The sequence below is a fragment of the Vicia villosa genome, unplaced genomic scaffold, assembly GCF_029867415.1.
Source record: "Vicia villosa cultivar HV-30 ecotype Madison, WI unplaced genomic scaffold, Vvil1.0 ctg.002536F_1_1, whole genome shotgun sequence".
NCBI classification, from domain to species: domain Eukaryota; kingdom Viridiplantae; phylum Streptophyta; class Magnoliopsida; order Fabales; family Fabaceae; genus Vicia; species Vicia villosa.
The window spans coordinates 289,882-358,174 of record NW_026705961.1 but is presented as its reverse complement, the minus strand read 5'-3'; the positions used below and the strand labels follow the sequence as shown (position 1 = coordinate 358,174).

At 33.6% G+C, this 68,293-nt stretch overlaps 1 protein-coding gene and 2 long non-coding RNA genes across 12 annotated transcripts; all 3 read right to left on the bottom strand.

Annotated features, from left to right (window-relative positions):
- Positions 1-13,129: 13,129 nt before the first annotated feature.
- On the bottom strand, positions 13,130-13,855 carry LOC131639125 (uncharacterized). Its single transcript, XR_009294882.1, has 3 exons — positions 13,593-13,855; positions 13,250-13,516; positions 13,130-13,171 (listed from the first exon to the last, which is right to left on the bottom strand). It is a non-coding gene; the product is annotated as an uncharacterized LOC131639125 (long non-coding RNA).
- Positions 13,856-34,760: 20,905 nt separating this feature from the next.
- On the bottom strand, positions 34,761-35,723 carry LOC131639114 (uncharacterized). Its single transcript, XM_058909619.1, has one exon. The coding sequence runs from the start codon at positions 35,653-35,655 to the stop codon at positions 34,975-34,977; it is 681 nt and encodes a 226-aa protein (XP_058765602.1). The 5' UTR covers positions 35,656-35,723; the 3' UTR covers positions 34,761-34,974.
- Positions 35,724-37,445: 1,722 nt separating this feature from the next.
- Positions 37,446-41,453, bottom strand: LOC131639120 (uncharacterized). Of its 10 annotated transcripts, XR_009294879.1 has the most exons (7): positions 40,993-41,453; positions 40,702-40,744; positions 40,103-40,613; positions 39,746-39,991; positions 38,597-39,647; positions 38,470-38,514; positions 37,446-38,195 (listed from the first exon to the last, which is right to left on the bottom strand). It is a non-coding gene; the product is annotated as an uncharacterized LOC131639120 (long non-coding RNA). The 10 variants fall into 10 exon arrangements; XR_009294872.1 differs by having other exon boundaries at positions 38,470-39,647; XR_009294878.1 differs by lacking the exon at positions 37,446-38,195 and having other exon boundaries at positions 38,205-38,671; positions 38,759-39,647.
- Positions 41,454-68,293: the final 26,840 nt, after the last annotated feature.

The window sequence follows — 68,293 nt, the reverse complement described above, 5'->3', positions numbered from 1 at the left end:
ACATTCCTTTGATGAAGATGAATTCTTCTATTAATCTTTGTGTGTTCTTCATGTCTATGGAGAGCTAAACCCCTCGTGTTGAATCTAAGGTAGTAGTTAACCTATGAATATACAATACCATTAATTAATTCCCGTGAACAATTGTTTGAATTCATTATCAATAAGAAATCTTGTTTTTATTCTTAAATTATCGTGAATCTTTGATCGAAAGAAAGGATTTAACTTTTGCCCTAGGTTACTATATTGATTCAATACCAATTTGCAGAGATGGAATTGGGATTGAGTTTTCATAATTATCGTTCTTAATTACTATTATCGTTATTGATATTTGGAGAGATCGAATCTCATACCGGTAAGAGTTATCTAATTTGATTTGCAGACATGGAATCTTATTTGAGGATAAGTGAAGATAATGATTCAAAAGATTGTTCAATTGTGAATTAATTGATAATTGTATAGGAATAGGTTGATGAACCCTAAGGTTCAACATATTTCTCTAATCGTTAACAACAGTTCATTACTCGCTTTTAATTTATTGTTTACTTTTGATATTATTAGAATCATAAAACAAACCAACTCAATTTTCCTAACTCAAAATAAACAACTATAGAACGGCAGTGATATTAACCAATCCCTGTGGATACGATATATTACCGAAAATATTTACCCACAAATACTTTCAACAATGATAGGGAAAAATGGTTTCAGGCATTTCAGGTATAATTTACTTATTCATTTTGACATTTCCTTTTTAATTTTTGTGATATTCATGATTCTACTTTATTTAATATTTTTAAATTCATACAACAATGTAGGAGCAATGTTGTTGGGATGTTAGAGATGAGGCCGCGATTAAAGAAAACTTTCACTCAAAATATGCTGCTCGATTTTCTGATACCATGAGGAATGTTAGACTTAAATGGGAAGCAAAAGGGACACGTCCACGTTGGATAGGAGAAGATATATTCCCAAAGCTTATTGATCATTAGAATTCTGATAAGTTTAAGGAAATATCTGAGCAGGCAAAGAAAAATAGAGCATCTGAAGTTGGTGGCTGCAACTACGCAGCAGGAAGTATTAGTGTGGCTGAAGTTGCGCGAAGGATGATACATAAATTTATTAATTTTTTATTAAATCTATTATTTAAATGTTGCATTATGTATAATTAATTTTTTTTACTTATTTAGCGTGAAGAATTAGGCAGAACTCCACTTCTTAATGAGCTCCACATGGAGACTCATCTCAAGAGAAATGGAAAGTTTATTGACGAGCGCGCAAAAACCACTCAAGTAAGTTATTTTTATATCAAAGATATTTTATTTATTTCTTTTATATGTACATAGTTTATTTGAATCATGATAACATTTTTTTATAGGAGAATTTTGATAAAGAACTTGCCATAAAGTTGTCAGAGCATCCTGAAATACCCGAACCACCACCGGGGTATCCTGTTGACCCTAGTATTGGTTTTCAGACTTGGTATAAGATTTCAGGTGGAAAGAAGAAAAATGGGAGAATGTATTGTACTGGAGGGTATTCCAAAAATATCAAGCGGCGTAGTAGAGATTTCAAAATGAGATATGCTGATGGAGAAGGTGTTAGCTGAAGATTTCGTTTTATATTGTTTGTCCTTCGAAGGAGTTGAGAATCGAAGGAAAGATGGTTACTGATGGCCATCCCTTAAAAAGTAAAAGAATGGCTACTGATGGTCATGCTTCGAAAAATAAATACTTCTAAGTTCGATGAAGATAAGTGAACGCTGAAAGATTAATGAAAGCATATGTCTTCGGGACTTAGACAAAATTCATAGAATATGTATTCAAGTATTACTACTTAGCGTGTTTTTTAGTAGTGTTTGTTTAATACACTGCCACGCGTCGAAGATGGACTCAGGCGGGAAGATTTGAAATTCGAAGACGGTTTCGTAACCGTTCAACAACAGATGGCTTCGCTGGAAGTTCTGATGAGAAACGTGGCAGCAGATTAGTATAGGACCGTTAAGGTCGAAACTAGTATAAATAGGAGTCTTAGTGTTAGGATTCTGTGTGTTCATTTTGTACAAATTACTCACATATTTACTCAAGTATCAAGCGTTAAGAGAAAGATTTCGCTGAGAAAATGTACGTATGACACCACCATTTTAATACATGTGTATTATCCTTTGCTTTTAAATATCTTTCAGAATTACTGCATTTCGTTTACTTCTTGCCATTTACGTTTCTGCATCTTTACTTTAATGTCATTTACTTTCGAATTACTTTCATGCTATTTACTTTCAAAGTCTTTTATATTTCTGCAGTTTAAGATTCTTTACGTTTCAATTGTCCTTTTAATTTTTTTTTTATGTTATGTCACTTCGATGAAGTCACATTTATATGTAACAAAGTGATTGTCAAGACTATTTGTTCTGTTAATCGAACAACGCTTATTGAAGAAGACAAATAATGAATATGGTTCGAACCAACATTGATAACAATCTTCTTGACTATGTGTCCTAGGATCAATCTAGTCGATCCTGCAAGTAACCAAATCATATTTATTATAGTTTGGAAGACTAGCGGTTGTTTACCGGAAATCACCGTAAACAAATTGGCACGCCCAGTGGGACAGTGTCAAGCAGATTGTTTTAATCAATTGCTTTATTTTTGTCTAGACAATATCAAGATCTTGTATGAACCTTAGGAACGGTAAATTAAAGAACAGTGCACAACCGATTCCCAAACGGAGGTACAACAGGAAAATGGTCGTTACGGCCAGTGCAGGGGGTAATCAAGATCCCCCACAAGGTTCAGGATCAGGAGCGGCAAATTCGACTTCTACTCAAGAAACACGAGATGCAACGGGTCCAAATGGATCGAGACCTGCAGATAATTCGCAGACTATGCCTGAAAATAATACAGGACCCTCAGGGACTATTCCAGTTTCAGCGTCGACAACCGCACCCTCATCCACAAGCGAGGAGGACGTATTGTTTGCCTCGACAAATGCTGCGAACAATTTGTTCGGTCAAGGCGCGAATTCTGCTTTCGAATGGAGACCAAATAATCCATACGGAATGCCATACCAATATGGAACAGGCGTACGAGGGGCAGGACCTATATATGCCCCAACTAACAATGCGACATTTTCACCAAATGTTAGTTCAGTGGGTCGAAGTGCACATAACACTGGTTTCTCTACCCAGATGCCTCACTTTACCACAAATAACCAAGCAGCATTTCGACAAGAAATGGATGCAAGCAACCATGATATGGTAGGGGTTTTGGCCAGAGAATTGACTTCAGTTTTAAGCCCACTAATGGCAAATGTTACTACTACAAATAGAGAAAACATGGAGACTTTCCAAAAGATATCATCTCAGATGAATCGAATGGCAGAATTCATGGGAGTGACGCCACCTAAAAGGAAAGACAAACAGCCTTCGAATCAAGAAGAGAGGCCCATTTTAGAACGTGTACAAGACATAGTTCCATCATCTAGGACGACTACTAGGGATGTAGGCCCCTCACGAAGAACGGAGGTGTTCGAAGGAACTCCAATAATTAACTTAGAAGCTTCAAATCAAAGAACTGTCCCCGTTCGACAAGAAACGGAGGAGGAGCAACCCAGATTAAGGATTGTGGGTAGGAACGAACACCCAGATGAGATTGTTCAAAGAGTCAGAAGAGAAAATCTGGCTACAGAAAATAACTTAACTGCCATGATAGAAAGGGTTATGGCTAATAATGGCCTTAGTACTGGACTTAGACGTCCAAACTATACATCCCCTATATCAGATTATATCATGCAGACAGAATTGCCTAGGGGCACTAAGGTACCCAAATTTACAAAATTTTCAGGCGAAACGAACGAGTCAACGGTGGAACATATTGCTAGATATTTGACAGAAGCAGGAGACTTAGCGGGAAACGAGGATTTAAGGATCAAGTATTTCCCTAGTTCACTGACAAAAAATGCCTTCATTTGGTTTACTACTTTGCCACCAAATTCGATAGATGCATGGGCATACTTGGAAAGACTTTTCCATGAGCAATTCTACATGGGTCAAACTAAGATAAGTTTGAAAGAATTGGCCAGTGTTAAAAGAAAATTCACAGAAACAATTGATGATTATTTAAATAGGTTCCGTCTGTTGAAATCAAGGTGTTTTACAACAGTCCCAGAGCATGAACTTGTTGAAATGGCTGCAGGTGGTCTAGATTATTCAATAAGAAAGAAACTAGATACCCAATACCTTAGGGACATGGCCCAATTAGCAGATAGGGTTCGACAAGTCGAACGCCTGAAGGCAGAAAAAGCTAGGGCAAATAAAAGTTATAAGAAAGAAAGAGTGGCATACGTCGAAGCCAAAGATGCTGAGAATGAGTCTTTCGATGACTCATATAGCCCTGAAGAAGTCGAAATAGACTTGGCTGAATTGAAAGAAGCGCCACCTTATGCTTGCAAACTGCTAAATCCTGCCAATGGAAAAAACCCAGTAGAAAACGATAAGAATGATAGGTTCCCTAAGAAAACTTATACATTCGACATTACCAAGTGTGATGAAATATTTGATTTATTGGTAAAAGATGGCCAAATGATACTACCTCCAAATTCAAAAATTCCTCCGTTGGAACAACGGAAGAAAAGAGGGTTTTGTAAATATCATGGGTTTTTAGGCCATAAAACTTCTCAATGTTTTCTTTTCAGGGATCTAATTCAAAATGATCTCAATGATGGAAGGTTGAAGTTTGCTGACAAGACCAAGAGTCATATGAGGTTCGATACCAATCCCCTAAACATTGCTGACGCTAGCCTCTGCGAGGTAGAAGATATCAACATGGTGGAGGTTTCTGAAGTCGAAGTTGTGGAGACTAAAGCAATGTTCAATGGAAAGCAGGCTACTGAAAGCCTAAATGGTGATATAATCTTCAATACTGATGTTGAAGAATCTTCCAAGGCAGAAATAACTGAAGCCTCGAAGGAAGAAAACAGCGAGGCCACTGAAGACCTCAGGATGAAACTCCAGAAAATACAAATCTCCGAAGTTCCTCCAGTAGCGGTTAACATGGTCAGCGCCAGACGACCAGTGTCTGAATTTGGCGAACTAGAGACATGGCTGACGAGGAAAAATGGGGGCATCGAAGTTCCTCCTAGAACCGAAAGCCTCAAAGAATATCTTTGGAATTGCCACGAGAGAAATGGTGGTAAGCAATGGATGTGTCCAAGGTGTTCGATCATGCTGAATCAAAGGGTCGAAGCCAACTTCGAGAGGGTTCGACGCGAAAGGTGGGATCACCCAGGAAGAGAGCCAAATCCCCTACTACAACTGTACCCAAAGATGGAGGAAAGCTTGGTAGGATTTTTGGTCAGATGCCACAAAGAAAACACTGAAGTTGCTCTCTGCCCAAGATGTGGGGCAGTCTATGACGAAATGCTAGCACGATCATTCGAACGTGTGTATTGCTACATGAGTCAAGAAACTCAGGGGTTGCGTCCCAACCTGTACGGTTTCGACATTTGGACTCCAACAAAGAGGCCTGATAGCCCACATCCTAGGACTCGAAGGGTGACGTTCAAAGTCCCTGCAAATGCACCCAGGGATAGGTGGGTACAAGCTGATGCAAGAACCAACAAATGGCGAAGTTGGGACCAAGGTGGTAGAACTGCAATGGCATATAGGAAACAATTTCAAAGATCAAATCGAGAGGTGTATCGGTTGGAGAATTATAAAGGAAAAAATCCTATGTCTCGGTCCCAGTGGAGAAGGCATCAGAGAATAAAAAAGGCTCAGAAGGAATACAGGCCAAGAGAAGCTGGAGACTCTAGTAGAAACCAAGTCCCATACCAGGGGGCAAAGTCGAACAAACCTCCGGTGGAGCGCAGACTATTCGAAGCTGAAAAACTCTTGGATGAAGAAGACAAGATGCGTTCAAATTCTTGGAAAGAAGAGGATAGAATGACAAATGATTTTGACTCTGATGGAGTGTCATCTATAAACTTGAATTGCAATGTTGTCTCTGTACTCCCTCACGAGTTTAATCAGGAAACTGAAGTAGAAGACTGTGAAGAGGCTGATATCGAAGAAATGGCAAAACACAGACCCGTGTGTTACTATGTGCTGAATAACGGTGCAGTAGAAGAACAGAATGCTTTCTTCGAAAGGCCTGATGAGGGTATGCGAAATCATTTGAAGCCACTCTATATCAGGGCTAAGATTGAGAACGTGGGCATAAATAAAGTCCTAGTTGATGGGGGAGCAGCAGTGAACCTAATGCCTCAATACATGCTAAAAAGAATTGGTATGTTCGATACGGATATAAGGCCACATAACATGGTTTTATCTAACTACGAAGGCAAAATAGGACAAACTCTGGGAGTTGTTCAAGTCAATTTGACAGTAGGCTCAGTTACCAGGCCAACCATGTTCATGGTTATACCAGCAAAGGCAAACTACAACCTTTTGCTTGGTAGGGAATGGATTCATGGAGTAGCGGCTGTACCCTCAACCATGCATCAGAGGGTGACAATTTGGAGAGAAGATGGTATAGTGGAGAATATCGAAGGTGATCAGAGTTACTACATGGCTGAGGTCAACCAGGTAAACAAAAACAACTTCGACAGGAACTTGGCAAACATAGGCCCTTGTCATGCTGCTGAAGAGATGTATACCCCAAACAAAAATGCAATGTACTATTTGACTTTACACCCAAATGGATTCCAATGGGATAGGGAGATCATGGATGGTCCACCAGATCCAGCACCATCGGAGAATTATCCAGCAGTACGGCCAACGGGCTGGGACGATGACATTAATCATGTCTGAGTCTGCGTTCTTCGAAAAGATTTCGGCCTATGTGGCCGAGAACAAAAGAAAAACGGCTCTCGAAGCCGAACTATCAAATACAAAGATAGATACAGTTCTAACCAAAGAAGGAATATCAGAATTGGAAATACGTACAAGTTTCGAACTCCCTGAAGATACGGTTCCAGTTGAAGAGATCATAGGAGAAGAACCAAGTCAAAGGTTAGATGCAATATACGACGAAGAACCGTTGGGATTCGAAAAAGACCCGATGGCGTCGAACATAAAGATGTTGGCCCAAGATCCACTTGAAGAAGTCAATCTTGGAGACAATGATCAAAAGAGAATAACATATATCAGCGCGAAACTAGAACCAGAATTGAAAGCAACGGTCATCAAAATGTTGAAAGACAATAGAGATTGTTTTGCTTGGGATTATGATGAGATGCCTGGTCTCGAAAGAGACTTAGTCGAATTGAAATTACCAATAAAAGAAGGGAAGAAGCCAATAAAGCAAACTCCCAGAAGATTCGCGCCAGAGATTCACTCGAAGATTAAAGCAGAGGTCGAAAGACTCTTACGGTGCAAATTTATCCGAACTACAAGGTATGTTGAGTGGATTGCTAATATAGTACCTGTAATAAAAAAGAATGGCTCATTAAGAGTATGCATAGACTTTCGTGACCTTAATGCAGCTACTCCGAAAGACGAGTATCCCATGCCTATAGCAGAAATGCTAGTAGACTCAACCGCAGGTTTTGAGTATTTGAGCATGTTGGATGGATATTCGGGATACAATCAAATTTTTATAGCAGAAGATGATGTATCCAAGACAGCATTTCGTTGCCCAGGAGCAATAGGCACTTACGAATGGGTTGTGATGCCTTTTGGTTTAAAAAACGCAGGGGCAACTTATCAAAGAGCAATGAATTCTATATTTCACGACTTCATAGAAACATTCATGCAAGTGTATATAGATGACATTGTGGTAAAATCTACCTCGGGTATGAGTCATCTCGATCATCTGAGTCAATCATTCGAAAGAATGAGGAAATATGGCTTGAAGATGAACCCCCTTAAATGTGCTTTCTTTGTGCAGGCAGGCGATTTCTTGGGTTTCGTAGTCCACAAAAAAGGGATAGAAATCAACCAAAACAAGACAAAAGCCATTATGGAGACCAAGTCTCCCTCCACGAAGAAAGAATTACAATCATTGTTGGGTAAGATAAATTTCTTAAGAAGATTTATCTCTAACTTAAGTGGACGCACGCAAGCTTTCTCACCTCTACTTCGGCTTAAGCAAGGAAAATTCGAATGGCGTGCTGAACACCAAGAAGCTTTCGATCAGATAAAGCAATACTTGACTTGTCCACCAATTCTATCTCCCCCAAATGGGAAGAAGCACATGCGCCTATATATTTCAGCATCAGATAAAACAATAGGCAGCATGCTTGCCCAGGAGGATGAGAATGGCATCGAAAGAGCCATTTATTACTTAAGTAGAGTACTCAATGATGCAGAGACTAGATATACTGATATAGAAAAACTCTGCCTTTGTTTGTATTTCTCCTGTATCAAACTCAAGTATTATATAAAGCCAGTTGATGTTTACGTTTCATCTCATTATGATGTTATTAAACATATGTTATCTAAGCCAATACTACATAGTCGAATTGGCAAATGGGCTTTAGCCCTTATTGAATATTCATTAATATTTCAGCCTCTCAAGGCAATGAAAGGTCAGATTGTGTCAGACTTCATTGTCGACCATGCGGTGGTTGAGAATCATCAGCATTGTGTAGATTTGAAACCTTGGAAGTTATATTTCGATGGTTCAACGCATAGAGAGGGAACTGGTATTGGAATGTTGATAATTTCTCCTGATGGAATTCCAACAAAGCTCAAGTATAAAATCGAAGGTCCATCATGCTCCAATAATGAAGCTGAATACGAGGCTTTAATTGCTGGACTTGAGGCTTTGTTAGAATTGGGGGCAACCAGAGTCGAAATTAAAGGAGACTCCGAATTGGTCATCAAACAATTGACAAAGGAGTATAAGTGCATCAAAGAGAATTTGATCATGTATTTTATCATCGCAAATAGGTTGCTCAAGAAATTCGAATACGTGGAATTAAAACATGTACCAAGGGTGAATAACCAGGAAGCAAACGACTTGGCTCAATTAGCTTCGGGATATAAAGTATCAAAAGAAAAGTTGGAAGAGTTGATTGAAGTAAGAGGAAGAGCAATGTTTACTAAACTTTCGCCAAGTGATCTGGAAGATTCACAATTGGGTTATGCCAATAAAGAACAATTCGAGGTACTAAATATAGATTCATTGGCTGACACAGATTGGAGGAATCCAATTATTAACTATCTGAGAAATCCTTCGACGGATACAGACAGAAAAATCAAGTATAGAGCCCTGTCATATTTTCTGATGGGAAATGAATTGTTCAAGAAAACTCCTGAAGGGGTATTGTTGAAATGCTTGGGAGAAGCAGAAGCATACTTGGCTCTGTCGAACGTACATAGTGGGGCATGTGGTGCACATCAAGCAGGGCACAAAATGAAATGGCTCTTGTTTCGTTATGGGATGTATTGGCCTTCGATGCTAAAGGATTGCATAGAGTTCGCGAAAGGGTGCCAAGAGTGCCAAGAACATCCAGGTATCCAACACGCTCCAGCAAACGAACTAAGTACAATAGTAAAACCATGGCCTTTCAGGGGATGGGCACTAGATTTGATTGGAGAAATTCACCCCAAGTCATCCAAAGGGCAAAGATACATTTTGGTAGGAATAGACTATTTCACAAAATGGGTCGAAGCAATACCACTGGCAAATGTGGATCAAGAGGCGGTGATTGAGTTTATTCAGAAACACATTATATATAGATTTGGAATCCCAGAAAGTATAACAACTGATCAGGGATCAGTCTTTACTGGACGAAAAATGCAAGATTTTGCCAGAGAAATAGGTTTCAAGTTATTTACTTCTACACCTTATTACGCCCAAGCAAATGGACAGGTTGAAGCAGCAAACAAAATAATAATTGACCTTATCAAGAAGCATGTAGGAAAGAGACCCAAGAATTGGCATAAGACTTTAGATCAAGCACTTTGGGCTTGTCGAACATCTCCAAAAGAAGCTACGAATACAACTCCTTTTCAGTTGACATTTGGACATGACGCAGTACTTCCAATTGAGATATGTTTGCAATCAGTAAGGATACAAAGACAAGCAGACATTCCTCCCAACGTATACTGGGAGTTAATGATGAATGAGTTAGTAGATTTGGACGAAGACAGACTTCGAGCACTGGAAATGATAAAAAGGCAAAAGGAAAGAGTGTCCAGAGCTTATAATAAAAAGGTGAAAGGTAAAACTTTTGTTAATAATGACTTAGTCTGGAAAGTTATTTTACCTATAGATCGAAAGAATCAGGCACTTGGTAAATGGTCCCCACATTGGGAAGGACCCTTTCAAATCTTAAAAGTATTCTCGAACAATGCTTACGAAATTGAAGAATTAGCAGAAGATCATAGGATCTTGAGAGTAAACGGGAAATATTTGAAGAGATATAAACCTAGCATGCATGAAGTAAAGATTGCAAAGACGTAGATACTCAGGGTACTACGAAAAGCCAAAATGGTCAGGCATGTGTCAAAAATATACTTCACATTGATCAAAATGGCTTCACAATCAGAAAGAAATATGGAAAGAAAAATCAAAGAAGACACCAAAATATTCTTTTCATTTCAAGCGTAGAAGTACATTCATTACAAAAAGATCCAAAGAATAGGATCTGAGGTTACAAAAGAAAGGAAGGCATATATATATAAAAAGATTAAACCTAAGGTAAAAACTTGCTAGTCAATCCTTTGGTTTAAATTGTCCAAAGACAACACAGGAGAAGGTTCAGCCTCGAACATATCTCTGGCTCCAGAATCACGCATCCTCCTCACTACACCTTTCTTAAGAAAAATGTAACTAAGAAGTCTCCCGTAGGGAAGACAAGTCACAACCCCTCGACGGTCAACACCGGCAGAGACAGCTTTAACGAGTCCCTTGAAGATCATCAAAGGGATGTTAATTTTCCTCCCTCGAAGACCACAGAGGATGAACTCCAAGTCTTCAACCATGATGTTGTTTTCGTCAGTCCGCCGAGGTTGGAAGTTCCCCACGAGCATCTGGTGCCAGATCCTGATGACTTTGGCACTGAAGCGATCATTGTCCATAAGAGTTCTCAGCATGAGATGAGTAGTCATGCTGAAACTGTTGTCATCAAAAGTTTCACCAGAGTTATTGCATTTTATCAGATTGGCAATAGTGGTGGGAGTAATGCTGAGACGAGCGTGTCGAATAACAGAATCAATGGTGGTCCTACCTTCAGGATCTATGCGTAAAGACGCATTCATCCAGAATTCTGCCACCATGTTGGGGTAAATAGCACCCTCCAGGACTTCCTCAAAGTAGAAGTTTAGTTCCTGGTTAACAAACAGGGTTTCGATGGTGATGAAATGGCGAACAAGTTCATCCTCAGAGAGTCTGAACTCGCCTCTAATGAGGGCTTTGATGTCGTTAAAGAAGAGAGGTTCAGCCATTGTAAGGTAAGAAAGTTGTTCTGAAAGGGAAGTTGTGTGTTTTCTTTTTCTGTGTTTGGTTTGGAGAGAAAACGCATGAATGAGAAATAAAGGTGATATTGGACCCTTTATATAGAAGGGGAATACTGAAGGGTGGGTTTTAATTGCCAATGAGTGATTGGACTGCGGTTGGTTTTCCAAAGAAAAGAAGTTATGGCTTCCGCCGTTTCCCGCCCTTGGAAGTTGAGAAGTAATCATTAAACTGATGCACGCACGTCTTAAAACCGACGTTTTGGAGAAAGTGACGTCACTTTTAATAATGATTATGGCTAGAAGAAGTGGAAACGTCAAGTCTAGAGGCAAGAGTGCTGCGAAGGATGTTCAGGTTCTACATGTTGCATTTAATAAAAGCACTGTAGGAAATCTAAAGATATATCTTGACAAGAAATTGAAAGATTTGCTAAATCAACAATGGCAAATATGATAGAGATAAATGGGAGTCAAGCGTACAAATATTATATGTCTACAGTGGTCTCGATTACAAAATAAAGGTGCAATAAGTAACAAGATCGAAAACATTTAGTTGAAATCCTCAGGGAGATACTTTTTGATCTTCAAATATTGAGTCTCCCATGAAGACATGCGAAGTTCAATTAGTGCCCGGTGTTTCTTCAACCTTTCGATTTCTGGCACTAACTTTTGTGCAGTCTCGAAATGTTTCATTCCTGACTGCACCACTTCGAGCAAGTCTTGTTGATTAGACTTTTGTAGGACTGCTTGACAACTTTCAGCCTCCTTTATCTTGCCCTCGAGTACTTTGATTTCTTGTTTCCAAGAGCCGATTTTCTTCTCATAATCCTCAATGGCCTTCTGATTTTCTGAATGTTTGAGCCTGAGGGCCTCACCTTGTTTCGTTGCGTCCATAGCAGAATTCCATGAAGAGTCATGAGAAGCCTTTGTCTCAGATAATTCTTTTTCGACATTTTGCCTTCGAAGGATGTTAGCTTGGAGTTGCTCGAGTAGAGAGCCCAGCAGAACAATTACCTCTGAAACTTCTGTGGAAACTTGAAGCAAATCTACTTTCTTTAGAAGTTGATTTAAGTTGTGGCTCTTAATAGGGTCCCGGTTGAGAACATCTACAAGATTGACCCCAAAGAATCTTTCTTTTATTTGTCGAAGAAGACTGGGAATATCTTCTTTGTCACTAGAGTCTGCAGTTACAGCTGGTGAGACATTAAGCTCCGGAGGCGAAGGAGTATTCACATTCATAATGGCCTTTAAGAAACTGAGAGGATCAGTTTGCTTAAGTTGTTCAAGCTCTGAAGGAGTAAGCTTTACAGGGGCAGGCGTCGAAGTTGTCTCAGGAATGGTTTTTGCGTCAAGAGTTGGAGTTCCATGAGAAACTGGTTTTTCAGGCTGAGAAATCTCTTCCATAGCATCTTTCTCCGACGCAAAATCTTCGTTGTCATGTGATTGCTGGTTCACATTGTCGCTGCCTGAAAATGGATGATCCTCTTCCAAATTTTTGCCTTGATGGGTAGGTGGGGATTCGTCAGTAGAGTGGCTTTCTTCGACTGGTTCATTAGGCAATATGGTAGCAATTGGCCTAACATCTTCAAAGACTGGCGAAAGAACACGAGTTTGAGAGGTACCTATGTTAAATAGAGCAAAGTTATTCATAAAAATAAACTTTTGAGAAGTTTAGTTAACGAAAGTTAAAGTTTGACAACTACCATAAAGTTTGTCAACATCAATGGTGAGGCCAGGGTCTTTAAAACCGGAAGTAGCAGTGCCAGCATCATCCTGCGATAACAAGGTAAAATGTCAGTACAATTATTTAGTTAAACTCACAAGATAATATGTGGGACAAACCCAAAATACCTTGGGTGGAATATTGTCTGGACTTGAATTATGGCTTTCCACAACGAAAGCATTACTAGCAGCTTTCAAAGGAGACTCTTCAGAGGACGCTTTATCACCAGGAGAAACAGCTTTGGAAGGACTTGCCTTTTTCCCTTTTCTTGAAGGGGTAACAGCTTTGTGTTTTTTCTTCTGTCCTTGTCTAGTTTGAGGAGGGGATTTATCTTCGCCATCCGAACCAGTGGTCGAAGAAGCTTTACGCTTCGAACCCGTTGGGGGTTTCGAACTCTGGCAAGTGGAAAATGAGAAAGATGAGTATTAATCACATATTGTACAAGATTGAGAGTATGAGATAAGTATGTACCGTGGGCTTCTTATCAGTGACGAGGGAGTCACTCCCACTTGGTTTATTGCTTTTAGATGTCCCAGAGTCTTTTGGGGCAGAAGCTTCCTTAATCTTCCTCCTTCGTGCAACAGCTGTAGTTGAGACTGAAATCAGTATATCAATAAAGAAAAGATAAGTCAGTCGAAAAGATTGCCTTAATCCAGACCTTCAGGTATTGGAGTCAGGACACGAACATGTTTAAGATCTATATGAAGATGTCCTTTGAAAGTATCCAAGGTATGCTTAGTCGGAACCACTCGTTCAGCGCGTTTTTTGGCACTCTCTTGAAGAATTTTGAGAGCATTCCCACACACGAACCAGTCTGGGAAAGGAGGACTTAGAGCCACACCAAAATCAGCACTTGGTAGTGGGGGGAATTTTGGAGGATTGAGTTTGAAAGCCACTTCATAACGTAGTTCTGGTCGAACATACGAGGGCAATTTCAACTTATTTAGTTTGGCGGAAAACTTTTCGCGCAAAGTAACTGCAGCCTCACGAACAGTCCGACTAAGATCATCAGGCCTATAGATAGTTTCAAAGAATTTTTGAAAAGCTTGGATTTCTTTAATATGAGTGGAAGTACCTTTTTGGAAGTTCTCCTGCACATCATTGAAAGCTGCAGTTAGTTCCTGAGCAAGGCTATCAGCATCAAAAATTTGAGAGCTATAATACTCTGTCCACCATTGATGAAAATCTGGTGTAGAGTAAAAAGAAGGTTCAAAAGGAATAGGAGAAAGATTGGTGACGTCAACGTATTTGTCGATTTTTTGTTCACATTCCTCTTCAGTCAAATACAAAGTGTGGAAACACATGTGGTTCCTTTTCTCATATAAACACTTGGGTGTTATTTGGGTTAGCCCAAATTGTCTCGAGACCAAATTCGGTTGATAACACATGAGGATACATTGACCCTTTGATGGTCGAAGACGGTGGGAAAATAATCTTGGAGTCAGAAAGGCTTCCCAAATTTCCATAGATTCAGTTTGTTGATCCTGAGATGTTGGTGGAAATTTTCGAGTAAACCATTCAGGACCTATTGTTCTGTGTACAAATGGGGCCATAGAAGGATCGAACTGGTCACGCCGAGCAAACATCATCGAATACGCCAGGAAATGTTCATGAAGCTTTCCCATTTCCTCTTTTGGAGTTAGGTAAGCTAACCTGGTCCCCTCTATAGTTCGATTTTTGATTGTGCTATCCTCCTCATTGACATCTCCTCGAAAGGGAAGATGAGTTTCGAATGTAGCATTAAGCCACAGTTGCAATAGCCAGAAAGGACCAGCGTAAAGTAAACTACCAGATTTGAAATTCTTGGTAAGGTTTGCAGCTTCACTAAGGTTTTCATAAAGAGACCCTAGAAGTAGTTGGCTGAGGTTGAGCTTTTTCCCAGCATGCAATTAATTAGCCATGCAAAGGTACCTTTTCGCAACTTGGATAGACCTTGAACAGAAGGCACATCGTGAAAGCCATAATGCTAGAAAAGCAATATGCTCTTCATCAGATACTGTCGCTTCAGTGGTAATATGATGCTTCTGGATGAATGCCGTATAAGTGACTTGCGAATCGTTAAAACCAATAGTGTCATTATCCATTTCATTGGGATCGAAGGTTTCACCAGTTGGTCGAAGTCCTGTAATAGCGGCCACGTCGAAAAGCGTGGGGGTAACCATTCCACATGGGAGATGGAAGGTGTTGTGAGAAGCATCCCAAAAATGAACCGCTGCTACTAACATGGGTTGGTTGTATTCTAAACCCGTTCTTGACAGTTGAATCAAATCGTATATTCCTAATGTTTTCCAGAAGGATCCTTTTTGTTTCTCTACCCTTTCTAGCCAGGCATAGTACAAGTCAGGATCTTTGGCTAAAGGGATTGACCTAAACACTTTTACAGAATTGGTCATATAGTTTAACCTAATTTTGTTTAAAGCTAAAGGGGTTGCGGTTGAAGTTTCCTCAATATTAGCAGATTTGCCTAAAGGAGAGCGACCGTCTTCATCTATCTTAACTTTGCTAACTAATGGTCTAGTCTTGTAGTAAGCAGGAAAAAACTTATTCATAGACTGGATGCTTTCACTCGGTAACGGACCCATAAAGGCAAGAGTTTTTCCAGAGAGTTCAAAGGGAATGATTACCTGGGAAGCGTAAATAGCGCGTATTTCTTCAGTGTTAGGGTTTGGAACGAACTCTCGTTCCCCAGAACATGTTGTTGATTGGAGCTTCAAAGCGGGTTGAAGAACATTTGAAGATGAAGCCATGAAGAAATTTTTTGATTAAAAGAACAAGATTCTAAAAAGAGTGAAGATGTTTCAATTTTTTTTTGGTGAAGAAGATGAATGAAAGACGGTATAGAGACACAAGATCAAGTATTTAAAGGTTTAACGGAAACCTTTTTAAATCTTTTGGGTAAAGCCCGAGAGACACGTGGCGGCTGGTGATTTAATCCAACGGCGGTCGAATGAGTTAGCTTCACTCCTAGTATGTAGGAGTAATGATCAGGAAGTAAGGTTAAAACGTGGGAATGTAAGTTATGAGAAGACATCTTTGAAAATGACAAGACGTTTCGGAAACAGTGTTATCAGTGATTATGACGCTAGTCAGCAGTCTTGGAACTTTCAAGGATCATAAAAACGAAATCTTATAATGACAAGAAACGCCTATTTCTGTTGATTCTCGAAACAGGCATTTATTGGGGGCAATTTGTTAGCTGAAGATTTCGTTTTATATTGTTTGTCCTTCGAAGGAGTTGAGAATCGAAGGAAAGATGGTTACTGATGGCCATCCCTTAAAAAGTAAAAGAATGGCTACTGATGGTCATGCTTCGAAAAATAAAGACTTCTAAGTTCGTTGAAGATAAGTGAACGCTGAAAGATTAATGAAAGCATATGTCTTCGGGACTTAGACAAAATTCATAGAATATGTATTCAAGTATTACTACTTAGCGTGTTTTTTAGTAGTGTTTGTTTAATACACTGCCACGCGTCGAAGATGGACTCAGGCGGGAAGATTTGAAATTCGAAGACGGTTTCGTAACCGTTCAACAACAGATGGCTTCGCTGGAAGTTCTGATGAGAAACGTGGCAGCAGATTAGTATAGGACCGTTAAGGTCGAAACTAGTATAAATAGGAGTCTTAGTGTTAGGATTCTGTGTGTTCATTTTGTACAAATTACTCACATATTTACTCAAGTATCAAGCGTTAAGAGAAAGAGTTCGCTGAGAAAATGTACGTATGACACCACCATTTTAATACATGTGTATTATCCTTTGCTTTTAAATATCTTTCAGAATTACTGCATTTCGTTTACTTCTTGCCATTTACGTTTCTGCATCTTTACTTTAATGTCATTTACTTTCGAATTACTTTCATGCTATTTACTTTCAAAGTCTTTTATATTTCTGCAGTTTAAGATTCTTTACGTTTCAATTGTCCTTTTAATTTTTTTTTATGTTATGTCACTTCGATGAAGTCACATTTATATGTAACAAAGTGATTGTCAAGACTATTTGTTCTGTTAATCGAACAACGCTTATTGAAGAAGACAAATAATGAATATGGTTCGAACCAACATTGATAACAATCTTCTTGACTATGTGTCCTAGGATCAATCTAGTCGATCCTGCAAGTAACCAAATCATATTTATTATAGTTTGGAAGACTAGCGGTTGTTTACCGGAAATCACCGTAAACAGAAGGATCATCCACTCCACCTATATCAACCGCCGAAATGCTTGAAACTATGAGAAACTTGGCAAATACTGAGGCAGCACAACAAGTAGCGGCAAGAAATTTGGAAATTGAAGAGATGAAAAGAAAACAATTAGAGATGCAGGAGGAAATGCAAAGAAGAGAAAGAGAATTACGGGAAGAAATGAGGAGAGAATTTCAGGAAGAAATGAGGAGGCAGGCACAAGAGTATCAAGAAGCAATGCGAATTGCAAATGAGCGGTCACAAAGGTTTGATCAATTTTTTGCTTCACAAAATATGGGTGGTGGATTTGGAGGAACTAGTGGAAATATGGGTGGTGGATTTGGAGGAACTAGTGGATATGGAGGAGTTGATGAAGAAGAGGAGGAACAAGGTGGGGGAATAATTAAATTTACATATTTAAGTTTATTTTAATTTGTATGGAACAATTTGTGTGTTGTAAAAAACGATACCAATAACAAAGTATAATAGGGAATTAGGGAAGAGAATAAGAACACAAGAATTGGTTATAACTGCTATTCTTTCACTTTCTCTTAAAACAAGATTACAAGTTTACAAGAATAACAAATAACCTCTCTCACCCAAATTAGGATTTGCAGCTTTTCAATGATGAGAGACTAGTATGCTATTTATAATAAAACCTAACATACTAACTAATGGGCTTTTTCAGCAAGGCCCATTACACAAGCCAACTTAATAAACAAGCTAACTTAACAAATTAGGGTTTAAACACTAAAACCTAATTTAACATGCTAACAACTCTAGCATCTTCGACATCTGCATGCTAGACCCATCTTCGACTACAGCATGCACACTTCGACACCAGCATGTGAACAATCCTTCGACTTCATGCTTAACTCTGTCGAACTGTCGAACCAAGAAGCTACCCTTCGACAATACTAGAGTTCGATCCAATATCTCACAAATCTCCACCTTGGACCTAACTCTACAACGTCAAGAAACAAACTAGCTTTCTTCATGCAGCTTTATCAACTGCATACAGTGGAAAAACTTGCAACTCGGCAATGTTTTAGTGATCATATCAGCAGCATTGTCTTCAGTCGAAACCTTCAGCACTTGGACTTCTCCACGTTCGATTACTCCTCTGACGAAATGCAGCCTCACATCAATGTGCTTAGTTCGCTCATGATAGGCTGAATTCTTCGACAGATGTATTGCACTCTGACTATCACATTTAACAGTGATACTTCGACCTTGAAGTTTCAGTTCCTTTGCAAAACCTTCAAGCCACAAGGCTTCTTTCACAGCTTCAGTTAAGGCAATATACTCCGCTTCAGTGGTTGATAGAGCAACAACCTTCTGAAGTGTTGCTTTCCAACTAATTGCTGTGCCAAACATAGTGAAAACATATCCAGAAATAGATTTTCTGGAATCCATACAACCTGCATAATCAGAGTCGACATATCCTTCTATTACTGCTTTACTATCTTCACCCAAGGCTCCACCATAAATTAGGACTCTATTCAGAGACCCATTTATGTACCTTAAAATCCACTTCAATGCTTGCCAGTGAGCCTTTCCAGGATTCGCCATGTACCTGCTTACAAGACTTACTGCGTATGCTATGTCGGGTCTAGTACAGACCATAGCATACATCAAAGAACCGACTATATTAGCATATGGGATGCTATTCATATAGGCTCTTTCGACATCAGTAGTGGGACACTGATCAATACTCAGCTTGAATTGAGGGTTTGTTGGAGTCACAACTGGCTTCGAATTCAACATACCAAACTTTTCAAGAATCTTCCGTAGATATGCCTCTTGAGATAGGCATAACTTCGACTTCTTTCTATCTCTTCGAATGTCAGTTCCAAGAATCCTGGAAGCAGCTCCCAGATCCTTCATATCGAACTCCTTATTGAGTTCAGCCTTCACCCTCGTCACATCTTCAACATTGTTGCTTGCTATGAGAATATCATCCACATAAAGCAACAAAATAACAAATGAATTACCAGGTCGAAATCTGAAGTAAACACAGTGGTCGAACTGACTTCTAATGAAACTTATGCGTGCCATGAACTTGTCGAATCTCCTATTCCACTGTCGAGGAGATTGTTTCAGCCCATACAGAGATCTTTTTAGCTTGCACACATAATCTTCCTTTCCCTTTTCGACATACCCTTCAGGTTGCCTCATCAGGATCGTTTCATCTAAATCACCATACAAGAACACAGTCTTCACATCCATTTGTTCCAGTTCAAGGTCGAACTGTGCCACCATGGCAAGCAACATTCGAATGGACCTATGCTTTACAACAGGAGAAAGCACATCATTGAAGTCGACACCTTCTTTCTGAGTGAAACCCCTTGCAACTAACCTTGCCTTGTATCTTTTCGACGTCACTCCTTCAATTCCTTCCTTAACTTTGAAAATCCATTTACAGCTGACTAACCTTGCCCTGACAGGTTTCTTGATCAGTTCCCAAGTATGATTATCATGAAGAGATTTCATCTCATCATCCATGGCCTTCAGCCATTCAGTCTTATTTCGACTCCTCATAACTTCCTTATAGTCTCTAGGTTCTTCGTCTAGAACCTCACTTGCAGAGATTAAGGCATAAGCTATAAGATCTGCATATCCAAGTCTCTGAGGTGGCTTGATGACTCTTCTCGACCTATCTCTCGACAATAGGTAGTCATCGTCAGTTTCCTCAACTTCAGCATCTTCTGCTTCTTCTTCGACTTCATCTGGGATATGCAATTCAGCATCAACATGCTCCACCTCAACAGGAATCTCTACCTGTTCCACGCTCACCGCACCAATTTGTTGTAAAAAACGATACCAATAACAAAGTATAATAGGGAATTAGGGAAGATAATAAGAACACAAGAATTGGTTATAACTGCTATTCTTTCACTTTCTCTTAAAACAAGATTACAAGTTTACAAGAATAACAAATAACCTCTCTCACCCAAATTAGGATTTGCAGCTTTTCAATGATGAGAGACTAGTATGCTATTTATAATAAAACCTAACATACTAACTAATGGGCTTTTTCAGCAAGGCCCATTACACAAGCCAACTTAATAAACAAGCTAACTTAACAAATTAGGGTTTAAACACTAAAACCTAATTTAACATGCTAACAACTCTAGCATCTTCGACATCTGCATGCTAGACCCATCTTCGACTACAGCATGCACACTTCGACACCAGCATGTGAACAATCCTTCGACTTCATGCTTAACTCTGTCGAACTGTCGAACCAAGAAGCTACCCTTCGACAATACTTGAGTTCGATCCAATATCTCACATTGTGTTAACTATTTTGAACTTATTTTTAAATATTATTGTAATTTTGTATGGTGTTTCATTTTTATTATATTTGCTTAAATATTAATTATTATATGTATTATAATAATTTCGTTTTAATTTGAATTATTATATATATATATATATATATATATATTTATTTTAATTTAAATTATATTATAATTATATATATATTTTAATTATTATATATGATTTTGAAAATTATATTTTTTTTCAATTATATGCTGCTTTTTGCGAGGGGGAAGCCCTTGGCAAATTAGCGAAGTGATAAGCCCCTCGGTAATGCATTTGCGACCCCCTGTTTTGCTAGGGGAGTAGTCCCCTCGCAATTTGTGCATTTGTCAGGGGGTTTTGCCTTTAGTGAGGGGTTTAGCCCCTGGCAAATTGCAGTATTTCTTGTAGTGGCTCTTTCTTCCCCAAATGTGAATCTTGTTCTTTTTTTCTTGTTCTTGTTTTTTCTCCCAAATTTTGAAGTTCGAAATTGACTAAAAAGAACCTGTTGCGCTTGTGTGCTCAACAACACTGTATTTTTTTATTTTTGTCACCCGCGTTCTTCTGATTTGTTTGGATTGATAATTGACATAATTGATTTTAGTAAAATTAAGTTTGGTAGAATTAATTTTATCAGAATTGAGTTTAGCAAAATTAATTTATGTTTCGATACATATTTATATAAAAGTGAGTTGGACAGAAGTTACAAATTCTAGGCAAAATACCCTTTTTCGTCCCTTAACTTTACCTCGGGGTCCATTTTGGTCCTTCAATTTTTAAAATGTTCAAATAGACCCCTTATCTATCTATTAAAAAGGTGGCACGTTAGTCCTTTTCGTTTACTTGATGCAAACAGCCGTTAAACAATGTATATGTGGCGTATGACGTGTATATGTTTTACACGCGTGGCATGTTACGTGGCATATGGTATTACAAAGATCTAGAAAATTCTTAAAAACTTTGCTCTCACCAAGGCTCGAACCAAAGACATCATGGTTAATAAGGATTTGGCTATACCACTAGGCCATTTCACATTTTGTTAACCATATTTCTTTCTGTAATTACTTATTTAAGTACTGCAACCATTTTGTTTCAACTAAAAAATCTTGACTATTATTATTATTATTATTATTATTATAAGTATTGTTATTACTATTATTATTATTAGTATTTTTAGTATTTTAGAATAATAATAAATGGCTGCAGTATTATTACTATTGTTACTATTATTATTACTATTATTATTATTATTACTATTATTATTATTACTATTACTATTATTATTATTATTATTATTACTTTCACTATTATAATTTCACTATATTATTTTATTATTATTATTATTACTATTACTATTATTATTATTATAACTATTATTATTATTATTATTACTATTAATATTATTATTATTATTATTATTATTATTATTATTATTATTATTATTATTAGAATTTTGGAATAATAATAAATGGCTGCAATATTATTACTATTATTATTTTTACTAATACTATTATTATTATTATTATTATTATTATTATTATTATTATTATTATTACTATTATTATTATTACTTTTACTATTATTATTATTATTATTATTATTATTACTATTACTATTATCATTATTATTATTATTATTATTATTATTACTATTACTATTATTATTATAATAATAATAATAGAGATAATAATAATAATAGTAATAATAATAATAATAATAATAATAGTGTTATAAAATTAACCAAAACAATATAGATCAAAGAGAGGTAGAGAAGAAAGAGAGCAATATTATCTTATCTTATTTCAAGTGTGCTTTACATTTTAATATGGATCTCTATTTATAGGACTCAAGGGAGATAGAAAATCACACATATTAAACACATATTAAGTATGGAATAGGAAGATGAAGAACATGGAGATGGATGGACATCCACTAACATAAATATTCATAACACTCCCCCTTGGATGTCCATTGAGGATATGCCTCGTTAAAACCTTACTAGAAAAAACCCAGTGGGAAAAATTCTAGTGAAGGAAAAAGAGTACAATATCCCTTGAATGTGAATTGCCTCGTTAAAAACCTTACCAGGAAAACCCAATGGGACAAAACCATGGTGAAGGAAAAAAGAGTGCAAAACATATGTATTTCTCCCCCTCACGCAGACATTTACATGTGAGATGATATTCTTTGTAGTCGTTGCTTAAAATGTCTTCTTCGAAGTGACTTCATGTAGTGGTAATAGTTATGCAGGATTTTATGAAGTTGTTTCCATGATTTGTTTCATAGATCTCCATGAAATGGTTGTACCATCACATGTAAACAAATAGCCTGTTTCTGATCTACTACTGTGAGAATCTGACAAGTAACCAGTATCTCAAAGATAACGAAGTATATGTTTGACTCTGTTCAAATGTCTTCATGTAGGCGAATAATTGTATCTTGGTAATAGATTGACCACAAACGATATATCGAGACGTGTATAATTAGCAAGGTACATTAGTGCTCCAATTGCACTAAGATATGGTACTTCAGGACCAAAAATTTTTGTAATCATTTTCTTGAGGCCTGAAAGGATCTTTCTCTACATCTAATGATATAACAATCATTGAAGTAGACAACGAATGAGATTTGTCCATATAGAAGTGTTTCAACACTTTTCTATATAATCTTCCTGATGTACAAATATTCCATTGTCCAAATTCTCAATTTGTAAGGCTAGACATAATTTTTGTTTTTCCTAGTTCCTTCATCTCAAACTCTTTCTTTAAGGAATTTATAGCTTTTGGAAGCTCTTCAGGAGTTCCAATAATATGTATCACATTCACATAGATAACTAGTATTGCAAATTCTTTTCCACATCATTTTATGAAAATACATGTACAAATTGAATTATTTGTATATTCATCATTTAGTAAATATTCACTGAGGCGATTATACCACATGCATCCAGATTCTTTCAGCTCATACAGAGACTTGTTCAATTTGATGTAGTAGTTTTCTCGAGATCCATAATCATGTGCCTCTGGTATATTGAACCCATCAGGGATTTTCATGTAAATGTCACTATTAAGCGAACCATATAAATAAGATGTCATTACATCCATCATGTTCAAATTAAGCCCTTCATGTGTTACAAGGATAATTAATTATCAAAAATCGATTGAATCCACTACAGGTGAATATGTTTTATCAAAATCAATCTTAGGTCTTTGTGAAAATCATTGAGCAATAAATCAAACTTCATATCATTCTTATTTTTCTTTTTCACAAAAACTCATTTATACCCAATTAGTTTCACACCTTGAGGTGTTCGGACTACAGGTCCAAAAGTGAGTCACTTGTAAAGTGAGTTTAATTCTTCTTCAATTGAATATATTTATTTTGGCCAATTCTCACTTAGTCTACAATCTTTAATAGACTTTGACTCATGATCCTCGTTATCATTGATCACTTTTAGCGCTATATTGTATACAAAGACATTGTCAATATTGACTTTATTTGGTTATCTCAATTTCGGTTCCATTCCATTTCATCCATGACATAATTTATCGATATCTCTTTATTTCATATTTCAAGTACTTGATTTGTTCTTCTGGAACTGAAAATTAAATTAGATAAAGTGCTCTTAGCATTTTCATATCCTCACTTGGGTCATCTTTAGTTTCTTTTCTTAGTAGAGGACTTTTAATATTGGAACCGATTTTCATACCACGCTTCAGGCGCAGCAACAACTCTGTTGCAATATTATATTATCCAATAGGAGAATTCACTTTGAGTGGAGTATTATCAGCTGATAATTTATTTCATATACTTTGGAAATGAATTATATTTTGAACTTCTGGTTCATATTGATTTGTACGAGGATCAAGATAACATTTTATTTTAACTTGTTCATTTGAACTTCTTGTTCATGATTTCAGCTGTTCATTTCTCTCCACTAATATTGGGAAAATTAATTTATCAAGTGATAATCAGCCTGCTAGGCTGCAATCAAGTATTTGATTATTTTCTCAAATTATATCCTCAAAATTGAGATTCATATTAATTATATTTTTCCAATATTCTTTCAAGACTCATCTTAATGTATTATATTGGAGCAATTGGAATATACACAACACATCCAAATATTCACTTAGATGAGAAGTATTATAATAAATTAGGGAGGAGTAAGATATAGTATCTTGTTGGCTTAATGCGAATAAATATCTTAATATCATACTTTGGGTGTTTCAAATATATAATTTAGAATTGATGATCTCATAAGTATCAACCATATAATTAACTTTAGACGTCTAAAGAATGGATCTTCGGGTCCATTTTCTTTTTATGAACATATATTACATGATATTCAATATCAATTTTAATAATATATGTGATACTTATACAGGAATTTCTACAAAAAAAAATCCAGAAAACAAGATATTAGTCTAATTAGTTGAGAAAATAATTTCACAAACTTCTGGTTGTGAGTAGAGACATATGCATGATATTTTAGTCGATGCAACAATTAGTGTCATAAAATCGTAATTTCTCAAATTTTTATTTTCCTTTAGAAACACACAAAAATGGACTGGATTGAAGAAACTTCTGGTTCTTCAATACAAATTATCCGCGTCATATTAAATCCGAGATGACCCAACCGGTTTTACCAACGACACATTTAAGTGTAATTTGTAAACTACAGGTTTACAATGACATGTGCTTCAATTGTACTAATATAAGTGTAGTACAAGCCCGGGAAAAAAAACGGTAGCTTTTCTATTACCCATTTTCTGTCCAAATTGTGTTGTGTAATACAAAGATATTCGATACCTCCAATATAAGTCAAAACCCATATAATAGTATTTCATTATTAAACACTTTAATCAAATACATTCATATCGATTAAGAAAAATAATTCTTTAAGTAATTCTCTTGAGATATCTTAACATTAGTTTAAGAGAGGTTTTTTTTTTTGTATAGTTCTTCAGGAACTCAATCACAATCACAATTTTTTTATAGTTCTTCAGAAACTCAATCACATTTTGTAGTTCTTCAGGAACTCAATCACAAATCGTTTACTAATAAAAATAATAATATTTATAATCCTTCTGGGATGCACGTTATTCATGCAATTCTTCAGGAATGCATGAAAATTACAATTGTTGTTTTCTTAAAAATTGAACAATCATTCTTTAAGTAATCCTTCAGGGATGCATCAAGAACTTATCGATGATAGACAACTTTAAAATATATAATTGTGTTAATTAAACAAAATTTTCAGTGAAATCTTATACAAAAAAATAATAGAATAGCATGCTAAAATTTAATCTATAAGATGAAGAAAAATCTTAAAAACTTACTCGAAAGAGAAGAAACATGATTATGCAAATTGATCATAAAATCGCTCACACGGTAGAGTTTCGTGCTGATAACGTGTTATGAAATTAACTAAAACAATAGAGAGATCAAAGAGAGATAGAGAAGAAAGAGAGCAATATTATCTTATCTTATTTCAAGTGTGCTTTACATTCCAATATGGATCTCTATTTATAGGACTCAAGGGAAATAGAAAATCACACATATTAAACACATATTAAGTATGGAATAGGAAGATGAAGAACATGGAGATGGATGGACATCCACTAACATAAATATTCATAACAAGTAGTATTAAAAAAAATAATAATAGTATTAATACTAAAAATATTAGTAGTAATAATAATAATACTAATAGTAATATTAATAATATTAATAGTAATAATACTACTACTACTACTAATAATAATAATAATAATAATAATAATAATATGACTAACGCAGTAGTTAATAATAATAATAATAATAATAATAATTATTATTATTATTATTATTATTATTATTATTATTATTAATGTAGAAGTAAAAGAAATCAACTAATGCAGTAGTTAATAAGTAGCTGCAGAAAGAAAAGAAAGCAACCAAAATGAGCATAGCCTAGTGGTACACCCAGTTGTACCATAACTAAAATGTCTTGAGTTCAAATCCTGGTGAAGACAAAGTTTTTGAATAATTTTTAGAATTTTCAGGAACCCTGGTGAAGACAAAGTTTTTGAATAATTTTTAGAATTTTCAGGAACTTGGTGACAACATATGCCACGTCATCCTGCCATGCGTGTAAAACATAACCTCGTCAGACAAACATAACCTCGTCAGACGCCACATATGCACAGTCTAACGTCCGTTTCCATCACATTGACGGAAAGGACTAACGTGCCACCTTTTTAATAGATAAGGGGTCTATTTGAACATTTTAAAAATTGAAGGACCAAAATGGACCCCGAGGTAAAGTTAAGGGACGAAAAAGGGTATTTTGCCCAAATTCTAATTAGAATCAATTCTATTTTTGTCTAACCAAACATCTTAAAATCATCCAGAATCAATTCTACCTTCTAGAATTACTTTTAGTCTATCCAAAAGTCAAACCTGGAGCTACTTATGTCATTCTGTGGGCATGTGCCCCGGTATATTTCCACTCATCCATATACTAGTATTATAATGGGAAATGTTAATCAGTGTCCTTGGGGCCAGGTCCTTTGAATTTGGCATTTACATATCCAAATTCTCTACATTTTTTCAAATACTTGATCAAACATTTTACTAGTTCTATAGCTACATCATTACACATGTTTTTTTTTTGCAAACTTTTTGCTGATTTCATTAACCACACTTAAAAATTCAAACCAAATAATCATAGCTACTAATAATTCAAAGTTTCCAATTCCATGAGTTGCTAAAGATTCAGCTTCACTCTTAATTTTGGGATCATTATCTTGTTCAGCTAGTTGAAGTAGTGCTTCACTCTTAACTTTGAGATCAATAATGTAAAATATTTTCTATATCATTGTTTTAATTTATGGATATATTAATTAATTTTATTTTAGGGAAATTAATTGATTTTATTCTTCTCTATATTTTATTCATAAGAAATTATATTCTTTTATTAATTTTGACATTGTAGTGCCCCTATAATTTTGTTAACCAATATTTTTTTTTTAAAAAAAAAATTCTAGCAAGTATTTTTATAAGAGAAAATTCTCTTTTAATATATATAGGGGTAAAAAAAATTTTGGTGCCCCTAAATTTATGGGGCCCTGGGCCCCCGCCCCGCGAGCCCGTGCTCAGGACCACCCCTGCTTAGGGCATTATTTAAGTGATTAAAGTGACAAAATTTTATTAAAATACGTGTATTTAATGCATTGAAATTGTATTAAAAATTAAAATATTAATTTTTATAAAAAATATTTTTCTTATTTAGTATACTTAAAGAATGCCCTGAGGACACTGATTAACAAGAATATGTTATAATATATACAATATTCAATTATCATCTATATATAGAACTCATAGTTAATTATGTTTTTGGAATCTATATATATATATATATATATATATATATATATATATATATATATATATATATATATATATATATATATATATATATATATATACTTTAATTGATTCTCTCTATTTGTTTGTACTTTCTAAAATAATATAATAGATAAAATAGTATAAATGTGTAAAAAAATACAAAAATATACTCGATTACGTCTAACAAATATAAATATTTGTAAATAGTAATGATTAAAAAAATAATTGTATATAATAATTTAACAATCTAATTCTCACATTGAATATAACCAATAAAAAGTTCCAAGAGCAGGAAAATTCTTATATAGACACAGTTCTAACAAATATCTATAATATAAGAAAAGTATATCTTTTTCAACAACTCCTCTGGCTGCGACACGTGGCTTCATGGTTTGCATCCACGTCACCACTCTTTTGCCTTCTCAAATATTCATATGTTTCTAACATGCAGCGCAGCAGTTATGCAAATGAAAAGTTTCAACTGCTCCACTCTCAATAATGCTACTCAATGTGATATCTATCATATAACTTCCAACCCTTCTGCCTTCCAAGCCCTCCACCTTCCACATTCCAAAACGGTTTTATCATTACTATATATAACCGATCATACTTTCACATTCTCTATCATGTTCATCAAACCTAATCGTGTAAATTTTGGTTTATACTATTTTTGCAATTCCAGCCATTCCCACGACTATTCATGGACAGACCGGTATTTAACATTTGTTCCTTTCTTTTCTTGATAGAAAATATCTTTCATGTTATTTGCAGGTTGAATTTGTAGTGTATCATTTTGAAGTACCAATTGGCGTCACTCCATAGTATATGGTTCGTTTTTTAGCTGGTTGTTTCCAATCCCTATTTTCTATTCTTTTAGTAACAATTTAAATATTGTCATAATCCATGTGTTTTGGATTTTTTTCTGGTGCAGACAGTAGCAAACATCGTCTATACGATTCGTTTGAAATAAATATTCTTCTTTGACTGTCCTGAAAGTTTGAGCAGTAGAAGTAGAAATCAAGTTGGCTGGTGTCAATATACAATGGAGAATCTGCTTGAAATTATTGGGTTATGCTTGCGCAAGTTTTGTCGAAATTGTAGATATTATAATATGTAAATAACATGATATTTTATATTAATTCATAGAATGAACTTTAATTTTTTATATTTTAAGTGCAAATGTTAATAAATAAATCTCATAGATTGATTGATTGATTTTATGTTTGAGTGATATTTATATTAAATCTTAGTAATTATCGAAATTGTAGATATTATAATATGTAAATAAGATAATATTTGATATTAATTCATAGAACTAAAGAATATTTTAGTTAGGTCAAATTAAGAAATTAAGTTTATCAATATATATAAAGTTAGTTTTATAAAATATTATTGATATTTATTTACTGTAAGGTCGAACAAAACAAAAAATAAAGATATAATATAATAAAATATTACAAATTAAAAATGTATACATAATTTTGAAATCTATAAGAAAATAGAATTAAAGAATAAAGAAAAAACCATTATATTTTTTTAGGTAAATAAAGAGTTTTGAAATGAAAAGACATAAATCATTTACCTATAAAAAAAATTAAATATCATAATTATCTTTAATTGATTGCAACTTTAATTTTTGATTTAATCTGATTGCAACTTTTGATTTATTATTTTGATTTTTGATTTAATGTGATTGCAATTTTTAACTTCTTATCCATAATAGTCCAAGCATTATGGTCGATTTGAACGTGATTTTAAAGAATGGTTTGTTGAAATAATGAAGCAGCACACCTATTTTCTTGATATGGAAATAATTGGTATATTATTGCAAATTTTAATAAATAAATTTCATTGATTAATTGATTTTATATTTGAGTGATATTTATATTAAATCTTAGTAATTATAAAAATTATAGATATTATAATATATAAATAACATAATATTGTATATTAATTCATAGAACTAAAGAATATTTTAGTTAAGTCAAATTAAAAAATTAAGTTTATCAATATATATATATATATATATAATTTATAAAGTTAGTTTTATAAAATATTATTGACATTTATTTATTATAAGGTCGAACAAAACAAAACAAAAATCAAGATAAAATATAATAAAATATTGCAAATTAAAAATATATACATAATTTTGAAATGTATAAGAAAATAGAATCAAAGAATAAAGAAAAAAACAGTACATTTTTTTAGGTAAATAAAGAGTTTAGAATGAAAAGACATAAATCATTTACCTATAAAAAAGTTAAATATCATAATTACCTTTAGTAATCATTGATTGATTGATTGCAACTTTTAATTTATGATTTAATGCATGTGATTGCAACTTTTGATTTCTTATTCTTTTAGTATTTACCACATGTATTTTTAAATTATTAGATTTGAGAAAATATTGTACTTTTATATCTTACAAAATTATACTATTTTTACAATATTTTATGATTTACCTAAAAAAAATATAATTTTGAGAAAATATTGTACTTTTGTATGATTTACCTAAAGTTATCTAATTTTGTAACATATAAAAGCCTTTTTAACGACCCATACGTTAAAATCATTACGTTGGGATAATTTAATTGATATAGAATCAATACATTAAAATCATATCAATTACGTACCAATATCTTAATTGGTATAAAATAAATACTTTACAAATATATTTAGTACTCCAATTATATTGATTTGTATCACCAAAAATTGAATGAATCAAATTATCATTAAAAATTAATAAAAATAATTTATCTCACTTGATTTCCTTCAAAATTATTTAATATAAAGTTTCCAAAATGATGAATTTATCAACCTAATTTTGAAACCAAATTTCATATGCTTAGAAGATGTCTAACCTCTCATTTAACATTTAATATTATTAGATACATATTTTAATAAAGTGTTTTAGACATATCATTGATTTTGTATATTGTATGGATTTTTTTGGTAAAAAATACATAATTAAACTAACTACTATTTTCTATTTTAACTTTAATAAGATTTCTTACTAATACTGCTAAATTATTTAAAATATAAAATCTGAAAGTTATATATATATATATATATATATATATATATATATATATATTAATGAAATGTTTTAGAGATTATCAAATAAAATAAATATATTAGATCTATTGACTATTTTTTTTAAAACATATTTAAAAATAACTATGGGTGTTAATAAGCATAAGTAATCGAATGAAACATAAGTACTGTATGAATAAATAGTAATAGAATGAAACATAAGTAATGTATGAATAAATAGTAATAGAATGAAACATAAGAAATATATGAATAAATAATATCAAAATTGTATGATATTTTTTATTAATCATACAATTTGTTTGTCATTTATAAAATATAAAATTTTAACTGGACAAGTTCATCAATAATCAATATATATATATATATATATATATATATATATATATATGTTTATCTATATATAATATAATATAATTGAAATATTACCATTAAAACTTTAATGGGGTCAATTCTATCCAAATACAAAATAATATATTACGGATACACACGGGTAATTATATGGTACGCACATATGGTACTGAATTAACACATTTAATTAAATGTTGAATAATAATGAGAATAAGTTTACAATTGATTTAAATAGTTTTATAAATAATTCCAAAACAAAAATAATATTAAATACTCCCTCCGTTACTTTATAATTGTCACTTTTGTGAAAAAAATTTGTTTCTTTTTAAGTGTCACATTTCAAAGTTCAAGAAAGTATTTTTGTTGTTTTGTCAAAATTAATCAAAATATTTAATATTAAATATTAATCAAAATTAACGAAAAAAATAATATTTATTGATCAAAATATTTAATATTAAAACAAATGAGCGTACCACACTGGTCCCAGTGCGAATGAACATGTATCCTGTTAATATTCAAAATATTGAATATTAACTGGAGCACGGAGTTAATGATTAAAATATTGAATATTAACGGGAGCATGAAGTTACTGATCAAAATTTTGAATATTATCGGAAACATTAAGTTACTGGTCAAAATTTTGAATATTAACGGGAACAAATTTTGAATATTAACGGGAACACGAAGTTACTAATCAAAATAATAAATATTAATGGAAATACGGGGTTATTGACAAAATATTGAATATCAACGAGAACACGAAGTTACTGATAATTTTTTTGAATATCAACAGAAACATTAACTTACTGATAAATTTTTTCAATATTAACGGGAACATGGAGTTACTGTTGAAAATAATGAATATTAACGGGAACATGCGTTACTGATAAAAATATTGAATATTAACGGGAACAAATTTGGAATATGTTGAAAGTAAATGTGACTAAGTTTATTGCATTGGACAATCGACATTGTGTATTCTTTATTGATCTTCCCAATTTTTATTGCATATTAATAAAATAACACTTCATTATTCTATTCTTTATCAATTTCATTTTTAAGATTATTATGTATCTTTGCTGAACGAAATGTATCATAATAATAATTACATCAATTTTTTTTTTATAAAAAATATAATATTGAACAAAATAAGCAAGAACATGAAGTTACTAATCAAAATATTGAATATTAACGGGAACATGAAGTTACTGAATAAAATATTAAATATTAACGAGAACATGAATTACTGATCAAAATATTGTATATTAACGAGAACATGAAGTTATTGATCGAAATATTGAACAATAACGGGAACATGAAGTTACCGATCGAAATATTGAATATTAAAACAAATGAGCGTACCACACTAGTCCCTGTGCGAATGCACGGATATCCCGTTAATATTTAAAATATTGAATATTAACAGGAGCACGTAGTTATTGATTAAAATATTGAATATTAACGGAAGACAAAGTTACTTATCAAAATTTTTAATATAATCGGAAACATTAAGTTACTGATCCAATTTTTGAATATTAACGGGAACACAAAGTTATTGATCAAAATAATGAATATTAATGGAAAAACGGAGTTACTGATCAAAATAAAGAACATTAACGGGAACATGAAGTTACTGATAAAAATATTGAATATTAACGGGAACAAGTTTGGAATATTAACGGGAATACGAAGTTACTGATCAAAAATAATGAATATTAGCGGGAACATGAAGATACTAATCAAAATATTGAATATTAACGGGAACATGAAGTTACTGAATAAAATATTCAATATTAACGAGAACATGAATTACTGATAAACATATTAAATATTTACGGGAACATGAAGTTACTGATCGAAATATTGAATATTAACGGGAAAATAATTTTTATTGATGAAAATATCCCAAACTTTGCCCCAACCTATTAAAAAGAAATTTCTATATTTTACACATATGGTTTTATGACATTTACCTCTAGAATATATATATATATATATATATATATATATATATATATATATATATATATATATATATATATATATATATATATATATATATATATATATATATATATATATATATATATATATATATATATATATATATATATATATATAGGGGACGTATCAAATGAGAACTTTAACTATAATGAGAACTGAGAACTTTAAATTAATAACCATAGGATTTAAAATCAATGCTCAGATATGGTTATTATTTAAAGTTAATATGATTGGTTATGTCTAAACTAGCGTGATACCCGTGCGTCCGCACTGGTACCCGTTGTGGCCGTGTTATTTTGTTATAACTTACTCCACATCTTGACCATTAATTCTTTTCAATCTAATGGTTAAAAATAATGAGGAATAGTTTTCTCTCTCCACAATTAATTGCTTATTATTTTTAACCATTAGATTGAAAATAATAAATGGTCAAGATGTGGAGTAAGTTATAATAGCTTACTCTTGGAGTAAATTTAACTGGTGCAATTAATAACATGCAATTAATAACATGTCTCACTACATGAAATAAAGAGTATATGAATATGACTTTGATTTATATGTGAGAACTTACTTTGTATTTTGATCAAAGACAGCATTTTTTATACATGACTGAGAATTCATGATGATGATGGTTTATTTAATAGAAAGATGATGTTTTGTCAAAAAAAAAAAAAAATAGAAAGATGATGTTGTTTTAATTGATTTTTAAAATAATAATTAAAATTAAAAAATAATATATTTTGAAATAATTTTTTTCACTTCTATTTTATTAAAAACTTAATTACAATATTAATAGATATTATGATACATAATAAATACTATTTATAAGCAAGGCTAAATACAAAACCAATATCTAAGAGATTTCAATAAAAGGTTTGCTCATATGATTGTTTGTCTTAGAACAAATAAAATTTAACTAAAATTTAACACCTAGGTGTACACCGAATCAAAATAGAGCGTGGCTCATATGATTGTTTGTCTTAAAACAAATAAATAAAAAATTATTAGATTAAGTGTACACATAACATTTCTTTTTCAATAAAGAATTTAAAAATAAGTAATTTAACAATTAAGGTGAATTCTTATCTATCCAACTCAAAAAGTTAGATAAAATTATATTCAGTGTAAAATATTACAAATAAATATATTAAAATTAAATGATACATTATGATTAGTTGAAAATATACTAATAACATTTTATGATGGGTAGAGAAGAGTTTAACAATCTAATTCTAATTCTCACATTGAATATAACCAATACAAAATTCCAAGAGCATGAAAATTCTTATATAGTCACAATCATAACAAATAGATTTACACACAACCAATTATATTTTTTATTAATTAAAAAATTAAAATATAATTGTCTTTCTCCTCCATTAAACCAAGTACCTCATGATAACAATTAAAAACCAAATTAAATTTTTAACAACGTCAATTTCTCACTGTCAATTTTCTATTGTGCCTAAAAATATATGGATTTAGTTCAATCTCAATATATGGACCAATGCAGGAATCATTGACCATTATCGCCGGAATTCCTCAATATATGGACCAATGCAGGAATCATTGACCATTATCGCCGGAATTCCTCACCGGTCGGGAAATTGGTCCTGCCGCTGTCCTAAATCCTACAACCACCTCATCGAGAACGCACAGATGAAAATCTGCATCAGTCTCAGCCACTTCCGCTTTCAAACACTCTCTACACACAGCACATCCACTTTCACCGCCCTTTCCCACCGGCGCTCCCCTCCTCAAACCCTCAACCGTATCTTCCATACTCATCAAGAACGCCGCCTCCCTTTCCTTGCATAAATTCAACATCCTTCTCTGAGTTCTCTCAATTTCACCTCGTTCAAAATGCGAAGGCGCCACCACATACGCAGACCGTGAACGGTCAAAAACACCGTCTCGACGCAGATGCATGAGTTTCTCGGATAGGTTCCTGTTCTTCATCAGAGACTTCTTCGAGCGTCCAGACCGCTTAACATATATATAATCATCGCCGCCGTCACAAAGCATGGTGGCAAGGTTTAACTTAGCGGTGAAAGGAATTTTCTGGTTACTGTTTCTATCGGCTATGAAAACAGAAAACTGGTGTGGCGAGATCCCAATCTTGTGACTGAGGATGGAGAGAATATTCTTGATATTCATAGTGGGGTCCACCATGAGAATTCCAAGGTCGAAGTCTCTTTCGCCGTCGCAATAGACGACGGGATATGGCTTACCTCCACCGTCAAACATTATTTTCTGAAGAATGGAATGAAATAATTTACTACGCACTTTTGTTCTTTGCGTGAGGTATAAAAGCAGAGGGTTTTATATAGTGACGCACTTGAGATTGAGATGATTTGGTTGGGTTTGTTTCAGGAGTATTTTTTAAGTAGTGAGGCGGTTAGCGATATTTTTGGAAAAACAATTATTCGGTGAAGAATTTTTGGGATTGTAAAAAGAAAATTAGTATTTTAATAAGAAAACACAATTTTTTTTAAAGAAAATTTTAATGTTAAGCGCAGAAAGTGGGGGGTGGTAGTGAATATTCTGGAGCCGATAGTGTGTTCGTGTGTCTTGGAGCTGAAGTAAGAGCGAAATTCGAAACGCTTCGCTTTAATTGCATACCAGAATGCTTCTTTTATTTTTTATCTGATAAAAAAAACTGTTTTTCAGTTCTATATCTTATATAGAATTATGGAATCCGGGATTTTATTTTCGGTTACGTGTGAAACCGTATGAATGAATTAAAAAATTAAATAAATTTAGTATATCTTCAAAAATAATAAATTAAATAATTATCTTATATCAATACTTAAACAGTAAATACTAGTAAATTTTCATAATTTTTATTCAGAATAATAATATTGATTTTTGTCAAAATATTAACTATTTTAAAATATGTCAAAAAAAAAAAACTATTTTAAAAAACACTTTATAAAATAAATTAGTTAATAAATTGTTTGTATTTTGTTAAAGGCTTAATTCAAATTTTGGTTTTTGTAATTTTGATTTTTAAATATTTGGTTCCCATATTTTAAAATTCAGATTTTTAAACTATTTAATTAGTGTTTTTTCGAATTTTAGTTTCTCGAAATTAGGGCTGACAATGAACCAAACTAACTCGAAAATAGTTCGAAACTCGATTTGAAAATTAAATCGTTGAATTAGGTTCATGAACCAAATGAGTTAAGTATGAGTTAAAAACTAAGTTCGTTAACTAAATGAGTTGAACTTAAATTATACATAGTTTGACTCGTTAGGTTCATGAGTCAACTCGATTATATATGAGATAGATTATATTGTCTTTAAGAGTAGGTTTAAATGTTTGCTCCAAATCTTAGTATCATATTTTATTTTAATCTTACGGTTTTAATTGATAATTTATATTCTCTAGTGAGCAAAATATTTCTAAAAATAATTATACAAATAAAATTAAATCGTATAAATTCCAATCTTATAATTTTTATTTTTTTTCTATATTTTTCATTTAAAAAATATTAATTTAAAAAGTCAAATATATATATATATATATATATATATATATATATATATATATATATATATATATATATATATATATATATATATATATATATATATATATATATATATATATATATATATATTATAAAATAGACTTTAAAAAATTACTTTTAAGTCCGTGAAATAAACGAGTTGAACCTAATAAGATAAATCTAACGAGTTGAATCGAGATGTTCGTGAACTTCTAACTAATCGAGTTTGACTTTAAAAAAAAGTTCGAGATAAACTCGAACTCGAATTCAAACTCGGCCAATTCTTAACGAGTCGAGTTTGAGCCGAAAAAAAAGTTCGTCAAGAACTCGAACTCAAACTCGAACTCGGCCAATTCTTAACTAGTCGAACTGAGCTGAGGCGAGTTCGACTCAACTCGACTCATTTCCAGCCCTCCCCAAAATCAATTTTTAAGGACACAAACAACTGTCACTACTAGAAATACTCAAATTTCCTGCGGATTTACCTGCGGATTTTAGCTAAATCCGCAGCTAAATCCGGCAGGAAGTTCCGCAGGTAATTCCGCAGCTAAATCCGCAGGAAAAAATGCGCAGGTAATTCCGCAGGTAATATTTTTTTAAAATAAAAAAAATTATCTATATTAGTATTTGCTCCCCTAGCAGTATTACAGGGAGGGGTGTACCATGTGGTGTTGGACTGCATGCAGGTCATTAACAATTATCTATTACTGCATAAACTAATTGCGTAACATCATTGCCACATTATCTCGACACCCACTGCCTTAGGCACCCTACCAACACCAAATCCCTTGCTGATAATATATTAAAATCCATCCCAAAGACTAGAAATTAGAAAAGGAACTCCAGGAAAAGAAAAGTCTTAAACTAAAATGAAAAGTGCCGGTAATAACGGTAGATCCTCACATTTCCAACAATCATCCAACATTCATTTCATATCTAACCCAACTCTGTCAAGCCACCATATGGCAGGAAAATGACTCAAGCACAAAAACTCACTAAGATACAAAAAATTCTACTAAGTAGAACCAAATATAGATAACACAACAGCCCCATAACAGTACCAAGTATAGATAACACAACAGCCTCATAACAGTACCAAATATGGCCAACCAAGTAAACACACGCCCATATCAGATTCATAATGAGGGTAAAAAAACCAGTAGAAATGTTACCCAAAAATTCAGCAATTGGGACAAACAGGACATACTTTTTTGATTGTTACTCTTTCATGATTACTAGATAAATTGTTCCACTCTTCCTCAAAGGTCACATTACCTATTACAAAACAAAATGCAAGTCAAATTCCATACACCATAACTATAAACTCATTACAAATTTCATAGTTTTTTAGTGTATAATTAATATTGTTTATATATAATTATTGAACTCTAATAATTTTTTGAATTTAAATTGGAAATGTTACTTTCAAACCATATCAAAAAGTGAGATTCCTACGTCTTAACTATCCCTCCATCAAAAAATTATTTATTAGTTATCCTTCTAGTTGAACAAATTTAGACAACGAATTGTTCATAAATATAATACATACCTTGCAATTCAAACTTAGAAGAATATTGACATAACGGTTTGAACTCTAGTTTGATATACAAGAAAATAACACGAACTGTTAGTTTGTCAATTCAAACTTCAAAAACAAAAGGGAAGGAAATACATACTTCTTCCTTTCCTGTTAGTGAATTGTCGAAGGGAAGGAAACAGCTTCAAATTTTGCTAGCAGATAAATTCCTGTGCTAAAAATATTAGGACTCAAAGCATAAGTTTAGACATAATATTCGAAATTCATAAGTAAATAAGTGTTACAAAAGTGTGAGGCATACCTATTGATGAAAACCAATATCCTGAGTGAGTATAGTTGGAGGGATACAAAAACGCTACTACTGCAATAGCTAAAGGAAGCATTAACTGGAATATCAAGCAGAGCCGAATATCCCCGTAAACTCTGCAACCAACTAACTAACATATCCTGATTCAGCATAAAAGTTAGCTGCAACTTCAACACTTCAAAGCATATAACATTCAGGAGAGAATAAGCATGAGACTATTATTTAAAGGAGAAAAAAAGAGTACCAACCGTTCATAAACTACACTGGTTAACATCCAACCTAATACACTTGCAAATTGCTTAAAGTGCTTATTTATGAGTCTTTTAGTTCATTGTTGTCTTTTAGTTAATTGCTTATATTGATTGCTAAAATGCTAGTGAAACAACAAAAAAAGCATTCATTGTAAATAAGAAATAACAAAAATTGATTCAGAGAGTATTTAATTTTGTTCTTTACCTTCCGCATCGTATAATCTTCTCAATGCTGCAGGAGGCCATTGACAGGAGTGTTACCCATGAGAATGATTTCGTCAACGTCGAACGCAAGTTTACATGTGAACAACTGAAACAAGGGCTCTCACTAAATGACAAAAGATAAAACAAGATGAGCAAATCTGGTCCTAAAACTTAACTATCAACTCTCTCACCTAATATTAACTCTCTCACTAGTAAATAAAGCAATGACCTTAACGTCGAGGAAGCAATGATTACGACTTATGCATGTAAGAACAAAACAAAAATACTGACCTTTATATTCAACGCATCTTTTCATTATTGGAGATGGTGAACACGACGAGTCGTCTTTGTAAAACTGCGAGTCAAGAACTGATACGGGACTCGGTTGTTGTAACTCAATATTTCCGCTATATTGTTCAGTAATTAACCTATGCACCGTAATTAAACTAATCTCATTAATCTATTAATTAACATCCAATACCATTAATTAAATTAATAAAAAAATTAAATATCCAATTTAGTAAACCTCTGTGTCGGTGTGTGAAGAGGCACTGAAACTACTGTCAGAAATAGTGAATTTACAAATTCTTAACAGCAGCTATTATAGAATGTTATATCCCCCTTCACTTTTACATATCCTGATGGCTTGTATGCCTTGGGATGTAGTAAACCCACCATTAACTGCTTTTGCAAAGATGAGCTACTCTTGGATGATGTGTTATCCATTTCACTATCATGAAGTAGACCTTGTAGTTTGTTGTTTTCTAGATTCCTGCAGAATCAAAGACATTGTTTAACTAGTAGGAAAAGTAATAGGGAAAGAAATGATAGTGACAATACAAATGAAAATAAATCGCTTGTTGCTGGGCAAGTATTTGAGCACCTATGATTAGAAATAACTTCCATATCTGATATATTGATGTGAGAGCTCTGCAGCAGCTACACAAGCATCATCGGTATAACAGAGCTTGTGGTGAATCTCATAGCGCTCTCTTAGCCCTTTCAAAATTTGTATGGTTTCACTCACAAAGTGATCTTTCAGAATTTAAACCTTTCATACTGATGATTAAAATGAACTGTTGCGAATGTGTGCACATTTTTTGCAGATATAAGTATTCCAAAACTAATTATTGAACTTCAAACCATACAAAAACATTTGAATTAGTCGAATACCATTTTAGTTAGTGAGAATGCCTTGAGAAATAAGAACCGAAATTAAATAAATTATAAGAAATTCAAACAAACCCCTTGTGCTAGGGCCAGATTTGCATCAATATGGAGCTGAATGAAATCATCAAACTTGGTTCCTATCAAAACTGATATTACAGTCTTCAAAAATCAAGCATACATCACAACTGAAGAGCGTAGTCTCCTGACTAACGAAAGTGATCGATCTGCAAATACAGTAGCATGTCGCTTTAGGTTAATTAAATAGCCGAATTAATTAAAAACTAATCAACAAATAACCTAATGATATGTTACCTATCAACAACTAATCCCTGATAAATAACCTGCATTGCTGAAACTGGAAGGCAATTAACAAACATAAGATAACCATTTTAACACATTTCATGAACCAAATTAATAGCAAATATCACTGTATCCAGTCTCTTGAAAATTGGAAGTGACAATCTAAAAGTTTCATATATAGAGATAGGATAAACAACAATAAAAGTTATGTTTCACGAATTTATATACCGAATATAATAAACTTTGGAAATGAGTTTCCACACAGATTATAATAAACTTTTGAAAATATTAGGTTTTATTTACCTCTTGTCATCTCATAACTGGATTATGTAAGGATCAAGTCTTCAATCATCTTTTCCTTCTGTCCTCTGTTTTGTCTAGATAACCTCATCACCATCAACATCGAATCTACTATTTATCAACTCTGAAACAAAGAACCCAGGGTTAAAATGGAGTGAAGTAGGGGAGAAGAATGAGTATTTACACTATAATCCGCGTAACAAAACGCGCTGAAACAACCCTAGAATTGAGATGAACGAATGGATGTGACACAGTCGATAACGATGATTCACGATGTTGCCGAAGCGCTTGACGGAGATGATTCACGAAGATGCAGGAGCATTCGAAGGAGAGGACTCCCAATGGAGAATAGACGGAGACGGAGGACTCACGAAGATGCAGAAGCATTCTGGTAGCTGGAAACCCCGGAGCGATTCACGACGGCGAGAGAGAGAAAGAGGTTAAGATTGGAACACACGATTAGGTTTTCCTTTATCTATTCTCTATGTTAATATATTTTAATTTGTAATTTGTAATTTGTAACATCAATAATACTCCTACATCTCTCAAAACTTATTTTAACAAAAAATATTAACAAAAAATATTTAACATTATTTAATTCCAACAAAAAATAGTAAAAATGATTTATAAATTTAAAATCCTATATAAAAATTGATATTTTAACAAGAGTTTAAATATAATTTCATATTACACATTATTATTATAATAGGATTTCTAAAATTAAAACTTTATAATAATTAACCATTGAACAAAATATAATTTTATATAACACAAAATGTATATTTGATAAAAGATATTAAATTTAAAATTTAGAAATAATTTTAAAATATATTAAAAGAAAAATATATTAAAAGAGAAATTAAAAAATTATATATAATATTTGTTTCAGTAAATTATTCTTTTAGTGATTGATTATTTGGTCTAATATATGATAGATAGTAGGTTCAATTCCTACTCTAGAAATTTTATCAGATTTTTGTTTTCAATTTTTTTAAATATTTTTAATATTTGTTTCAGTGAAATATTTTCTAATGGTTTATAATTTGGTCCAATATAAGATAGATAGTAAGTTCGATTCCCACTTTAAAAATTTTATTAGATTTTTATTTTTTCTATACATTTTTTTAATTTTACTTTTCAAAATTATCATACCGTTTATTAAAATATGAATTGAAGAATTACATTAAAAAAATAACTTTATTAAATTTTTAAAAAAATTAAGAATTTACTATTATGTTTAAAAAAAAATTATTACTATTATTTTTGGAAAAAAAACATTTTATTTTAAAAGAAATATATTTTACAATATTTTTTATTCACAAAATAATAAAATATAATTCAAAAGAAAATCCGCAGGTAACTCCGCAGGAAAGTTTTCTGCGGAATTACCTGCGAATTAGGTAATGTAGTTGGTTTTTAGTCAAAATAGAATTTGCGCAGCAAAATCCGCAGCAAATATTCCTGCGGAATTACCTGCGGATTTCTTAAAGTAATTTGGTCTTTTATTCTAAATAGGATTTCGGCAGCAAGATCCGCAGGTATTTCTGCGAATTTACCTGCAGATGTATTTTCCGCAGGAAAATTTAATTTATTTAATTTTTTCCCAGAAAAATCCGCAGGTATACCTGCGGAAATAGTTCCGCAGGAAATTCCGCAGGTAAATCGTGTATTTCTAGTAGTGTGTCTTTGCCAAATGTCCTGATGTTTAATCCAAATTATTATTTTTATATTTAATAATTTATGTTAATAATATTAATTAAATGATATCCATAATAATAATAGTAAAATTAGTATTCTTAAAAATTACCATAATTAATTAAAATAAAAAACTGCAGCGTGCTCTTTCTTCCCCAAATGTGAATCTTGTTCTTTTTTTCTTGTTCTTTTTCTTTCTCCCAAATTTTGAAGTTCGAAATTGACTAAAAAGAACCTGTTGCGCTTGTGTGCTCAACAACACTGTATTCTTTTATTTTTGTCATCCGCGTTCTTCTGATTTGTTTGGATTGATAATTAACATAATTGATTTTAGTAGAATTGAGTTTTGTAGAATTAATTTTATCAAAATTGAGTTTAGCAAAATTAATTTATGTTTCGATACATATTTATATAAAAGTGAGTTGGACAGAAGTTACAAATTCTAATTAGAATCAATTCTATTTTTGTCCAACCAATCTTAAAATCATCCCGAAGCAATTCTACTCTCTAGAATTACTTTAGTCTATTCAAAAGTCAAACCTGGAGCTACTTATGTTATTCTGTGGGCATGTGCCCCGGTATATTTCCACTTATCCATATATTAATATTATAATGGAAAATGTTAATCAATGTTCTTGGGACACTATTTAAATGATTAAAGTGACAAAATTTTATTAAAATACGTATATTTAATGCATTGAAATTGTATTAAAAATTAAAATGTTAATTCTTATAAAGAATATTTTCCTTATTTAATATACTTAAAGAGTACCTTGAGGACACTTGTTAGCAAGAATATGTTATAATATATACAATATTCAATTATCATTTATATATATTGTTGAAATCAATATATATATATATATATATATATATATATATATATATATATATATATAATTGTATTTATTTTTTTAATTCTAAATAATTGCATTTCATTTATTTAGTAGATTTTATTTAATATTTAAAAAAATTATTTAATTTTCATTGGTCCATTGATTTTCTCCATACATTGGCTTTCACGTTTTTTTTTTTCATTACATCACTCATTATCCATTTTAAATCATTATTGCTTCCAACTAATTACATTCTATTTAATTTTTTATTTTATTTAATTATATATGGATCATTGGTTTTTCCAAACATTGGCTTGAATATTTTTATGTTTTCTATAACCATCATTATTAGTTTTTACACCTTATCTCTATGTTTTAGAATGATAGAACTCTTTGCATTCCAAAACATTCCAAATAAATAAGCAACAAGAAACTCATAAAATATGAAAAAGACCTTTCTCTCTTACTTTTATGTTCTCTTCCTCTATTCCATTCCTTTTAACTTTTTATATCCAAATATATAAACATCAATCCATATTTACAACCAACAAAATTCACATAAATCAAAACTCTAAAGAAAGTTTGCAAACCGAATCATGAATAAATAGTGAGTACATGGTTAGCAACGTCGGTGGTGGTTGGTGTTATTCCGACGTGGTACGAATTTGATGACTCTTGCAATGGTGAAAATGACATTTATGCGGTAGAGGGACATGTTCAGCATGATGTGTTAGCGGCATCGTGGAAGGCATCGCAGTCGGAGGTGTTGCTTGCGAGTTCAACGGTGGTGCAGCGAGTTCGTTCAACGGTGACGATAAATGCTTCAAAGCTGCTTGAATCCACCTCATTCCACCTGTTATTTGTCTTGCTCATTTAATATATATATATATATATATATATATATATATATATATATATATATATATATATATATATATATATATATATATATATATATATATATTTGTTTTTGGATTATGTTGTTGTTTTTCATTATCTTCAATTTTTTCTTGCTGATTTAATAAATTTTAATAAATTATTTTTGTAGCTATTCACCTTTCAAAATTGGAAGTAAAGTGAGAACAAGATCTACTCTTTATTTGAGGTTTTTCCTTTTTATCACGTTCTTTATTTTGTTGTTGATTGATGACATAAAATTCATTGTTGTTGATATCGTTTAAACAAGGTTACTTGAGTAGCAGACATTAAATTTGATTTTTGCATGACTGGTGCTCCTCTTCAAAAGGGTATTTATTTATATTAATTGGGCCGAGTATGTTTTTGATACATTGATTGAGAAGGAAACAGACAACAAAGGAGATAATGAAGTTTATTTTCTCTTTTGAATTATAAATTGTACTGTATTGTATAAACAATTTCATGTGAGATTGAATGAACTTGCAATGACTCTACTCTGAGCTATGAATTTCTCTTACAAGACAAGGAGCATTTTGCAAAGTTAATTGTAGATATTGTAAAGTTAGTACTCCCTCCGTCTCACAATAGGTGTCCTATTTCCTATTTTTATTTGTCTCAAATTATGTGTCCATTTAGAATAACAATGTGATATTTATTATTTCTTTCCACTAACTTACCCTTATTTATTGTATTTTAATATATTTAAGTACTCTACTACCTATTATTAATAAGGTTATTTCAGTAAATGATATTCATTTTATCATTGAAATCAACATAATTAATCATTTTCTTAAAAAGTGTGAAAATCTCAAAGAGGACACCTATTGTGAGACAGATGGAGTATATGATTAGTAATTTTTTTTGTTTGTGTTTATCAAAATTATTTTAAGTATTAACTTTTCCAACTCTATTTTATTATTTATTTTGAAATAAATATTAGGAATAAATGAATATTGTTGCATTTTTCAATAGTCACTTTTATCACTTTTCAATGCAAATTTAATTTCTCGCTTACTGAATGCCTTTTGATCTGAAAGGTCACATGGAAATCAATACACGATAACCAAATTTTTTAAAGTTTTAAATCCAATTCTCAGTATTTTTGGATTTGATCTTTCTATTTATTATTGAATTCATTTCATGTTCTTATTAAATATAATACAAAATAATGAACCTTAATTACTTTTGTGTTTTTGACATCGTAATCCTAAAAAATATATGATGATTGTAAAAATTGATTGATATAGAAAATTTCTATTCGAATGTTTTTAATTGAATTATAATATATATTTATATGTTGCTTATGTGAGTTTAAATTGAGAAATAAAATTATATTGAGCTTACTCTATTTAAATATTTTTAAGTATTGTCAAAATAATTATTGTATCAAAATTATATTTAGTGTTATCTTTTCCATTTCTATTTTGTTATTTATTTTTAAATAAATAACCCCTTATTTAAAATGAATATTTTTTCCTTTTTTAATCAATTTTATTAGATTAATATCATTATTTAACCAATCTTTCATTACTTAAACAGTATGGATATAAAAAAAAATTATGGATAACTAATAAATATCAAGTCATTGATAATTTGATATCATAAGGTTTAATATAAATTAATTTAATTTTATGTTTTAATATATTGATTTAATTTTATTTTTTTAAATATGTGCATTATTTATTTTTAATTTATATTAATTTTTTTGTATTATACTATTATTTACTATTATGATAACAAAAAAGGTTGCCAAAATATTTATGACAAGGACAAAATATTTATTTTCTCAAATAGGTTACCAAAATATTTATGACAAGGACAAATGATTATGAGTAAATATTTATTTCTTTTGTTACAAATGCAAAAAAACTTTACCTCAAATGTATCAATCCTAAATATTAATTTTTCTTTTTTTAAAACTAAACATACCTTAACCATGCATTAATGCCTAAAAATTTGACAAAGGTTAAAAAAAATTCAAAAAACTAAACCCATCATTACATTTATGGCATGCTTCCTTAATCTAATCTACTCATTTTAAGTATAACCTATTTGATTTACTCATTTAATTATAAGATATTTAACCTATTTAATTTTAATTAATAGTCTAATTTATTTTTATTTTATTATTTCCAGTACATATATATATTATTTTATTTTACGACTCTATGGATTCCAATTTTTCATTTTTCTGTCGTTCACTATTGTTTAAAGGTGAAATATTATATATATATATATATATATATATATATATATATATATATATATATATATATATATATATATATATATATATATATATATATATATATATATATATATATATAGGGAATGTATCAAGTAGGAGGATTTTTAAATAAGAGATAAGAGGATTTAATGCTAACCATTGGATTAATCAAGAGAGAAATAAATTATTTATTAAAATATTAATATAATTATTATTTCTCTCTTGATTAATCCAATGATTAGCATTGAATACTCCTATCTCTTATTTAAAAATTCCTCCTACTTGATACATCCCCTATATATATATATATATATATATATATATATATATATATATATATATATATATATATATATATATATATATATACACGTTAAATTGTTTCTTACTACATTATTAATTGATTTATATAAATATTATTTATTTCATTTTGATAAAAAAACATAATACGTATTATATTTTAAATAGATATTATTATAATAAATATTAGATAAATAAGGATTGTTAATACTTTTATAAATATGATAAATAAAAAATTATAAGAATCAAATATTATAAGAGAATAAAATACTTAATTCAGTGTTTCCAATCAAATATTATAAGAAAGTAAAACACTTAATTTAACACATCGTCTTTCAATCAAATATTGTAAGTGTTTTTAAAATATTATTTTTACTTAGAAAATATTTAACCCGTGTCTCGCACGGGTTTAAGTACTAGTGTGTGTGTGTATATATATATATATATATATATATATATATATATATATATATATATATATATATATATATATATATATATATATATATATATATATATATATATATATATATATATATATCGATACTTTAATTGATTCTCTCTATTTGTTTGTACTTTCTAAAATAATATAATACATAAAATAGTATAAATGTGTAAAAAAATACAAAAATATATTCAATTATGTCTAACAAATATAAATATTTGTAAATAGTAATGATTAAAAAAATAATTGAATGCATGAATATATATATATATATATATATATATATATATATATATATATATATATATATATATATATATATATATATATATATATATATATAAAACAACTTTTTTAATCCAACTAACAAGTGTCAATTGAGCTATTCACCCACTCTAAATTTTATATCCCTTGTAGCCTCACCTTAAGATTGCTCATACAAATTTTATATCCCTTGTAGCCTCACCTTAAGATTGCTCATACATACAAAACTGATATGAGCAAGTATTAAGCAACTACGCACAAGAAAACTGTTCTTGTTTTAGGCCATGTATAATGACATTTATACAAACTATTTATGGTTTGCTTATGTTTCTTGATTTCTTAGGGTGAGATTCTTTTTGTTGCGTGGGAAAATATAAAGCAAAAGATTGATTTGGGGTTTTTATGATTAACTAGGGATTTAGATTTTTTAATTTGAGATTTCAATTAAAATATTTATTTTTTATTTTGTTTAATTTAAGTTAATTCAAAGTTTTGTTTAATTAAAGGATTCTCAATGTGACAGAACAAGAAGAATATCCAATAAGATGGTAAAATGTGAAGGAGCTAGTCGAAAATGTGAAGCAGATTCTATGAAGGAGTTTGATGCATTTCATATAAGCTTGAGAAGTTTTGTTGTTGTTGTTAATTTACTATTTTGAATCATTTAGATAATTTTAAGAAATTTCCTGGTTAGATAAATTTTGTTGATATTTCATACCCTGACTGGGGATAAGAGAGATGGATGACTAGTGGAGATAAATTTTCTGTGCAACCCTCTCTGTGGAGAAGCTTGGATGACTTGAACATTATTCCATCTTGTCAGTAACTTCCATCCCTGTTTTTATATATATATATATATATATATATGTGATAGAGAGTTAATATAGTTTATTTAGTATTTTATATTAATTGTTATTTTGTAATAATTTTAGAATGTTCTTAGGATTTTTAAATGTGTTGAATTGGGCTTTAATTAGTATGGGCCTTTAGTTTATTATCCATTAGTATTATTATATATATGTAGTGTCTTTGACACTTGGGAAAAATTAATGAAAATCAAAGTTTATTTTATCTTTTATTCTCTTAGCTTGTAGTGTTCTTCCCCTTTAGTGTAGACAACCCTAATTTCATAGTTTGGTAGGAATCTTCCTATCAATTGGTGCTTTCATCATGTACTCAAATCCTCCTATGGATTATCATTTTCATACACCTTCATATCATTCATGCAGCATTCCTCCTACCTATCCCACAAACCCTTCTTTCACATCTCCTACCACATCTTCATTTCCATCTTTTCCATGGGAACTTTTTACACCTTGCTACACTCATGGATCATCATCACCAAGTTTGTATCCAAATCATGGATATTCACCACATCCACCTAACCTTAACCCATATTCATCCTATTCATCCTACTCATCATATCCTTATTCATATGACTACAATAGTTATCATCAACAACTCCAACCAACAAACACCTCTTCCACAATTTATCCTCAATATCAAATCTATTCAAGAAATAGAAAAGATTTTAAGAAGTATATCCAAGTGTCTCATTCTTTTTTTAAGAAAAAGAAACAAAACAGAACAAAAACAACAACAAAAATGGATATGATTCCAGGGAAAATCCGAAAACGAGGATATTCCTCATCCGCTTCATCTTCCTCCTCCGTGATTCAAAACTACCGAAACGATTCCGATTACATGCTTTCGAATTGTCGCACGCTCGCGAAAAATGAACAGAGTCGCCACCAATATATTTATCCCATAAGGGAAAGGGATATCAGATAACCTAACAAAGGAAGGAACAGGGTCTTGCGACCAGAGAATCAAGGTACGGGAGTCGGTTACGCAAGGGGAAGGTACTAGCACCCCTCGCGCCCATCGTACTCGATGGTATCCACCTATGTTTGTTTCTATCTAAAGGGTGTATAACTATGTCTATATCTAAATGCGAAATGAATGCAAAATGTAGGGAAAAGAAGAATTGTACTCGCACGGGCCCTACCCCGCTGCCTACGTATCCTTTTCAGGAATCAGAGTTACCGTAGCTCGGCTAAAGATTTTCTGTTTGTTTTTGTGTTTTTTAATTGGGCGGAGTCAACATTCACGCTTTTGCATAAGGGATCGACCTAGGATGCGTACAAGCGGAAATGACATTGCCCTTAGGTGCCAACGAGGCAAAAGGAAAAGAAATGATTGGTTTGTGTCTTTTAACGTAGATGAGTGATGAACAGTACCCAATACCGGGCCAGTCACCACTTTCTCTACTTTGCTTTAGTCTGAATCATGGTTATGTGTTTTAAGTGTTTTTGGTTGTGTATTTTTTAAGGGAATTTACTCTGCGATTCGAATCACATAAAATGTATAATGATCGGGAAGCAGATTAGGGAATGAATCCCACTCACTTCCATCCCATTATGTAATGTTTGAGAAACAGATTAGAGAATGAATCTCACTCATTTCTCTCCCATTAATTAATGTTTGAGAAACAAATTAGGGAATGAATCCCACTCATTTCCCTCCCATTAAGTAGCGACCGAGAAACGGATTAGGGAATGAATCCCACTCGTTTCTATGCCACTAAGTGATTGAGAAATAGATTAGGGAATGAATCCCACTCATTTCTCTATCACTTGCTTAATGTGATTCGCATCTTCCTTTTATTAATGTTTTAAAGAGTTGAAAAGAAAAAGAAGAAGAAAACTAGCCTAAAATGAATAACTAGCCTAAGTGTTATGAAGGGAACTTCTAAGTCCTAATGTTGTCATGGTTTCTACCTAAAGTTAGGAATTAAAGAGACATGAAAATAAAGTCACAATTAGAAGTCATAAGTAAGATACATGAGCAAAATTGAGAATGATATAATGGTACCAAATTATACACAAGCATGAAGTAACAAGCCGAAAAATATAGTACAAAAGTGACCTAAAAATACTACTATTTTTATATTGATTTTAATGAGAGGAATTGAATTACAAGTCAAGTAAAAGACTAAAACAAATAGCCTAAAACTAATATTTTTTATGATTATTTTTATGTCAAAAATTATGTATTAAGGTCTAAAAATTAGTAGGAGAAAATTAGTTCTTTATTCACTAAAAGAAACATGAAAAAAATCTAAGTAGAACCTAAAAATATTAAATGAAACCAGGGAGGTGCAAACTGAAAATGGGGTGTGATTAGTAAAACGCAGGGCCCAAAGGTGTTGGCCCTGCAAGGTTTTTTGTTACAGATTTTTGATTAAAGAAAAAAAGGGTAATTGGCGCAGTGACGGGCCACAGGGGGTGCAAAGATAAAAGTGGCCCAGGAATCGCTTTGTTTGATCCATTATCAGATTCAAGTTTTATAAAATTAAATAAATAAAAATAAACATAATAAAAAAAAATCAGAAGAGGATTTTAGGGTTACCAGTTTGTGACCGTTCAATTCAGCTTCAGCTTAAGAGAAACTCTCTTCTCCTTCGCGAAACGCCGACGGCGCGATCTCCCTCTCGGTCAACGGCGCGACGAAACCCTCTTCTTCTCCGATCAAGATCTTGAATCACCACCGTGAGAACGGAACTACTTCGTCTCTCATTCCTTCTGTCCGCTCGTCTTTTTCTTTTCGATTTCTCCCTCTCCGATTGTTAATCCCCGATCTTCAAGCTTGATGAGGTGAAGAATAAGCGCTTCGTGAATTCAATTGCTCTTCTCGCCTCTTCTTTTTTTTGTATTTTGACTTCTGATTTGCTGTCGAGGAATTGATGATGATGTTGATGTGTTTCGCAGATGAAGATGAAAAGGAAATGGAGATTTGATGATTATCGTTGATGAAGATGAAGATGATTCAAGATTGATGATTTGAGGAAGAGAGACTGGTGAATGAAGAGTGGTTCAGATGATGAATGGCGTGGATTGAGGCTTCAGAGAGAGGTCGCAGGGAATATGAAGTCTGAGAATCCGTGGGGAATTGGTGAAGGTCGTGGAGCATGAAGATGGAGGTGATGATGTATGAAGCTGCTAAGATCCAGAAATTCGTTGAAGATGCTGATTATTGATGGTGAAGATGATGAAGAGTGAAGTAGCGGAGAGTATGAAGAGGGATTGATGGAAGATAGATAATGGTGAATGAAGAGAGAATCAAAGGGAAGGTTGAAAGGGTGAAGTTGAAGATTGGAGTGAAGTGAAGATGGTCAATGAAGAAAAATGGTGGAGAAAAGTGGAGAATGAATCCAGGTTCTGATTTATAGGAAGTGGAGGTTATTGAATCAGGTTAGCTCTTCTTCTGATTTTTTCTGTTAAAACTCAGTCAGTTACAAAGTTAGTTTCTTCTTGTTATGCCTATAACTGAATCGGTTAGGTAGTTATTCCTGTTAGATTCTGTTATGCTGATAATCAAGTGGTTACAAAGTGGTTAGGAGTTGGGAAAAGTTTGTTAGGTTTGTTTAGAGGGAAAGGAAGTTAGTTACAAAAGGTTTGTTACTTGTTGTTTCTGTTATAGGTTAGAGGATGGTTAGTTATGATTACAATTCTGTTTTAGGCTGTTAGGAGGTAAATGAAAATAAAAACAGTTAGTTTTCTCTGTTTGAACAGTTGGTGAGTAAGTTACGCGTTGAAACTGAGTTGGTTACAATTCTATATAGAATTTGTTACTTGTTTTCTGTTGGAGAATGTAACTAGCAGCATTGTCTCGGAGAAGAATAAATGAAACTTGTGAACATACAATGCTAATTGAGTGTTTATTTTGTGGTTATGTAGAATTGTGACTGGTTCCTGAATTATGCAGGTTTTTGGTTTGATGCACATTTGGCAATGATTCGGATGTGGCTGCAGGCTCGGTTATATGTGCAGGGCCGGTTTTGTGGAGGTTTGCAGGGCTGTTGTTGGCTTTCGAATGGCTGGACTGTCAATACCAAAAATATGAAGGTGAGTATGGTTGAATGATATCTTTTCCTCCTTTTTGAATAGCAGCCTTGTATGACTAACTGAACATGTTTATCTCTTACTGCAGGTCTGCTTAGTATAGTCTAAAAGCAATGTGCAGCATCGAAACAATATGAAGATAAATGGAGAAGCTTTGGAGATTTGAAGGAAAATAAGTCTAGGGTGGATGTTGACTTTGGTCAACGGGTTGAAATGTGTCACTTTGGTATTTTTTTTGGTAATGGCTTCAAATGGATTTTTGTAATGGACTTAGACCTTTTGGTGAAGAATATAGTTTGTGTAATTTTTGTAATTTTGGATGAATGTGAACAAGGTTGAATTAAGGATGAATGGATTTAACGCGTTTGCTTGAAATTAATTCTTTGACCAATCATGAACTTAGATCTCTTGATGCCACTTGAACACCTTAGGAAACTTGGATGAATACTCCACCATAATCTTCAATTTTCAGTGAGAGCCTTAACTTTAACGTAGAATCGTGAGGTCCTGAACACCATAAGTTTTGTATCATGAATATCAAAGAAGAAGATCAATCGCAACCATTTAATCAATCCATGGAAGTCTTAGGCGTTGAGATACAATTGAATTGCGAACAATAAGAGCATATTGAGTCCACGCCAATACCCTTACTCTCAAATGAAGTCCAATGATCACCGAATATTATGGAAATACATCCTAGAAGGAGATTCATCGACCGGCTAATCAATAAAGTGCAGAGAACCTTTAATTTAATGAGTTTCATGATCACTAGGCAACTAGGGAAATAAACCCTAGGTCGAGGAACCCATGTAAACAGAAACCATTTGATCAAATGCTTTTCAAGAGACTTGTACCAATCATAATCCCAAGTGCAGGATACCCTTTTTGAGGAAATAAATAACCTTGTGCCAAACACTACGTGAGTCTTCAATTCAGTCCATGATCCCTGATTCCCTTGTTTTTTTTTTATGTTAATGATGCATGAATTATGTTAATGCCCTAATGGAAAGGTATGCATATGATTCAAAAGCTATAAGCCAGATGAAAATAAAGGGTAGGACAAATTTGGGGTATGACAGCTGCCCCTATTTAATCATCTTAAACCTGAAGGTGAGATTGGCGTTAGCCTTTCGAACATTCGAGGTAGAAGAAGATTAAATACCAAGACCAGAAATTTGTCCTGAAAAGACGGTGCAAGTGTTATCCTTATTTTTTGTTTTTGATATCTGCTGGGGAAAGAGAAATTTTTTTTTTTTTCTGGTGGAAGAATTTACAATGAGTAATTGGATGAACGGTGATAGCTTGTAACGTAGCCTAGGTGCCAATACAAGGTTCTCGATGGAAATGATTGTTGTATGAAACTATGATTTGGAAGTATGGGTCCGATGGAAAGATGGGATCTACTGACCCAAAAAGAAAACAAGGATAAATGACTAGAAACTAGGGTAAGATCAACGGACCTACGACCCACAAGAATTGAAAAAGATGAGGATAAGGTCGACAGACCTACGATCCACAAGAACTGAAAAAGGTGAGGATAAGGTCAACGGACCTACGATCCACAAGAATTGGAAAAGATGAGGATAAGGTCAACGGACCTACGATCCAAAAGAATTGAAAAAGATGAGGATAAGGTCAACGGACCTACGATCCACAAGAATTGAAAAAGGTGAGGATAAGGTCAACGGACTTACGATCCACAAGAATTGGAAAAGATGAGGATAAGGTCAACGGACCTACGATCCACAAGAGTTGAAAGAAAGGATAAACATCAACACTGGGGTTGGGGACATCAACACTGAGGTTGTGAAAGGAAAGGCGTCGACACTGAGGTCGAGGACATCAACACTGAGGTTGTGAAAGGAAAGGCGTCGACACTGAGGTCGAGGACATCAACACTGAGGTTGGACAAGGAAAGGATAGACATCAACACTGAGGTTGGAAAAGAAAGGTATCGACACTAAGGTCGAGGACATCAACACTGAGGTTGTGAAAGGAAAGGCGTCGACACTGAGGTCGAGGACCAACACTGGGGTTGTGAAAGGAAAGATAAACATCAACACTGAGGTTGCGAATGACGATTGGCATCGACGCAGAGGTCGGAGAAGGAATGATAGGCATCAACACTGAGGTTGGACAAGAAAGGTATCGACACTGAGGTCAAGGAAGAAAGAATTAATATCAACACTGAGGTTGGAAATTAGTCTTGAAATGGTTTGCCAGGACGGAAGGCAAAGGATACACAACACGGAGGTTGGATCTAAAAATTTTCCTGTACGAGGGAAGAGATCACGGAGACTAGTCACGACTAGACTCGATCAAAAGACATAATCACGAAGATGTTGATGCTGGCGAAACATAAGAATTACATTAATCCCTCAGGCCAAAGGCGGGGTGTAACTCATCAAGAGTGGCAATCGTTCGAATTGCCACACACCAAGTATGGTTATTCAAACGGTTGAAAAATGAGATGGGTTGAATGCCCACCCTCATTCGCACTCTAATCTTCACGCAGCACACGGGAAATAACCTCGGAGACAACGATTCTGACGAAGAAGGACAGGAGAGAGAAGATAAGATTTCTTTTGGGGATTGAGAATACCAGGTATTGGCACCATGGTTTGAGGAGATTTGTGATGTAGTAACAGATATCAATCGGAGTTTGTAAGGATAACATTTTCTGTGGGGAATTATCGTCGTCTTGATTGAGTGTTGATTTGTATTATCTGGCTTATGCTTTGTATGCATGTTTGAATTTTCTATGGCGTAATGCTCCATTTTGATGGATATGCTACGCTTTTGAGGATGCAATGTTATATGCAATGGAAACTATATGCAGAGTGCCAAATAAAGGCATTAGAGTGATAGAGAAGCATGATTATTGGAGTCCCTTGCTTGTTGTCTTGAGCTACCAATATGAATCGGTATTGGAAACCCTACAGTACCAAAGATCTTTAGCAACCGCATTGAGGATTGGAATGTAGCTTTGTTGGGGAGGAAGTGACTTCATTTGACTTTCCCTACACCTTGAACTGCTTGGGGACGGTGAGTTTGAGGAGATTCCCTCGATTCACCATGTTGAGGATGAGAAATTCAGACAAGGGGACCAAGTTGGGAATGGAACAACTCCCGTGAGAAATAAACTCATGTGCTTGGGGAGAGACCGAAGTTCCAGGAGAAATAAACTCCTATAATCGGGGAGAAGGCAATAAAACTCAGAAGATTGTGCCCCAAGATTCGTGAACTATGAAGGAATTTGCCCCAAAGGATCCTTGGAGAGATTTGTCGAACCTCGACGTAACTGCCCCAGATTGGTTGAACCCAAGAGAGATTCCTAGACTTGATTGCCCCAGATTGATGGAAACTTGAACAGATGCCTCAGTCAACAGAGTCTTCACACATCTTGCCCCTTGGAGTAATCAGCCTCTGAAGTGAATGGCTCATGGAATCGATCAACTTTTTCTGCAGTTGTTCATTGTTTGATCTTCCTTGATGCCAAATGTTTATTCACAGGTAAAAGATATTTGTTTTGAAGATGATAATCTAAATGCAATGCTTATGCTAGCTTCGAAATCAAAGTTATTAAAACAAAGTTGTGACATTCAGTGTTTGAATTATTTGTCATATCGATACCAACATGAATGGTAAGCACACATCTAGGAGTCAGTTTTACATAACTTGCTTTTGAAATAAACCCTGCTTCAATTAGGTCTTTTAAGGGTTGTAACGTGGCCTGGTTCACGGTTTTAAAAAGAAAGGATTTAAGGCTCAAAGTCTAACCTAACCCACCCATTCTTCGTGATGTTCTCCAGTCCTAAATTCAACTTAACCCGATACGAGCGTTCATCCTTTAATAGGAGTTTGAGATGATTGAGGAACCAATGATGCCTTCTAGACATGGCGGTCACTTTACCTTTCGATTTTGGTGTCTGATCACACGACTTTGTTCTTTTGACGATGGTCTTTGTTTTGTAATCCTCGTTTTTCGCTTCTGCCTTCTTGTTTCCCTAACTTTTGCCTGGACAAATTCTTTTGAATTTTATTTTGGAGTCCAGCGGGATGCCCTAATTTTTGCCTAAGTCACTTGTTTTCAAGTTGGTGACTTAGCGGGCTCTCTTTTTTTTTTTATTCACTTTTTTTTTTTTTTGAACAAGTCGTGTGATCCTGAATCTCTGATTTGTTGGAGGTAATTGTGACTGCCTCATTCTTTGATTGATGAGGGATTATCATTGTGGTATTTACTTTCCTCAAACTTTTTAAAGACAACCATTGTTGTGTCCTTGGATGCACACTCCTGATGAATTTTGATTGCTCGATCAGATTAATTGAACGCTACCCTGCCCCTGGGTTAAATGTGAGGGTTTTTTCTTTGGTATAGAAAAGGAACTCCTACTTCAAGGCTCAAAGGGGTTAACGAGGGTCTATCTCCCTTATATCTTCAGTGTTTGGGGATTTGAAACAATGCCTGTACATCCTCAGCGGGGTTTTATTCAAAAGCCCATGATTAAAGATTTTTGCAATTATTATTTTTTCATCATTCTCCTTTTGATATTTTTTGCTTAAACCAGAGTTTGATATCGATAGACAGAAATATGTGAGTGAACACGAATGGATTGATTTGAAACTAGTATATGCAGTGCATTTTTATTTTTATTAAAAACAAACAAGTTTTACATGGAAGTAACTTTTAACAAAACAAGGAAAATTACAAATGAAAATGCAAAAATGAATTGATGATTGCCATAGTTGAGGAGGCTTGACTCCGTCTGGACTTGTTGATCTTGAATACTTTTTGCAGCTCCTTACAAACACTTCAGATTACTTCAAAAGAAAACTCCGACGAAGTCACCCAAGAGTTGTAAACTTTTGCCTTACTTTAGGGATTCGAGCAATGCGAGTGACGCAATGCTCAAGATAAGAGTATGTCTTGCTTACCCCTCGTGCGGGAGCCCCATGAACCTTTCAATTTATGTGAAGACCATTTGGAGTGAATGATATCGCTTTGGAGTCAATGAGATCTTGGACTTTGTGTTTCAAAATATTACAATCCTCAGTTGAATGTCCAGATGTCCCAGAATGGTACTCACACTTTGCATTTAAGTCATATCCTTGAGGAATCGGTGTTGGAGGGGGCTTAGCCTCCCTTAGTTCGACCAAAGATTCATTGAGTAAATGGGAGAGCAGTTGGCTGTAGGTCATAGGAATCGGGTCAATCTTTCTTGGTGGTCTTCTCGGCCTTCGTGGACCTTGTTGTTGGTAATTTTGGTGATAGTTAAGAACATGAACCTGAGGATAGGCAGGGAGTTCTTCTTCTCTATTCTCTGAAATTGCATTTGTTTCACTTTTCTCTTCTTCAGTGAATTCAGAAGCATTGGCCATATCTTGGATTTTACCCATCTTTAAGGCGTTTTCAATTCGTTCTCCTACGACAACCAAACTTGAGAATTCGGAGGAAGCACACCCAATCATCATGTTCAGATAAGGATCTTTCAGAGTATTCATGAACATGTCTACAAGCTCTCGTTCCAAGAGTGGAGGTTGGACTCTGGAAGCTAATTCTCTCCAACTTTGTGCATACTCTTTGAAAGACTCATTAACTTTCTGAGTTAAACTTTGGAGTTGTAGTCTAGTAGGAGCCATGTCACTGTTGTACTTGTAATGCTTGAGAAAAGCCTCTGCTAATTCATCCCATGTGCGGACATGGGTTCGTTCAAGTCGCGTATACCACTCAAGGGATGCCCCACTTAGGCTATCCTGAAAGAAGTGCATTAGAAGCTTATCATTTTCTGCATACGGAGCCATCTTGTTGCAGAATGCCTTGATGTGACTCATCGGACAAGTGGTACCCTTGTATTTCTCAAAACTGGGGACTTTGAACTTAACAGGAATCTTGATATCAGGCACTAGGCACAAATCAATAGCATTTAAACCTGAGGAGCTTCGACCTTCTAAAGCATTCAACCTTTCTTCCAGAAGATGGAATTTTCTCTCATTTTCCTCGATCGGGAACTTGAAAACCTCCTGTTCAGAATCGTTCTCATGACGTGAATCCTCCTTGTTATGAATTTCCACAGGCACAGGTTTTGACCCCCCATTAGCAACAGTGGTCGGAGTACCATTAGCCAACTTAGCAACACTTTGTCTGAGCTCTTCTTGCCCCTGAATGACAACATGAAGAGTCTCCAAGAGTTGGGTCATCCTCTCCCCCATAGTATCCATGTCCTTACGAAGTTCAACCTGATTTTGTTCAAGATGGTCCATGATTATCCTCTGATTAATCCTTGTATGATACGGATGTAGGGAAGTCAAATTTGTTGATGAAGCAGAAATCTGGATTGAAAGAGGACCCCAATAAGCTTCTGATAGAACTATGAGATGCATGATAATATGAATGCAATGTTTCATTTATGAGAGATCCTAAAGTCTTTTCACAATCTTTCATTTTCTTTCTTTCTTTTTTTTATCTCTTTTTTTTTGTATAGAATGTCTTTTCTTTTCTTTTTCGCTTTTCTATTTCCTTTTTCTTTTTCTCCCTTTTTTTTTTTGGAAATAGACTTTAGGATCTTTCATAAATGGAGTGGATACAACAATGATGTTATGCAATGCAAAGGCATGGGATCAAGGTCCATATAATCTTAGTAACCACCATACAAACTTCTGAATAACTGATACAGGTCAAATGTCACAGGATCAAAGGTCCAACGCCTTTTTGGATACCAGGAAAACCAATAGTCACCAACAGAACAGAATAGTCACCAACGGTACCTGTCATGTATATCTCACCCCACTCACAGGTGAATCTAGGTCAAGGTAGGTCAATGGCTTCCAGCGTTATCAGTTCTCCTGAAACACCATCATTGTCGCAAATACATGCCAACAATGGTATTTCATTTGAACCTCGACTGGTCGTGGGTCTCATGATCGCAATCAACAGAACCTGACATTCTGTTGGCGTCATGACTATCCACTCTATCCTAGGTATCCTATGTGTCACTCTGGCCTGGGTATTGGGCCTTTTACCTCATAGAACATCCCACCCAACCTGCAAAACAGAACAGAAGACCCCAAGGAACACAAAATATAATCCATATGCATGATGTGCAAGCAGAAATAAACATGATATGCAAGCAGAAAATAAACAGGACATGCGAAACATAAAACAAATACATAAAATAAATAAATGCACGTATAGACAAAACATAGCACACCCAGTAAATAAACAAACAAACGGATAGGCTAGGATCGACTCACTAAGGATGGACCAGCAACAGGTCTAGCAACATCCCCAGCAGAGTCGCCAGCTGTCGCACGCTCGCGAAAAATGAACAGAGTCGCCACCAATATATTTATCCCATAAGGGAAAGGGATATCAGATAACCTAACAAAGGAAGGAACAGGGTCTTGCGACCAGAGAATCAAGGTACGGGAGTCGGTTACGCAAGGGGAAGGTACTAGCACCCCTCGCGCCCATCGTACTCGATGGTATCCACCTATGTTTGTTTCTATCTAAAGGGTGTATAACTATGTCTATATCTAAATGCGAAATGAATGCAAAATGTAGGGAAAAGAAGAATTGTACTCGCACGGGCCCTACCCCGCTGCCTACGTATCCTTTTCAGGAATCAGAGTTACCGTAGCTCGGCTAAAGATTTTCTGTTTGTTTTTGTGTTTTTTAATTGGGCGGAGTCAACGTTCACGCTTTTGCATAAGGGATCGACCTAGGATGCGTACAAGCGGAAATGACATTGCCCTTAGGTGCCAACGAGGCAAAAGGAAAAGAAATGATTGGTTTGTGTCTTTTAACGTAGATGAGTGATGAACAGTACCCAATACCGGGCCACTCACCACTTTCTCTACTTTGCTTTAGTCTGAATCATGGTTATGTGTTTTAAGTGTTTTTGGTTGTGTATTTTTTAAGGGAATTTACTCTGCGATTCGAATCACATAAAATGTATAATGATCGGGAAGCAGATTAGGGAATGAATCCCACTCACTTCCATCCCATTATGTAATGTTTGAGAAACAGATTAGAGAATGAATCTCACTCATTTCTCTCCCATTAATTAATGTTTGAGAAACAAATTAGGGAATGAATCCCACTCATTTCCCTCCCATTAAGTAGCGACCGAGAAACGGATTAGGGAATGAATCCCACTCGTTTCTATGCCACTAAGTGATTGAGAAATAGATTAGGGAATGAATCCCACTCATTTCTCTATCACTTGCTTAATGTGATTCGCATCTTCCTTTTATTAATGTTTTAAAGAGTTGAAAAGAAAAAGAAGAAGAAAACTAGCCTAAAATGAATAACTAGCCTAAGTGTTATGAAGGGAACTTCTAAGTCCTAATGTTGTCATGGTTTCTACCTAAAGTTAGGAATTAAAGAGACATGAAAATAAAGTCACAATTAGAAGTCATAAGTAAGATACATGAGCAAAATTGAGAATGATATAATGGTACCAAATTATACACAAGCATGAAGTAACAAGCCGAAAAATATAGTACAAAAGTGACCTAAAAATACTACTATTTTTATATTGATTTTAATGAGAGGAATTGAATTACAAGTCAAGTAAAAGACTAAAACAAATAGCCTAAAACTAATATTTTTTATGATTATTTTTATGTCAAAAATTATGTATTAAGGTCTAAAAATTAGTAGGAGAAAATTAGTTCTTTATTCACTAAAAGAAACATGAAAAAAATCTAAGTAGAACCTAAAAATATTAAATGAAACCAGGGAGGTGCAAACTGAAAATGGGGTGTGATTAGTAAAACGCAGGGCCCAAAGGTGTTGGCCCTGCAAGGTTTTTTGTTACAGATTTTTGATTAAAGAAAAAAAGGGTAATTGGCGCAGTGACGGGCCACAGGGGGTGCAAAGATAAAAGTGGCCCAGGAATCGCTTTGTTTGATCCATTATCAGATTCAAGTTTTATAAAAATAAATAAATAAAAATAAACATAATAAAAAAAAAATCAGAAGAGGATTTTAGGGTTACCAGTTTGTGACCGTTCAATTCAGCTTCAGCTTAAGAGAAACTCTCTTCTCCTTCGCGAAACGCCGACGGCGCGATCTCCCTCTCGGTCAACGGCGCGACGAAACCCTCTTCTTCTCCGATCAAGATCTTGAATCACCACCGTGAGAACGGAACTACTTCGTCTCTCATTCCTTATGTCCGCTCGTCTTTTTCTTTTCGATTTCTCCCTCTCCGATTGTTAATCCCCGATCTTCAAGCTTGATGAGGTGAAGAATAAGCGCTTCGTGAATTCAATTGCTCTTCTCGCCTCTTCTTTTTTTTGTATTTTGACTTCTGATTTGCTGTCGAGGAATTGATGATGATGTTGATGTGTTTCGCAGATGAAGATGAAAAGGAAATGGAGATTTGATGATTATCGTTGATGAAGATGAAGATGATTCAAGATTGATGATTTGAGGAAGAGAGACTGGTGAATGAAGAGTGGTTCAGATGATGAATGGCGTGGATTGAGGCTTCAGAGAGAGGTCGCAGGGAATATGAAGTCTGAGAATCCGTGGGGAATTGGTGAAGGTCGTGGAGCATGAAGATGGAGGTGATGATGTATGAAGCTGCTAAGATCCAGAAATTCGTTGAAGATGCTGATTATTGATGGTGAAGATGATGAAGAGTGAAGTAGCAGAGAGTATGAAGAGGGATTGATGGAAGATAGATAATGGTGAATGAAGAGAGAATCAAAGGGAAGGTTGAAAGGGTGAAGTTGAAGATTGGAGTGAAGTGAAGATGGTCAATGAAGAAAAATGGTGGAGAAAAGTGGAGAATGAATCCAGGTTCTGATTTATAGGAAGTGGAGGTTATTGAATCAGGTTAGCTCTTCTTCTGATTTTTTCTGTTAAAACTCAGTCAGTTACAAAGTTAGTTTCTTCTTGTTATGCCTATAACTGAATCGGTTAGGTAGTTATTCCTGTTAGATTCTGTTATGCTGATAATCAAGTGGTTACAAAGTGGTTAGGAGTTGGGAAAAGTTTGTTAGGTTTGTTTAGAGGGAGAGGAAGTTAGTTACAAAAGGTTTGTTACTTGTTGTTTCTGTTATAGGTTAGAGGTTGGTTAGTTATGATTACAATTCTGTTTTAGGCTGTTAGGAGGTAAATGAAAATAAAAACAGTTAGTTTTCTCTGTTTGAACAGTTGGTGAGTAAGTTACGCGTTGAAACTGAGTTGGTTACAATTCTATATAGAATTTGTTACTTGTTTTCTGTTGGAGAATGTAACTAGCAGCATTGTCTCGGAGAAGAATAAATGAAACTTGTGAACATACAATGCTAATTGAGTGTTTATTTTGTGGTTATGTAGAATTGTGACTGGTTCCTGAATTATGCAGGTTTTTGGTTTGATGCACATTTGGCAATGATTCGGATGTGGCTGCAGGCTCGGTTATATGTGCAGGGCCGGTTTTGTGGAGGTTTGCAGGGCTGTTGTTGGCTTTCGAATGGCTGGACTGTCAATACCAAAAATATGAAGGTGAGTATGGTTGAATGATATCTTTTCCTCCTTTTTGAATAGCAGCCTTGTATGACTAACTGAACATGTTTATCTCTTACTGCAGGTCTGCTTAGTATAGTCTAAAAGCAATGTGCAGCATCGAAACAATATGAAGATAAATGGAGAAGCTTTGGAGATTTGAAGGAAAATAAGTCTAGGGTGGATGTTGACTTTGGTCAACGGGTTGAAATGTGTCACTTTGGTATTTTTTTTGGTAATGGCTTCAAATGGATTTTTGTAATGGACTTAGACCTTTTGGTGAAGAATATAGTTTGTGTAATTTTTGTAATTTTGGATGAATGTGAACAAGGTTGAATTAAGGATGAATGGATTTAACGCGTTTGCTTGAAATTAATTCTTTGACCAATCATGAACTTAGATCTCTTGATGCCACTTGAACACCTTAGGAAACTTGGATGAATACTCCACCATAATCTTCAATTTTCAGTGAGAGCCTTAACTTTAACGTAGAATCGTGAGGTCCTGAACACCATAAGTTTTGTATCATGAATATCAAAGAAGAAGATCAATCGCAACCATTTAATCAATCCATGGAAGTCTTAGGCGTTGAGATACAATTGAATTGCGAACAATAAGAGCATATTGAGTCCACGCCAATACCCTTACTCTCAAATGAAGTCCAATGATCACCGAATATTATGGAAATACATCCTAGAAGGAGATTCATCGACCGGCTAATCAATAAAGTGCAGAGAACCTTTAATCCTAGGTCGAGGAACCCATGTAAACAGAAACCATTTGATCAAATGCTTTTCAAGAGACTTGTACCAATCATAATCCCAAGTGCAGGATACCCTTTTTGAGGAAATAAATAACCTTGTGCCAAACACTACGTGAGTCTTCAATTCAGTCCATGATCCCTGATTCCCTTGTTTTTTTTTTATGTTAATGATGCATGAATTATGTTAATGCCCTAATGGAAAGTGTAATACGGTGAACTGACTTTTTATCGATCGAAATGTCGCGGTTAAGCATGAGTCGCCACCGACTTTTATTTTATCCAAACAAATTCAGAAAGGCTAAAAGAAACAGAAAAAAACCTTTTAAAGAAATCTAAGTTCGGGGGGTAATTTATGCAAAGGGAAGGTGTAAGGCACCCTTTGCATCCATGGTTTTCCATGGGCTCTTAATTGCTTTGCTTGCTCGTTTTCAGAAAATGTAGATGAAAGAGGAAAAAATGGACTTTAGCTCGTAAATGAGCATAGCCAGTTTTTGAAGAATTTTGAGAAAGAATATAGAAAATAGAGCATGGCAAGGCAATTAGGGGCAATTACCTTAAACTCAGATGATAGGTCTCTTTTTAGCCTTTCAGAATGAAAGGGTCTATCCTTGCCATAAGAGGGCAGGAAGCCTTTCGTTTGGAGGTTGAAGGGTCATCGAGATATCGTTCGCCCAAAGACTGACCCATGCCATAGAGGGGCAGGTAGTCTAAGGGGAAAGATCAGAATAGCCTTTCGTAGGCAACCAGAAGATACCTCAGCCTTATTCGTGGGCAACTTTCGAGGGTCGAGGTCATGTTAGTGTATCGAAGGCAGCATCATTTTTAGGGTCTCATGACGTTTTATCGAGGCAACATGGCTGAGGTATCCTCATATTCGAGGGACTGGCTATTCTGCAAATACACAAGGCAACAAGGCAATAGGCAACAAGGCAACAGAGAGGGTTACCCAAAAGCGTGCGTGTGTGCACCAATCACGTGATTATATTCAATTATATTATCTTGTAAATTAGTGAGGCTAATTCAATTTAATGGTTGTCACTCCCTATTTTACTAACCACGCAGATAATATAAGGCAAGAACAACAGTAATATGGGGGAGGGGATAATGAAACCAGTGGATCCCTTAATAGGGTTTGACATAAGTAATAATAAAATAAGAGATTTAGGGTTTAGGGTTACCAATGGCGTAGCTTTGGCATTTGACAAACCCTGAAAAAAGAATAAACAGAAAAAGGGATGAGTGTATTATTTGTTCAGAGACAATTAGGGTTAACCCTAAAATTGAAAATGATAATAAAAGAAAAAGGGTAAAAGAAACTTAGCTTCGTGTTTTTGAGGGTTGATAATTGGAGGTAGCCTGAAGCATTGACTCAGACCATTGAAACATTGACAATAGAAAAAGAAGTAAGTGTAGAAGGAATTCATTGACGGCGGGAATCAAACCCTAAAAAATAAATAAAAGGTAAAAGAAAATTTAAATAAGAAAAGGATAGAACTTAGCTTTTGTTTTGACGTGGCGTGTAGTCGGAAGGCATTTGAAAAGTCAACCCTGAAAAGGACACAGAAAAATAACCCTTTTTAGTGTAGGGGAAGTTCTCGTAAAAATAGATGATCGATTTAATTAATTATTGGTTTTTTAACCTAATTAATTAAATCGATGAAGATCAAATTTTGACTAAAGGTCTAACCCTAATATTTATTTTAATTAGTTAATAAAAATTAATAATTAAATACATGTCTCAAACAATTAATTTAAAGAAACAAATAAAATGATTAAAATAAATATATTTTATTTTAATATACACATTTGAAAAGAGAAGTTTGAAATAATATAAATAAAAAGTTTTTATCCTACTTACTAATAATATATAAATAAATAAAAGAAAGTAAGTTATGTAATAAAAATAAAATAAAAAAAAATTAAAGTTTCTTAGCTTTTCGTTCCTGTGTGGTGCATCCTGGAAGTTCCATGGTAGATCTGCAAACCTGTAGGCGTTGGATCTGGAAGAGGGACGATCCTAAGGCCTTGAAGCGAGGCTGCATCATAGGCTCACGTACGCTGGCTACACGGGATCTGCGTAATATGGTTAGAGGAAAAAAAGAAAAGAGAAGGATGTGCTTCATACAGGGATCGAACCCCGGACGTTCAGCACAACCTTGAACGCGCCTGCACACCACTGAGCCAATTATTGCTCGGTGATACTAAACTGAAATACGTTCAATATAAGCCAATAAGCGACGCTAAAAAAATTTAAAAAAAAAACAGCGCCGAACACTGTTCATCTCTTTCGTTGGACTTTTCAGAAAAACACAAAACCTTCGGCCACGGTTATTATATGTTGCATAGCCTGCAAATTTCAACAATCCATGAATCGAAACAATAAATCAAAACCAAAGCCGTGGATTAACTAGAAATTGACTCATGAATCCAATGGTGTCCTTATCTTCGGCCAATTTTTCCTGTATCAAGAGATCCCAATTGAAGGTTCTAAAAACCTAACAATGGTGGGATGTTTAATCTGCATTGAAACTCAAATTAAACGATGCAAACATGTTTCAAACATGATGAAGAACACATATATATGATTGAATTACGTTTATGATGCACGGATTCGCGAAATCGAAAAATAAAAAAAACGAGCAAACCGTGAGTGTATGGACGATGCTTCCGAGTGCTTTTAGGCTTCAATCTTGATTGGGAATCAATCCACAATACTCCAGGAACACGTTTTAATCTCCAGAAGCCTCTGAGTCTCCTTTAAATTCCAAACTCAAATCCGAAATTTTTTGAAGTTTTCTGAGTTTGGTATCGGTGTTGCTGGGTTGCGAATCCTTGTCCAAAAAAGGGTCCCTTTAGTCTGATCAACTTTGTGCTTTTATATTGCTTTGAATTAGGTTAGAATCATAGAATATAATCTTTGCCAATCAAGATTTTGATATTTGATTTTAGCAAGAACATTGAATTTTTCTCGTTTGGTTCTCAATCAAGCTTATGCAATTTTTTCTTTCCAAAATCAGATTTTTATGACCCCTTTTTTATTATGTGATATTTGATTTTGTCAATAACAATATAATAGTACTATAAAAATCTACTAAAATAAAATATAATTAACAAAAATTCTACTTCTTAACAAAACCATAAAAATCTACCTAATATGAAATAACAGCAAAATTAATTTTTAATATTAAAACAATATAAACTATAGAAATTTAATATGAAAAAAAATATATAATAACAATGCAGAATTTAAAAACTAGTTAGTAAAATATAAAAAATGACAAAGTAATAATAAGAGAAAAATGTCAAAAATAATGAAGGTTGTGGGATTCGAACTCAAATTCTCTCATACCTACATTTCTTACCCTTACCTTGCTATCCACTAGGCCGGTGCATTTATCTGAAATAAAATTACATTTGCTATGTGAAGGCAAATTTTGGGGTATGACAGCTGCCCCTGTTCAATCTTCTTATACCTGAGGATGTAGATTGATATGTGTGACTGTCGGAATCTGAAGGTAGAAGAGGATTGAACAATAGAATACCCAGAAATTTGCCCTAGCTGAAGTAGGGACTTTCGCCGGAGACGGGCTTAAAGATGTCGTCCAGGTGTTGAAGAAGATGTATGAGATGGGCTTTTAAGATGCCATCTGATCTGGATAAATATGAAAGTCAGAATAAATCGTACGTTAGACTATATCCGAGTTTGAAGTATCGAGGCGTTTGTCGGAGATGGGCTTGAAGATGCCATCAGATGTTTGAAAAGTTGTTCGTCTAAAGCAGATGATTTTCAGACTGGATCATATGCATTGATTGTATTTGAAGGAGAGATTCATCAAAATGAAGTAATGTCTTATAGAAGACTACCTGAAGAGGTCCTTGAATGGGGTAGATCCCTGGCTAATGCAAAAGAGATTAGGCTTTAACCAAAGCTCAGGAAGAATTATCTTGTAGAAGATTAACTGAGATGCGCCTTGAAAGGGAAAGATATGTCTTAGAAGAGATTGGATAACCGTTTTAAGGGATATTACCTAAAGAGGTTGAGATATGTCTTAAACGAGACTACCTAGAAAGCTATGGAATGTCTTAAACAAGACTACCTAGACAGGCTCCTAGAAAGGATATGATATGTCTTAAACAAGACTACCTAGAAAGGCTCCTTGAAAGGATATGCTATGTCTTAAACAAGACTACCTAGAAAGGCTCCTAGAAAGTATATGCTACGTCTTAAACAAGACTACCTAGAAAGGTTCCTAGAAAGGATATGATACGTCTTAGACAAGACTACCTAGAAAGGCTCCTAGAAAGGATATGAATCATCTTATAAAAGATTACCTAGAAAGGTTATGAATCATCTTAGAAAAGATTACCTAGAAAGGCTATGAATCATCTTAGAAAAGATTACCTAGAAAGGTTATGAATCATCTTAGAAAAGATTACCTAGAAAGGCTATGAATCATC

Coding starts and splice junctions, on each gene's coding strand:
- LOC131639114 (XM_058909619.1), bottom strand. CDS start 35,655: ATGTTTGACGGTGGAGGTAAGCCATATCCCGTCGTCTATTGCGACGGC.